Source organism: Anomaloglossus baeobatrachus, chromosome 4 (genome assembly GCF_048569485.1).
Source record: "Anomaloglossus baeobatrachus isolate aAnoBae1 chromosome 4, aAnoBae1.hap1, whole genome shotgun sequence".
In the NCBI taxonomy this organism is placed as follows: Eukaryota; Metazoa; Chordata; class Amphibia; order Anura; family Aromobatidae; genus Anomaloglossus; species Anomaloglossus baeobatrachus.
Window position 1 is genome coordinate 379,274,195 of NC_134356.1, and position 72,089 is coordinate 379,346,283.

A 72,089-nucleotide genomic window follows, 5' to 3' on the forward strand; every position below is an offset into this window, starting at 1 on the left:
GGGGGTTGCAGTGATCAGGCACAGTGCTGATAAGGGTAAGCAAGATATGTTAAGGGTTGCTGCTCCATTGCAGAAGCATGAGACCAAGAGAGTATCCAGGATAGAGTAGATCAGTGATTTCTGCCACAGGGATAAATGGCAGTAGGGTGTAGAAACAAAGGATTGAAATGGTAAAAACAACGCGTTTCAGGCAAAGTCCAACTCCTTTATCAGGTATGGTTAGATAGGAATCTGTTCACCGTTTTAAACTCACATGACAGGTATGTATCCACCTAACTCTTTGCTGATAAAAAACAGACATTATTGTATTTCAAACCAAAATGCACATATTCATATAAATACTACAAATTAATTTAAAAATGTATTACTTAAAAAAATATTTATTATTGCATGAAAGATAAGAAAACTTGACTTCTAGCAACCATAAGGATATTATTGTCACATTTTCTATGCATTCATTCAGACCTTCTAGGGATAATGTGGATAATTTAAAGATCCAAATTGATTCTCTGTTCATTAGTTTTTGAAACCTATTGTCACATTTTTCAAAGATCTGTTCTAAAATAATTAATTGAAATCCCATTTCTTATATTTTATCTATATTTGTTCCTTATAATGTGAACAGGTTGTTTAAGGATACATGCCCATGATCAGTGTTTGCAGCGTTTTGGATACAGCATGTTTTTGCTGTGTCCAAAACGTTGCGTTGTGCAGTGCGAGCACAGTGGATGGGATTACTAGAAATCTCCAGCCCACTGTGCTTCTTTTTCCACAGTGTAATGTGACTTGCGAAGTGGTTTCCCAAGCTGCAGCATGTCAATTTATTTTTGTAGAAATGTGCGTTTTCTTGGACGGAGAATACAGAGAAAATCCACTGAAGCCAGAATCCTGATCATGGGCACTGATGCTAAGTGGTGTTGCAGAAAACACTCATGTCTCCACAAGGGAAAACACGCTAAGTCTAGAACGCAGCTTGTCCGGATTGTGAGCACATAGCCTAATGCATTCAATGTATTGTAATTTGCAGCTACATTGGGCCCGATAAATTACAAATGAACTGCTGCAATTTAAAGGGAACCTGTCACCACTTTTTTGGCGTACAAGCTGCGGCCACCACCACCGGGCTCTTATATACAGCATTCTAACATGCTTTTTTAATATTCCTTATTTACTGGATTGTTTTGAAAGACATCTGCCTATTTAAACCCCCAATTTGAAAAGTCATGATTTCTTCGCCAAGTCACTGTCCTAAGTGACACTTTTGCATATGCACCAATATTGGCCATATGGCTCATGCCATCAGGAGAAATGTGGATACCTATAGCTACTTGGAATTTTCGTTTTTTTCCATATTTTTTAAGTCTTAAAAACATAAAACTAAAGTGATAATATTTATTTGCAAAAAAAGCTAAAAATTAATTAAAAATGTTATTTTAGTTTATTCTATATAGTATTATGAACATATCAAAGTGTATGTTATAATACACAATATATAATACAACAGCTAAGAAGTCATATTTTCAGCAGCACTAAATGAGTTTGCAGATTGTGCTATCTAAAGGCAGTGATCGTGTAGCCATCAGTACAATCTAGCGCTGGTCTGCTGGAGCAGTACATTTATCATTTACTTCATGGCAGGTCAGTTTCAGTAACATAAACATCCACTGGGAAAGAGAGATGTTTACACGGCTTCCCAGGCTGCTCTAAAATGCTCCGACTGCTGTATCGGAGAAGACGTAATTAAAGAAAGAACCTCTTTGCAAATTTCCAATGCTATAAAAATAATGTTCATTATCCTTGTGTGTGGGCCAAATGGGCAGCTCGTTCAACTTCACCGTGACTAATGAGGTCAATCGAGGCCAACTAATAGTCTAAAGGTTTTTAACTTTAGAATACTATTGGGGGCCTTTTATAGACTAATACAGTATGATGTGTATGCAAGTTTTCTTCAAAACACACAAAAATTTAAGTAAATTATATTTTTATTTATCTTTACAGGTAGCACAATGATTAGGCAAGTGTATATTTTGACCATGTCGTCATTTTTATGCAGATTTTCCAACTCTGATTGGATGAAGCGTATCAGGTGATGTGTATTCGTGTAATGAGAAGAATTTGTTGTAAGGATATCTGTACCGCCCTGCTCTCAGCAGCCGAGCTGCTCGGATCCGGACATTCTGTGGGTGGCTCGAGGGTCTCCGGATCCGGGGGTCTCGCGGTCACTTTGATCAAAAAGGGGGTTATAGTGGTGGATGTAGGACGTATATGTACGAGCTGAGCCGTATTAAGTTCGTGACGCCACCCACGGTATGTGGTGTGGTTGGACACCACCGCTGCAGTTACGGGGCACCCGGGGGAAGATGTTATGCAGCAAGTTGTTAACCCCTCCGTGGGCAGGGATGGTGGCCCCGGGACCTGTTGGGGTTTGGTGCAGGGAGATGCGCGACCGCAGGGTGCTGGTGTACTCAAAAAAACACCAAAAAGGAGCCAAGACAAATGATATGTGCACACACAGAATGTGGTGAGCCTTCCTCATAAAGATTTCTGCAGCCAAGGTGCAAGATGCTGATGTCACAGCCACTCAACCTCCACACTAGAGGTGAGGGGCGGCTGCTTAGCATAAGACATGCAAACTAAGAAGGCTTGCACTGGGAGCCCATCATATAATGAGTGAAATGCACAGTGTCTGAACTGTAACCTATAAATGACGCCTGAAACCCAGGTCAGGGGGGTTAAACAGCACTATATAGGTGCATCTCGCACGGATACATGAGACGCACAGTGTCTGAATTAAGGCCTATAAATGATGCACAACACCAGGTCCAGGCGGGTCAGTTAGCACTATATGAGTACATGACACATGACAGGCTCACCATTTAACCACCTGAATTCAAAAGGTCCACACACATCCTGCAAAAATGGATAAAATGTGCCATACCTCAAATAGTGAGATATTAGTTTATATTTTGGCCCAAAATATGTAAGCTCGCAATCCGTTCATCAAGGATTCTCACACTTGCGAGTCCCTACACTGAATTAGTTAGAAAAATCACCGGGCGGGTTATGCACGTGTTCCCCGCCCCCCCGCGCCGCCTTTTCCTCCCTCCTTCCCTCTGGCTGTATGTAAATATCTAATCTTCAGAAACATGGCGCCGGAGTGGGCCTCTGCGCATAGCGCTTATCTCCGGCGCCATGTTTCTGAAGCCCCCGCATTACACAACTTGGTGTCTGAGAGGGCGGCGCATGCGCCCTCCTTTCTTCACAGCCCGTTGTGACCGCGGGAGCGCGCGCGATTAGAACAGGACAGAACAGCTGACCGGAGGACGCGATTACCTGCTGCTCCTGTATCGTGCCGCCCCAGGACACCGGGCCAACACACCAACCGGTGTGACATCGCTGTGGCGCCGCACTCTCAGACACCAAGTTGTGTAATGCGGGGGCTTCAGAAACATGGCGCCGGAGATAAGCGCTATGCGCAGAGGCCCACTCCGGCGCCATGTTTCTGAAGATTAGATACATACATTAGTTACATACAGCGAGAGGGAGGGAGGGAGGAACAGGCGGCGCGGGGGGGTGGGGAACACGTGCATAACCCTCCCGGACATCCGGAGAGCGGGAGGAACAGGCTGGTGGGGGGGCGGGGAACTCCTGCATAACCCGCCCGGACATTATCTGCAGAGGTGCACACGTCAATCAAAAAGTGCACGAAATTTCAAACTTTATAAAATTGTATTTCACTGCCTAAACACCCGAGCTGCCCCCTGATGGTATGTACACACTGTGCATGATAGTGCCAGTACTGCACTGGCTGCAGCTTATACACGAAAATCCTGATGTTTGGTTCCCTTTAATAAGATATTGGGGCGTGATCAGAGAATACCCCATGTTGAAAAAAAGATGCACATTAACTGCCAAAGATTTGAAAAGAGCCAAAAGTACAGCGACCAGGAACCCATTATCCTTCAGGGCTGTCATATTCCAGAGCTGCGACCTCCCTGGAGAACCCAGAAGTACAAAGTGTTCATTATCAGAGACAGGGCTATCTATCTATCTATGTATCTATCTACCTATTATCTATCTATCTACCTATTATCTATCTATCTATCTATCTATCTATCTATCTTTCTGTCTATCTGTCTTGATGATCATGAGTAAGGACGATCGCGTCTGAAACGCATAGATCGGAGGAGTTATGGTTTATTCCTTCTTCCCCCTTTTTTAACCATTATTGGAATAAAATAAAATTTTAGCTTTATTTCAAGTTTCTTTGGACGTTCTTCATGCTGGAGACCCATATTTTTTGATTGACTGCAGCCTTCTTGATCCATAAGCATCGCCCGGATTTTCCGTCCTGGAATGACCACATGGTGGTGAGCTGATTCCTTCTTTCTTATGTCTGTCTGTCTGTCTGCCTATCTGCCTGCCTGTCTGTCTGCCTGCCTATCTGTCTGCCTGTCTGTCTGCCTATCTGTCTGTCTGCCTGTCTGTCTGCCTATCTGTCTGTCTGCCTGTCTGTCTGCCTATCTGTCTGCCTGCCTGTCTGTCTGCCTATCTGTCTGCCTGCCTGCCTGTCTGCCTATCTGTCTGCCTGTCTGTCTGCCTATCTGTCTGTCTGCCTGTCTGTCTGTCTGCCTGTCTGTCTGTCTGTGTGCCTACCTGTCTGTCTCCCTGTCTGTCTGTCTGCCTGTCTGTCTGCCTGTCTGTCTGTCTGCCTGCCTGTCTGCCTATCTGCCTGCCTAGTTGTCGGTCTGTCTGCCTGTCTGTCTATCTAACAAGAGGATTAGAGCAGCATTACTGTGGGTGCCAGGCCTGCCAAGTAACCATTCCATTACCAATATATAAAGAAAAAAAAAGATGAGCGCAGCACTCTATTTTTAGCAAAGTTGGTGTCTTTAATGGCCCTTTAGTGTGACAGCGACATTTCGGTTCACCTGTAATCTTTCTCAAGCAGTGCATTCATTGAAAATAGGAAGTATAAATAGTGTCTCATTTACAAAAACCATTTACATATAATTAGTATTACATAATAACAATATATCCATGACACATACCTATTAGTGTATCACTTATTTTATTGTTACATATTAATATTCCTTCTGTACTACGCTGTCTATACATTATGCTGTGCACAATCATTAAAAGTGCCTAAGTGCTTAATTGGACATAAATTGCACACCTGTGTTATATATAATATATCACATGACTCACCCATCGCAGATTCAAAATAAACCCCTTGTATACGCCAATGTCGGCATCCTATGCGGCCCTACTGCACATTATTCTATACCGGTGCAGAAGAGTACAATCCTATTTGTTCTGCGCCTGCTCAGTACACATCCTAAGGTCCTCTGTGCCATGTTGCAACAGGGAAAGATCGCACTTAGCTCATACATGCTCAATTTTCTGCATAGCGCAATCTATGCCAATTTGTGCACATATTCTCAAAACAGTTGCAATTAAGTGGCATAGTTGCCATTTCGATGCTTATTATATCAGCGTTTTTTTTAACACATTATTAAAAATATAATTGCAGATAGTATCACAGTGGGGTGAATTAACCCACCTATTTAAAAGGTAGCGTTGGTCATCTATGCAATCTATCAAAGGATTGTAAGAAAATAAATAGCCCATTGATGAGATGAGAGAGACTGGAAGCTGGGAGATTTTGAGTCTTCTCTATATACACATGGGATGACTAACGCTGCCCTTTAAATAGGGAGGCTCTTTCTACACTATTTTCGAATACAGTGAAGGGAGCATGGTATCACCGGGTCTTATATACACCTGATGACTCAATGCGGCTGCCAATCACAGTAATACTAAAAGCCAACAGCACTACGACATTACCCTAATTGGCTGGCAATTCTAACATATTTAGTGGCTGAAAAACTGCCTCGACAAATGCGGGGCAGTTCGGGGAATCGAGCATGGCACCAGAGCAGAAAGATACTTCATTAAGTAGCGAGTGTCTTGAGCGCACGGATGCTCGATCGAGTACCAATCAGTGTTGAGCATGCTCGCTCGTCACTACCAACTATGCTTTATTATAGAGATATTGGAACTACATCATGTGCAGAATTACTAGGCAAGTTGTATTTTAGAGGATATTTTTTATTATTGATCAACAACTATGTTCTCAATCAACCCAAAAGACTCATAAACATCAAAGCTTAATATTTTTGGAAGTTGGAGTGGGCTTTTTTTAGATTTGGCTATCTTAGGAGGATATCTGTTTGTGCAGGTAACTATTACTGTGCAGAATTATTAGGCAACTTAATAACAAAATATATTCCATTCTCACTTGTTTATTTGCACCAGGTAAACTTATATAACTGCACAAAATTTAGAAATGCACATTTCTGACATGCAAACCCCCCCCCCCAAAAAAATTAGTGACCCATGTAGCCACCCTTCTTTATGATGACACTCAACAGCCTACCATCCATAGATTCTGTCAGTTGCTTGATCTGTTTACGATCAACATTGCTTGCAGCCGCCACCACAGCCTCCCAGACACTGTTCCGAGAGGTGTACTGTTTTCCCTCTCTGTAGATCTCACATTTTATGAGGGACCACAGGTTCTCTATGGGGTTCAGATCAGGTGAACAAGGGGCCCATGTCATTATTTTTTCATCTGTCAGACCTTTACTGGCCAGCCACACTATGAAGTAGTTGGATGCATGTGATGGAGCATTTTCCTGCATGAAAATCATGTTTTCCTTGAACGATACTGACTTCTTCCTGTACCACTGCTTGAAGAAGTTGTCTTCCATAAACTGTCAGTAGGTCTGGGAGTTGAGCTTCACTCTATCCTCAACCCGAAAAGGTCCCACAAGTTCATATTTGATGATACCAGCCCATACCTGTACCCCACCTCCGCCTTGCTGGCATCTGAGTTGGATTGGATCGCTCTGCCCTTTACTAACCAGCCTCTGGCCCATCCATCTGGCCCATTAAGAGTCACTCTCATTTCATGAGTCCATAAAACCTTTGAAAAAGCAGACTTAAGATATTTCTTGGCCCAGTCTTGACGTTTTATCTTATGTTTCTTGTTCAAAGGTGGTCGTTTTTCAGCCTTCCTTACCTTGGCCCATGTCCCTGAGTATGTCACACCTTGTGCTTTTTGATACTCCAGTTAACGTTGCAGCCTGAAATATGGCCAAACTGGTGGCATATGGCATCTTGGCAGCTTCACGTTTGATTTTCCTCATTTCATGGGCAGTTAATTTGCGCTTTTTTTTGCCCAACACGCTTCTTGCGACCCTGTTGGCTATTTGCCATGACATGCTTGATTACGCTTCAAAGGTTTGGCAATTTCAAGACTGCTGCATCCCTCTGCAAGACATCTCACAATTTTGGACTTTTCAGAGCCTGTCAAATCTCTCTTCTGACCCATTTTACAAAAGGAAAGGAAGTTGCCTAAAAATTAAGCACATCTTATATAGGGTGTTGATGTCATTACATCACACCCCTCCTCATTAGAGATGCACATCACCTGATTTACTTAATTAGTAGTTGGCTCTCAAGCCTATACAGCTTGGAGTAGGACATGTATAAAAAGTATCATGTGATCAAAATACTCATTTGCCTAATAATTCTGCACACAGTGTATTTTTAGACTGGAATCACACATGCAGTTTTTGTGGAAGTTGTTAATGCAGGTTTTGTAGCCAAAGCAAGGAGTGCATCTACAAAGAATAAAGAGTATAAATGAAAAACTGCATATACACATGTACTTTTTTTTATTGTGGGTTTTATCACAATACACAATTAAAAATGTTGTGTCTGATATGATTTTTGCACACTTCATAGGGAGCACAGAAATATAACTCTTTATTGTTTCTTGAGCACAATATGATGTGTGTAATTGAGTATGAGAACATTCCTTATACATGATGGTAGCTGTGTGATGTTATGTGTGGGAAAAGACTTATCTCAATGAAAACACACTGTGTTGTCTATCACCATGTGATCACATCAACAAATCTTTCATTTCTTACTTCTTAAGGGTTCATAGCGAAAAATGCATGTCCTGTCAGCTGTGTTAGTCATAAATAGGGGCATGTCAGACACATGGAGGCAGATAGCACAGGTATATTTAAAACAAATGTCTACATGAAGTACATATGCCTTTACACAATGCCTTTTCCATTAACCATATTATATCAGACTTTGTATATAAGGCTGGAAACACATCTATGCGAGTAAAATCGGTCCGACTGGGCTGAAAAAACTCGGCTGATTTTAGTTCACGTTAGGTCCGAGTCCAACGCAAGTGCGATGCTTTTTCTGAATAAATTAATGATTTTACTAGCGTGTGTAATGCGTGTGTAATGCGTATTTTTTACTATGTCATCTGCCATTCAGCGCTGCTACATGGCCGCTGACAGCAGACACAGACAGCCATGTAGCAGAGCTTAATGGCAGATGACAGCAGACACAGACAGAGCCGAATGATCAGAATGAACTCGGGTGAACTTCACCCGACTTCATTGTCATTCGCGGCTCTGTCTGTGCCGCGTCCTGATTAGCGGTCACCTGTGAAGGACTCACCGGTGACCGCTAATCTCCTGAGTGACTGAAGTTAGCAGCCCTCTCTCATATTCACCGATCCCCGGCGCGGCGCTGCACGGCGTTCACACTGCTGCGGCGGCTTTTACTATTTTGAAAAAGCCGGCCGCTCATTAAACAATCTCGAATTCCCTGCTTTACCCGCCCACAGGCGCCTATGATTGGTTGCAGTGAGACACGCCTCCACGCTGAGTGACAGGTGTCTCACTGCAACCAATCACAGCAGCCGGTGGGCGTGTCTATACTGTGCAGTGAAATAAATAAATAAATAATTTAAAAAAATGGCGTGCGGTCCCCCCCAATTTTAATACCAGCCAGATAAAGCCATACGGCTGAAGGCTGGTATTCTCAGGATGGGGAGCTCCACGTTATGGGGAGCCCCCCAGCCTAACAATATTAGTCAGCAGCCGCCCAGAATTGCCGCATACATTAGATGTGACAGTTCTGGGACTGTACCCGGCTCTTCCCGATTTACCCTGGTGCGTTGGCAAATCGGGGTAATAGGGAGTTAATGGCAGCCCATAACTGCCACTAAATCCTAGATTAATCATGTCAGGCGTCTCCCCGAGATACCTTCCATGATTAATCTGTAAATTACAGTAAATAAACACACACACACACCTGAAAAAATAATTTATTAGAAATAAAAAACACAAACAAATTCCCTCATTACCAATTTAATAAGCCCCAAAAAGCCCTCCATGTCCGGCGTAATCCACGGACCTCCAGCGTCGCTTCCAGATCTGCTGCATGCAGGTGACAGGAGCTGCAGCAGACACCGCCGCTCCTGTCACCTCCACGCAGCAACTGAGGTGAGTAGTGCGATCAACTGAGCTGTCACTGAGGTTAATCGCGGCCACCGCTGGATCCAGGTAACCTCAGTGACAGCTCAGCTGATCGCGCTACTCACCTCAGTTGCTGCGTGGAGGTGACAGGAGCGGCGGTGTCTGCTACAGCTCTTGTCACCTCCATGCAGAAGAGCTGGAAGCGACGCTGGAGGTCCGTGGATTACGCCGGACATGGAGGGCTTTTTGCGGCTTATTAAATTGGTAATGAGGGAATTTGTGTGTGCTATTTCTAATAAATGATTTTTTCACGTGTGTGTGTGTTTATTTACTGTAATTTACAGATTAATCATGGAAGGTATCTCGGGGAGACGCCTGACATGATTAATCTAGGATTTAGTGGCAGCTATGGGCTGCCATTAACTCCTTATTACCCCGATTTGCCAACGCACCAGGGTAAATCGGGAAGAGCCGGGTACAGTCCCAGAACTGTCGCATCTAATGTATGCAGCAATTCTGGGCGGCTGCTGACTGATATTGTTAGGCTGCGGGGCTCCCCATAACGTGGGGCTCCCCATCCTGAGAATACCAGCCTTCAGCCGTATGGCTTTATCTGGCTGGTATTAAAATTGGGGGGGACCGCACGCAATTTTTTTTAATTATTTATTTATTTATTTCACTGCACAGTATAGACACGCCCACCAGCTGCTGTGATTGGTTGCAGTGAGACACCTGTCACTCAGCGTGGAGGCGTGTCTCACTGCAACCAATCATAGGCGCCTGTGGGCGGGTAAAGCAGGGAATACGAGATTGTTTAATGAGCAGCCGGCTTTTTCAAAATAGTAAAAGCCGCCGCAGCAGTGTGAACGCTGTGCAGCGCCGCGCCGGGGATCGGGGATCGGTGAGTATGAGAGAGGGCTGCTAACTTCAGTCACTCAGGAGATTAGCGGTCACCGGTGAGTCCTTCACAGGTGACCGCTAATCAGGACGCGGCACAGACAGAGCCGCGAATGACAATGAAGTCGGGTGAAGTTCACCCGAGTTCATTCTGATCATTCGGCTCTGTCTGTGTCTGCTGTCATCTGCCATTAAGCTCTGCTATATGGCTGTCTGTGTCTACTGTCAGCGGCCATGTAGCAGCACTGAATGGCAGATGACATAGTAAAAAATACGCATTACACACGCATTACACACGCATTACACACGCTAGTAAAATCATTAATTTATTCAGAAAAAGCATCGCACTTGCGTTGCACTCGGACCTAACGTGAACTAAAATCAGCCGAGTTTTTTTCAGCCCAGTCGGACCGATTTTACTCGCATAGATGTGTTTCCACCCTAAGGCTAGCGCCACACATCCGTGCCTCCGGTACGTGTTTGGCATTTTTTACATGTACCGGCGGCACGGAGACATGTTCAGCAATGCTACCCTATGGTAGCAGGCACACACACGTAAAACCACACGGAACGTGTGTCCGTGTGCGTTTGTACGTGTGTGCGATTTTCAAAGCGCTGACATGTCAGTGTTTTCTCCGGCAGCACGGGTGTCACACGGCCCGCACCCGTACCACACGGGTGTAGTGTGGATGCGGTCCCGTGTGACACGCGCTGGAGAAAACACACATGTCAGTGAAAAAAAAACAAAACATTAACTCACCTTCTCCAGCCCTCCTGTCTCTGCCGCTGCTGCCTCTCGCTGCCGACCGCCGCTCATTATTCTCATTGAATATTCACTTCACTGCCTGGCAGCAGCAGCGGGGAGACGGGAGGGCTGGAGACCGAGGATCAGCACCATGGACAGCAGCGCGGACATCAGGAAGGACCAGGTGAGTATAATAATTACCGATTCTACGTGTGCTATCGCGGATAGCACACGTAGAACACACGTGTCACGCACGTACCAGAGACACGTACTTACCTGCACGCAACACGCAGGGAAAATACGTGTCTCTCGGCACGTGCGTGAATTGCACGTGAGTGTGGCAGAAGCCTAAGAGAAAGAAGTAAGCATCATAGCCTCTTCACAAAGCAAGAGAGCAGAGACTCTAGTGCTACTATTGGAAGAAACATTTCTAGAAGTCAATATCAACCCTTTCAGGAGCCTTGCCATATGACTTAAGATATACTCGTACATCCAAACAAGTACCTCTATTTGCACAAACATGTTTTGTTGGGTTTCGCCCTCTCATCATTGCAAGTATGGGAAACTGGTTGGTGTTTCTTCTTATGAATAGCAACAAGTTGGCATAGGGTGACTTCTTGGTTATGTAATGCTTATCTGGGAAATTAAATATATAATGTAGGTAGGAGGACATGGTAGGGAAGTATTGTATATCTTAAGAAAGGGGTGTAAATGCAAATCATTGGACCAGTAGCAGAAGTCTAACTGCCCCCCTTACATCCCCCCTTCTGTCTAGCCACAGACAAAAAAGAGAAATAAATTAATATTTGACAGGGTCATGAAAGAGCCTATCTCACAACTTTGCAGCCCTTACAAAGCAATTTTCCTTCTATTGAAGCCCCTTTGTGTTCCCATGCATTAAGATACCCATTTCATGGCTCACATAAAGTATGATGCCAGCAACAGGGCTCTTCAAACAAAGTATGATACTCACACATTAAGGTCCAACACAGCAAACTACAGACACACAGTTTGATGCCACTAAATTGCCTCTCACCCTGCAAAGTATGATACCTCCACAGTGACCTCAACAGTCTAATGTCCAACATCCATCCCTCCAAATAGTATAATGATACAGTTGAGAGTGTGATATCAGGCAGGTTGTGGGGTCCAACGCCAACACTAGCACCAGGCCCCCCAACTCATGATCCCATTAGCATAGTCTGCTGCTATTAGCGGTATGCCATTGATCCAGTATTGACTTTATATATATACCTGCTGTAGTACCCAGGCAACGCCCAGGATAGTTACTGTCACTGTCTCTCTCCCAGTCTCTGTCTGTGTGTCTCTGTCTGTCTCTTTCCTTGGCTGTCTGTGTCTATGTCTCTGCTGTCTGTCTCTCTCTGTATCAGTTTATCTGTCTCTATCTCTGTGTCTCTGTGTATGTCTGTCTCTCTATCTCTGTGTCTGTGTTTGTCTGTCTGTCTCTCTCTTTCCCCGTCTGTCTCTTGCCCCATCTGTCTCTTTCCAGGTCTGTCTCTTTCTCTATCTGTCTCTATCCCCATCTGTCTCTTTCCCCATCTGTCTCTTTCACCGTCTGTCTCTTTCACCATCTGTCTGTGTCTGTCTGTCTCTTTCCCCGTCTGTCTCTATCTCACTGTTTCTTTCCCCATCTGTCTCTATCTCACTGTTTCTTTCCCCATCTGTCTCTTTCCAGGTCTGTCTCTTTCCATCTCTTTGTCTGTGTCTTTTGCTGTCTGTTTCTTTCCCTGTCGTCCTGTCTCTGTCTGTCCCTTTCTTTGTCTGTCTCTTTCCCCATCTGTCTTTGTCTGTCTCTCTGCCTGTCTCTTTACCTGTCTGCCTTCTCTGTCTGTCTCCTTACCCGTCTGTCTCTTTCCAGGTCAGTCTCTTTTCCCGTCTGTCTCTTTTCCCTTCTGCTTCTTTCCTGGTCTGTCTCTTTCCCTGTCTGTCTCTGTCTGTCTCTCTCCCTCTGTCTGTCTGTATCTCTCTGTCTCTCTATCAGTCTCCCCACCGACATCATATTACCTCACACATAAGCTTCTTATACTGTGACTGTCCTTTATTCCTATAGCAACCAATCACAGCTGCTATTAATAACCAGTAATTCCAGACTCCATTCACTTTAATGTAGGCAAGTTTTTTGGAGAGTAACTGTAAAGTGCGGGGTTAAATTTTCCCATCAAAACATAGTCTACGACATTTCCTTGGTCACATGGAGTGTCTGTGCAAAATTTCGTGATTGCAAATGCGACGGTGCGGATTCCTTTGGCGGACATACACACATACATACACACACTGTGTGCAGAATTATTAGGCAAGTTGTATTTTTGAGGATTTTTTTTATTATTGATCAACAACTATGTTCTCAATCAACCCAAAAGACTCATAAATATAAAAGCTTAATATATTTGGAAGTTGAAGTGGTTTTTTTTTAGATTTGACTATCTTAGGAGGATATCTGTTTTTGCAGGTAACTATTACTGTACAGAATTATTAGGCAACTTAATAAAAACCAAATATATTCCCATCTCACTTGTTTATTTTCACCAGATAAACCAATATAACTGCACAAAATTTAGAAATAAACATTTCTGACATGCAAAAACAAAACAAAAAAAAATGAGTGACCAATATTGCCACCTTTGTTTATGATGACACTCAACAGCCTACCATCCATAGATTCTGTCAGTTGCTTGATCTTTTTACGATCAACATTGCGTGCAGCAGCCAACACAGCCTCCCAGACACTGTTCCGAGAGGTGTACTGTTTTCCCTCCCTGTAAATCTTACATTTTATGAGGGACCACAGGTTCTCTATGGGGTTCAGATCAGGTGAACAAGGGGGCCATGTCATTATTTTTTCATCTTTCAGACCTTTACTGGTAGCCACACTGTGGAGTAGTTGGATGCATGTGATGGAGCATTGTCCTGCATGAAAATCATGTTTTTCTTGAACGATACTGACTTCTTCCTGTACCACTGCTTAAAGAAGTTGTCTTCCAGAAACTGTCAGTAGGTGTGGGAGTTGAGCTTCATTCCATCCTCAATGTGACGCCCTGGCCTATCAGGTCGTCACAGGGTATTGTGCAATCTGCCCTTTAGCACAGTATCTAATCCTCCTTGGTTACGGATCCCTAGCCTGTGGTGTTGCCAAGAACAAGCTAATCGAAATCCTAGAAACACTCTGCACTACACCCACCAGACACACCAGTGGACAGCCTGAAGGGCATAGGGCTAGTCACTTTGGGGGTTGGTAAGGGGAGGTCAGGAGTGTTAGGAGACAGTTGTAGACAGAAGTTGAGTGGTGACTCTCGTGTGGAGAGGTCAGGGAGCTGGGCTCCTCAGTTACTAGGTGGCAGACGTTGGTCTGGGCCTGTTAGGAGCTGGAACCCCGGTCGCAGGGGATTGTGTCAAGGGGCATGGAACTTCAGAGCAGGGCAGCCGGGGACCTTGAGCTTTCTCCGGGCAAGGGCCAGGGCACGACGTGGTATTTGGACCCAAGGCTGGTAGTAGCTTCACACGTCCTGGTAATTTACCTGACAAGGACAAGGCCTTCAAGACTCGCCCTCCACCCACTCCAAAATCTGGGTACTAGCGCAACGAGAGGGATAGGACTTTTCCCACTATACAGTCCAGAAAATCCCAAGTGTGAACCCTGAAAGCAAGCTCACTCCGTTAGCCATACGGGTGAGCGGGACCCATTCAGTTCCAAGCTGAAAGGGACCAACTGTAGAATAAGGTGCCAAGGTCAAGGTCATAAGGCTAACAGGCAACACCATCGGGCACGGGATCCCAGCGTCCTCCCTCCTGGCTACAAAGGTGCTACGAATTCTGATTTACAAGTTATCGGTGTCAGCATTATTGGACTGAGTGAGTATGCAGTGACCCCTTTCCTCCCCAACGGAACTCCCAGCTCACCATCGCCAAGCCCCGGGGCATCATCCCCCTACCCATGGAGGGGTTAAAGATCAAGCTGCCATTCCACCGCCACCGGGCGCCCTTAACAGCAGCGGTGGTATCCCACCTTACAACATACTGTGGGTGGCGTCACGAACTACAATCACAAACTCCCCTGTAAATACCCCTTTTATTTCGGGTGTCCGCGCAACCCCCCTCTCTCGGGTCTGGACCCCTCGAGCAACTGCGGATGCAGATTCGAGCAGCAGCCTGGCTGCTGGCACTGGGGCGGTACACTGAACCCGAAAAGGTCCCACAAGTTCATCTTTGATGATACCAGCCCATAAAACCTTTGAGAAATCAGTCTTAAGATATTTCTGGGCCCAGTCTTGACGTTTTATCTTATGTTTTTTGTTCAAAGATGTTATGCACGCGTCACACGAGACGAGCTATCGCGTGATGCATTGTCGGTGTCACGGTTTTCGTGACGCACATCCAGCATCGCTTGCGATGTCGTTTCGTGTGACACCTCCGAGCGACGCAGAATCGCTCACAAATCGTGAGTCGTGTACTCGTCGCTTATTTTTAAAAAATTGTTTCTTTTTAATGGCGCCAGTTGTTCATCGTACCCGTGGCAGCACACATCGCTCCGTGTGACACCCCGGGAACGATGAACACAGCTTACCTGTGTCCCACGGCTCCCGCCCGCCGGCAATGAGGAAGGAAGAAGGTGGGTGGGATGTTTGCGTCCCGCTCATCTCCGCCCCTCCGCTTCTATTGCCCAGCGGCTGTGTGACATTGCTGTGATGCCGAACGTCCCTCACCCTTCAGGAAGAGGATGTTCGCCGCCCACAGTGAGGTCGCTCAGCAGGTAAGTACGTGTGATGGGGGTTTAACGACTTTGTGCGCCACGGGCAACTAATTGCCCGTGACACACAAACGACGGGGGCGGGTACGATCGCTCGTGCAATCGCACCATAGATCGTACCGTGTGAAGCCCGCATTAGTTTTTCAGACTTCCTTACCTCACCGGCTGCCACAGCCGGTCAATAACGGAGATCATAGTTGCTATAGCAACCCGCCTGTCAGCGTTGACGTCACCGCTACAGCCTGCAGCCTCTGCTCACTAACTGAGTGAATAGACTGCAGTGCACGGGGAGCAGCAGCGTCCTTCCTCCCATGCAGCGCTGTCTGATGTAGCAGAGCTGCATGGGTTGAAGGAGAAAGAAGACAGAAGACAATGGATCATGGAGGGATGAGAGGGATTAATAAACATGGAGGCTCTAATGTGTCTGAGTATTTATTTCTATTAAAGTATTTTTTCTCTGTGTGGTGTCTTTTTTTTTAACCCTTTATTGGAGATTATTAATGGCCGGGTCAAACTTGCCTGACATGAAGAATCTCTGACGTAATACTAGCTAGTAAAAGAAAGCTAGTATTAACTCATTATTACCCAGCAAGCCACCCGTCACCAGGGCAGCTGGAAGAGTTGGATACAGCGCCAGATGATGGCGCTTCTATGAAAGCGCCATTTTCTGGGGCGGCTGCGGACTGCAATTCGCAGCAGAGGGGCCCAGAAAACTCGGGCTAACCTGTGCTGAAAATTCCAATCCCCAGCTGCCTAGTTGTACCTGGCTGGACACATGTGGCGAAGCTCATGTAGATTTTTTTTTTAATTATTTCATGAAATTTATGAAATAATTAAAAAAAGGGCTTCCCTATTTTTTTTGTTCCCAGCCGGGTACAAATAGGAAGCTGGGGGTTGGGGGCAGCCATACCTGCCTGCTGTACCTGGCTAGCATACAAAAATATGGCGAAGCCCACGTCATTTTTTTGGTGGGCAAAAAACTCCTGCATACAGTTCTGCTCTTCAGCATACACTAGTGAATGGAGCATGCTGAGCCTTGTAGGTCTGCAGCTGCTGTCTGCCCTCCTCCATACAGACAGACAGCAGCTGCAGTACTACAAGGCTCAGCATACTCCATCCAGGACTGTATGCAGGATTTTTTGCCCCCCCAAACAATGATGTGGGCTTCACTATGTTTTTGTATGCTAGCCAGGTACAGCAGGCAGCTACGGGCTGCTCCCAACCCCCAGCTGCCTATTTGTACCCGGCTGGGAACCAAAATATGACGTGGGCTTCGCCCAATTTTTGTGTCCAGCCAGGTACAACTAGGCAGCTGGGGATTGGAATCTGCAGCTCAGGGTGCCCGAGCTTTCTGGGCACCCCTGCTGCGAATTGCAGTCTGCAGCCACCCCAGAAAAGGGTGCTTTCATAGAAGCACCATCTTCTGGCGCTGTATCCAACTCTTCCAGCTGCCCTGGTGACAGGTGGCTTGCTGGGTAATAATGAGTTAATACTAGCTTTCTTTTACTAGCTAGTATTACGTCAGAGATTCTTCATGTCAGGCAAGTTTGACCCGGCCGAAATTCATGGTGTCATGCCAATATTAGACATGGCCACCATGAATTTCTAGTACAGATAAAAAAAAACAGCACACAGAAAAATATTTTTATTAGAAATAAAACAAAACACAATTAGTGACTCCATCTTTATTGAAATAATCCCCCCCCTCCGCTGTAATCCTGGGTCAAGGGTCCCGCGCTGTCCAATCCGGATCCAATATCATCTGATCGGTTTACTGGAAGGCAAAGCGATCAGGTGATGTGTCAGGTTCAAGGGCCTGAATCACATGACACAGCAGCTGATTGTATAAACGGCTTTCATACAATCAGATGATGCATCAGTGCAAAAAAAAAAAACTACACATTTCTGTGCAGACTCCTGTCCGACAGCATCAGCTGATAGTTTAGCTGGCCTCACCGCTCGACTGATAGTGCCAGCTGATTCCGTCAGGTGACCGCATTAGCTGATCATCGCCAGGTCTGAGAGAGAGAGAGAAAGAAGAGAGAGAGAAAAGAAAGAGAAAAGAGAGAGAAAAGAGAGAAGAGGAGAGAAGAGAGAGAGGGAGAGAGAGAGAAGAGGAGAGAAGAGAGAGGGGAGAGAGAGAAGAGAGAGAGAAGAGAGAGAAGAGAGAGACGATGAGAGAAGAGAGAAGAGAGAGAGAGAGAGACTGACTGACTGAGACTGACTGACTGACTGAGACTGACTGACTGAGACTGACTGAGACTAACTGACTGACTGAGACTGACTGACTGAGACTGACTGACTGAGACTGACTGACTGAGACTGACTGAGACTGACTGACTGAGACTTACTGACAGAGATTTACTGACTGAGACTGACTGACTGAGACTGACTGACTGAGACTGACTGACTGACTGAGACTTACTGACTGAGACTGACTGACTGACTGAGACTGACTGACTGACTGAGACTGACTGAGAGGTACTTTGCACACTACGACATCGCAGGTGCGATGTCGGTGGGGTCATGTCGAAAGTGACGCACTTCCTGCGTTGCTCTCAACATCGTAGTGTGTAAATCCTAGATGATACGATTAACGAGCGCAAAATCATCGTAATCGTATCATCGGTGTAGCGTCGGCGAATTCCATAATTATGCTGACGCGACCGTCCGATGTTGATCCTCGCTCCTGCGTCAGCACACATCGCTGTGTGTGAAGTCGCAGGAGCGAGGAACATCTCCTACCTGCGTCACCGCGGCTTCCGTCGGCTATGCGGACGGAAGGAGGTAGGCGGGATGTTTACATCTCGCTCATCTCTGCCCCTCCGCTCCTATTGGCTGCCTGCCGTGTGACGTCGCAGTGACGCCGCACGACCTGCCCCCTTAATAAGGAGGCGGTTCGCCGGCCAGAGCGACGTCGCACGACAGGTGAGTGCATGTGAAGCAGTCGTAGCGATAATATTCGCTACGGCAGCTATGACAATGATATTGCAGCTGCGATGGGGGCGGGGACTATCGCGCTCGGCATCGCATCGGCTTGCGATGTCGTAGTGTGCAAAGTACCCCTGAGACTGACTGACTGACTGAGACTGACTGACTGACTGAGACTGACTGACTGAGAGAAAGAGATAGAGCAATGCAGCCTCATTCCGTGAACTGCACCGATTTTAGAGGTGTGGCTCATAGCTGATGTCCGGCTCCTCCCCTCAGTGCTTAATTAAATTAAATTAGAATTATAAATAAATAATTATAATTTTAAATTAAAAATAAATTACGTTCTTTACTAGGATGACTGGGGGGCTAGAACTCGTGAACTAATGCTTCTGAGTCAAGTGCGCTAACCATTGAGCTACTGGCTCTAATGAAAAACATGGGCAGATTTGGTAATCTTGACTCTGCATTGCAGACTGACGTCTCAGATTACAGCGTGATTCTCTTCATGTGCTACGTGGAGAGGACACAGAACGCTCCCTGTCATCTTCATGTAGTAGAGCTAGCAGAGCTGACAGTGTCGTGTGGATTACTTCGGACCTGGAATTTTTTTTGGGGATTAATAAAATGGTGAGAGAGGATGTTTTTTTGTCTTTTATTCCAAATAAAGTATTTTTCGTTGTGTGTGTTTCTTTACTTTTACTTACAGTTTAATCATGGAAGGTATCTCAGGGAGACGCCTGGCATGATTAAACTCATTATTACCCCGATTTCTACCACACCAGGGCAATTCGGGATGAGCTGGGTGGAGTCCCGGAACTGTCGCATCTAATGGATATGGCAATTCCGGGTGGCTGCTGGGTGATATTGTTAGGCTTGTGGGCTCCCCATAATGTGGAGCTCCTCATCCTGACAATACCAGCCTCCAGCCATGTGGCTTTATCCTGGCTGGTATCAAATATCGGGGAACCGCCTTTTTTTTTTTTATTTATTTATTTATTTTACTGCACGATATAGACCCGACCCCCAACGGCTGTGATTGGTTGCAGTGAGACAGCTGTCACTCATCGTGGGGGCATGTCTGACTGCAACCAATCATGGGCGCTGGTGGGCGGGGAAAGAACGGAATACCTGATTGAATAATGAAGCGGCAGCCATTTTCTAAAGAGGAAAAGACGCCACAGATTTCTGACAGCCGTGCAGCGAGGCGCCCGTGATCAGTGAGTAGGAAAGAGAGAGGGATTGTGCTGGGGACGCAGGACGCATGCAGATAGCAACGTGTGCACATAGCCTTACTGTGAAAAACCACGTGTTAGTTGATCAAACCGTTCTCGAACCTAACTCGAACTGTCGAGCTTTTAGCAAAAAGCTCGAGTTCGAGCTCGAACACCCCCCAAAATCACTTGAACATGAAATTGTGTGACCTTTTCAGGATGAGGATGGAGTAAAGCTCAACTCCCACACCTACTGCCAGTTTCTGGAATACAACTTCTTCAAGCAGTGGTACAGGAAGAAGTCAGTATCGTTCAAGAAAAATATTATTTTCATGCAGGACAATGCTCCGTCACATGCATACAACTACTCCACACCGTGGCTGGCCAGTAAAGGTCTAAAAGATGAAAAAAATAGTGACATGGCCCCCTTGTTCACCTGATCTGAACCCCATAGAGAACCTGTAGTCCCTAATAAAATGTGAGATCTACAGGAAGGGAAAACAGTACACCTCTCAGAGCAGTGTATGGGAGGCTGTGCTGGCTTCTGCACGCAATGTTGATCATAAAAAGATCAAGCAACTGACAGAATCTATGGATGGTAGGCTGCTGAGTGTCATCATAAATAAAGGTGCCTATATTGGTCACTAATTTTTTTGGGTATTGTTTTTGCATGTCAGAAATGTTTATTTCTAAATTTTGTGCAGTTATATTATTTTACCTGGTGAAAATAAACAAGTGATATAGGAATATATTTGTTTTTTATTAAGTTGCCTAATAATTCTGCACAGTAATAGTTACCTGCACAAACAGATATCCTCCTAAGATAGCCAAATCTAAAAAAAACCACTCCATCTTCCAAAAATATTAAGCTTTGATATGTATGAGTCTTTTGGGTTGATTGAGAACATAGTTGTTGATCAATAATAAAAAAAATCCTCTAAAATACAACTTGCCTAATAATTCTGCACACCGTGTACATACTCCCTTCTCCTCATGCCCCCACTGCTCTGGTCTCCTCAGTGTGAGTCAACTGTTCTGCAGCTCTGCACATCTCAGCACAGCAGGCACACAGTAGTGCCATTATCACGCTCTGCTGAGCTGTCACAGCGCTGAAGCAGACACAGTTGGAGAAGCGCTCTGCTCACTGTCTCATCACTGCTTTCTGAGATGTCGATAGAATTAAAAGTGCGATCCTCGGTGGGGGGCCAGCACTGACACCGGGCCCCATAGTGATTGTGTGGCCTGCTGCCATTGGCGATGCGCCACTGGCTGAGGTCCTTGGGCCCCCTGAACCCTAGGGCCTGGTTGCGATAGCGACCCCTGTGACTGCGATCATTCCGCCTCTAGCTAGATACATTTAAGTATAATAAGAGAGTAGATGAATGAAAGGTAGCTGCATGCCTGTTAGTCTGGGAGCCCTACTGCTACACGCAACACACAACAAGGAAACCCAATCAGCGTTAGTCTGGAAATCTAACTGCGCTAAAATGAAGGGTACATCAGATGTGAGTGGGCATTACCAAGGTCGTGGTGGAAGAGGGAATAGGCATGTTATTGTTATGTTGTATTGACATTGCAGACATACCTGTGGATTAAACAGATGGCTTGTCAGATCAGGTCTAGTGGTGACATTCAAGGATGGTTATCATGGAATTATGTTTCTGGTATATTTCTGCTGAACACTTAATGAGCCACACTTCTGGAGACAAGCACAAACCAAGGGAAATCAAACATGAGTGGGAAATACCGAGGTCACAGTGGAAGTGCAATAGGTGTGGTGTTCTAAGTGTATGTGGAGTAGGTGCTAATGTAACTGAAAGCTCTACTAAACAACCACCGGCTCATCCTATCGAAAGACAAATGATAACTTCTGTTACTGAAAGGGATACTTGACTCCCTTTCTTTGGCAGCCGCACAGTGGTACGACTTGTAGATGAGAGCCAGAAATAGCATATGTTACAGTGGATGGCAAGCACTGCATGAAGTGGTCTCTCCTCCTCTTTCTCCACCTCAACATCACACACAGTACAGTCCTCAGCGATGGCACCCCAATTACACTTGTTTCTCCCACTTCACAACTTTCCAACTGCCCAACTGACTGTGGGGAACCACAGATGGTTGAGTCTGCAGAGCTTTTCACACATTCTATTCGATAATGGTGCAAACCTGGTTGCGGCCCTACACTGGGGTAACCTCACACACATGCCTTGCATGGCTCACATCTTCAACATTTTTGTACAGCCATTTCTAGAACACTATCCAGACCTGGTTGCGCTGCTGTAGAAGGTACAGTTGCTGTATGCTCAAATCTGCCATTGCTACCTTGCAGCTCATTGATTTGCATCACTATAGAGGTCTTTTGGACTACCGTTTAACTTGTTAATATGCTATGTGCCGACACGGTGGAATTCCACTCTGCACATGGTGCCGCGACTCTGTGAGCAGCAAATAGCCCTGGTGTAGTATATCATGATGCATAGCTTGGGCCAATGCGGTCTGGTTGTGGGGCAAAACATGGTTGCAAAGTGGGAACAGATGAAGGACCTTTGCACCCTTCTGCATAACTTTAAAACAGCTACTAAGATGATAAACGCTGATGATGTCATCTTCAGCATCACTATATCGCTCATCTACATGCTGGAGCACACTTTTAATAGTTTGCGAGAGGAGGTGTTGGTCCCAGAGGAAGAGGAGGAAGAAAAGGAGGATGCCAAAGGTATACCAATATCTCTAAGGTATAGACTGTCATCACACAGGTGGGGGGCTTGGGAGGGTGGAGTACAGCGATCAAGGGGGGCTCATGGTACCAGACAAACTGTTATTGAAGGTGCTGGAGCCGAGGAACAAATGGAGGAGGACGCGGAGGAAGAGGTGATGGACAGGAGATCAAGAAGATATTGATCCCCTTTCTGTTGTCCATGGTTGGTGGGAGGGGATGGAGGAAGCAAGCTTGAGTGTTACACTGCCACCAACACATCATGGACTTGGACCTCACGAAAGCGCCCGACACATGAGCGCCTTCTTGCTGCACTATCTGCCACATGATGCTTGTATTAATATGATTAGAAATAGTGCACTGCTTACTACTGGGTTGCCACTCTGTTACTCCATGGTACAAGAGTAAATTTTGCCAGATGCCTTCCCCCTGTAAAGGGGCGCGTGTATGCTAGAGTATCGAAACAAGCTTGTACACAGTCTTAAAATGGGGTTTTCTCTAAGGCAGCATTGAGACACACAGTGTGCATCGCAGTTCTAGACTTCTAACCCTGTAAACGTCGAGACATCATCGCAAAAACATGAGTAGCAGCAGCAGTTAAAGTGGCAGAAGTAATTTCTGTGAGCTGTGGCACACATTTTTTAGACTATCCAGTGCACCAGCAGAGCAGAGTACAAGTTTGACGCATAGTGAACAACTGGAGAGGATGGTGCCTATGTAGGGGAGTGCAGCCCATACTAAGGATGTTGCTTCACTGTACTTTCTGTGTTGTATTGTGCTGTGACTTTAAGAGATTGGCTCATAAGCAGAACTTAATGGTATGGCCTAGATCTCCCCCTACTGCTGGGAGCTGATTTGGTCTGTTCAGAGAGAAAGAGAGAGAAAAAAGCAGGAAGTGAGGAACAGAGTTCCAGGACGAGAAGAGGGACGCACACAGGAAGGAGTCTGTGAAGTGGCTGTGCCATGACTTTGAGTAGCTCCTTTGTCTGTGTGAGAAGGAGATGAGAGCGTTCCTGGTGGCCTGGAGGAATGCTCGCCAGAGAGAGATGGTATTCAGGCTTGTTAGCAGACGCTGCCTGGATGAGCCCAGCTGTCTGGGGAATCAAGTGAAGAAAAAACTTTCATCGTCCTCAAGCTCCAGAGCGGACCAGTCCTGCAACAGTACTATGAGTGGATGCCCAGGTGCTGCGGTTAGGGAACCATATTAGACCTCCGTAGTTAGAGTGCGGCAGGCGCATGGACTTTTTAGAGGAGACCAGCTAGGATAGAGGACAGAGTAGGATTGTTGTATGTTATAGATACAGTATGTAGCACCCCTGACTATATCAGGGTGCTAAAGGGAACTGCATCCTGTCCTCCAGGGTGCAGGACCCAACCCCCATGGTTCCAGGTTCCCAATAACCGGTGTCACACCATCAGCACTACAAATCCGAACCACACCTCACATTAAATCTGTCAGACACACCAGTGGGATGGTCAAGCTGGAGTAGGGCCACCCACCTAGGGGCCAGGCAGACTGGTCGGAGGGAGGAAGTCAGTTTAGAGTAGCCCTCAAAGAGTGAGGAGCTGGGAGTAGTAGCTACCAGGGAGCGAGACCAAGGTTGGGTCGCAGACATTGGAAAGGGTGCGATGGACATAGTCTAGGAGGATTATCGGCATCAGAACCCCAAAATAAGTGACCGGTACCGAGTACGACGGGGTACAGGACCCTAGGTCAGGAGCAGGTTCATCCATCCTGATAATTAACCTGGGAGGGAGAGTATTTTCATGAACTTCCCTAACAGCTCAGAGATTGAAGGCATTAGCACAACGCGGTGGATAGGGTTCTCCATATAAAGCAACCCAACTGAAAGCCCAAGTGCCAGCCATCAAGAGCACAGCTGCCATACACACAGGTAACGAGGCCCCAACAGCTTCATGCCAAGGGGCCACAAAAGACATCTAAAATTGTGCACGGAGGCAGAGTCCGAACTATCAAGTGACACCGGTGGGAGCGGACACTTGGACGGGCTCCCCTGTAGTGACTGTGACTGTGATGTGACTGTGACTGTGATGCACAGAGACTTTGGTTTATCTTCAGTGTGAGTGTCTGCTTTATAATCCTCATCCTGCACCATGACTATCCACAGTGAGTACTCTGTTCCCCTGCACCCTGCGCTCCCAAATATCCCACACCAATACATCAGAGTCTGGGGCCTTCCCTACCTGCGGTGGGACCGACACCTTGCTGCCCCCAAACCATCTGCCCCGGTACTCCTTCCAGCAGTGGCGGTACTCCTATTACCGCAACCCACAGGTGGCGTCACTAACTTCTCCCCTGTAAATATCCCCTTTCAAGGATTGGAGTGTTAGCCGAGCCCGGTTCCGGACCCCTCAAGCCACAACCACCCAGGATCCGAGCACCCTGGTCTGCGCCGGGGCGGCACAGATACATGTCACTATACTGCTGGTGAATATATTGTTGTTGGTTGTTATATTTGTGGTGACCTGGGTAGTCACCTCAGCTAAAGAGTATAATCTTGTATTGTGGGCTGTATTCTGGCCTATATTCCATTCCGTCAGCTGCCCAGCAGCTCATGTTTGTAATCCCCTATAAATAAACACTCACCCTGGTATATCCATCAATTCGTCTGATTCCGTGACTTGCTCTGCATTGCGGTGGGCCCTCAGTGCATCGCTTCTGTGCCGCCCCCGAGCCAGCAGCCGGCGCTGCTCGGATCCGGGCCTTCAGGGGTGGTGGCTCAAGGGTCTCCGGACCCAGGGGTCTCACGGACACGCCAAATAAAGGGGGGGACATAGATGTATGGGCTAAGCCGTAGTAAGTTCGTGACGCCACCCACGGTGTGTGGTGAGGTGGGACACCACCGCTGCTGTTATGGGGCACCCGAGGGAGATGTTGTGCAGCAAGTTCTTAACCCCTCCGTGGGCAGGGATGGTGGCCCCAGGAGCCAGTGGATCAGTGCAGGGGAGGGCGACCGCAGGGGGTGCCGGTGTACTCACTGTTAGTAAAACACACAAGTTGATGGTAAACCAAGGTGATGGTGGCCGGTGCTGCGATCGGGTCCCCCCACTCGGCTGGTGGTCTCTATCCTTTTCCTGCACTGCTTTGTGTAAGGTGGACTTTCCTAGTGTGAAACTCAGGAGTCAATTCCCGGCTGGATGTTACCTAAGGAGCCGTGCCTGCAGACGCTGGCCCGTGGGATCTATGGGCCCTGGCGGTGACCTCTTATCCCTAATCGGTGGGCTGTTGCCTTCTATGAGAGACTTTGGGTGGGACAGGACCTCTAGTCCTGGCCTCAATCGGTTCATTAACCAGTCCGCTTGGTTCCGGTTTCAGGGTCCGAGTAGCCCCCTTTGTGCTACGGTTTCTGGGTCGGTTTCCCGTGTCAGTAACAGCGGGCTACAACCCTTTCCCGGTCCACCTCGGTTCTGCTGAGCCGTCTTCCCATCTCCTGCTGATGGAGACCACCGTCTGCCTCCTAGCCACTGGCACCAGGGCTCCTACCCTGGTACCGTTCAACTTGGACTTTCCTGCTGGAGCTACACTTAGCTTCAGCCCACACTCCTCTCCAAACTGAACTTAAGACTAATCTGGACTAGACTCATCTTCTTGTTTTCCCGCCCCGGGCTGTCTAGACCCCTGGGTGGGTGTGTCCCAACCACCTGGTCATGCCCACTGGTGTGTCTATCTTTCTCTAAGGGGGGGTGACTAAGGTATCTGGTTGGCTGTGTGTTTCCTAGTGAGCGAACGGTGTAATGCGGGGGCCTAACTGTGACTATCTGGTTTTGCCAGGGCATCACACTTCACCTAAGTATCTAGAGCTCAATATCAATGCCATTAGGGGGGGGGGGTTAGACCCTTTAGCATTTTGATGGAGAGATTCATCTCTCCCTATCCTCCGCAGCTATGATCTGATTGCAAGACCTGATTACAGTTGCATGACACTCAGCTGACGCTTGCAGCAGAGTCTGAGCCAAGGGTTATTAGCTCTCGCGTTGGATACCATACGCTAGTGTGACTCCAGCCTAAGAATCATTTTTGTTAAGAGTTTAACAAATATTTTACAGTTTGTTTTGTACAGTATTTTTGTTTATAGCTGCAGAAGAAGTTATCTGAAAATCTTTCAGTGAGCTTGATCTGACAGACTCCTGAGAATTGAGAAGGTATTTTTCTGAGCTCCTCTCTCAAAGCTAGATTGAAGATGTAGGGAAAACAAAGTGAATGTGAAAGCTAAACTGCAAAATATTTAATGAAAATCAGTTTCAAGAATTTTTAGCCCCAAAAGAAAAAAAAAATAATAGTTTAGCACCATTTAGTTTCTGATCAGACCAGTATGAAAAAATGGTCACGCAGGTGACAATGTATCTGCCAGGTACGATTAGCAGGTAGAATTGGTATCTCCTGTCAGTCGTCCAATCCAATAGGATTTTGCATGGTCAATACTTCTGAAAACTCATTTAAAAGGGGAGGGGCCTGAAAAAAAAACAAAAAAAACCTTAAAAATTGCAAAGATGTTCTAATTTAAAAATAAATGTAACTTTTTAATGGTATATAATGTATAAGGTTGAAATTTGCTATGAAACCATAGTGTAGTGATAGGTCACATTATACCTGCAGTAAATGTTTGTAGGAACTGCTTTTGTGTTTGAAGGATCTGCTTTCGTGTCTGATGTCTCCTCCATTCTGAGTTTTTAATCCTAAACTTAACCATCTCTTATCCTTTTGCACAGTTGCGGAGCCATTGCTGGTGACTGCAAAGTGAGATTGACATGTGGATAGCAACACGAAAGATGGCTGGCAGCGCAGGATATTAGTTGGTGCTCCTCCGTGTGTCACATGTTGCGATTAGACATGCATACTATCACACGCTAGCGTTAGATACATGGATCAGTGTAGCGTATCATATAAGATGGGATTAGATTTGTGGCCCTGCTCCATGCACTTCAATTGGAGTAGTGGTGTAATGTGTGACTCTGCACCATTTATTTCTATGGTAGCAGTGGTGTAATATGACCCCTATGCAAGCAGTGGTGCATTGTGTGAGAATTGTATCACAGATGATGGATTACATACATGGCTGAGTGAGTGACCTGGACAGCTGGGCATGTGCAGGTCACAGCTGGGTTTCCTTTTGGAAGGGGTCTCAGAGCACCAGGCCTAAACTCTCTAACTGATTCAATTCTTACTGAACAATGTTTAAGTTAGATATGCTGGGCCACACCCTGTCCCATGCATCCATGGTGTGCCATTATACTTTTGTACCTTGGGATAATTAATGCTAATTTAGTGGTGTAATATTTTGAAATGTGGAGACTCAAAGTTGAGTCTCCATGTTGTGTGTTGCCTGTAGTGGCAGGGGTCTCAGAGCACCAGGCCTACACCTGTGACTCATCTACCTCTTCATTTTAAATTAATTTGAAATCTATAAATGCTGGGCCACACCCTGTCTCCATGGCTCATGCCTGACTGCTGCATCAAGACACTATAGGTACTCTAAGGCAATTGATGCCACTTTACTAGTGTCTACCCCTAATTTTGGAAATGTGCAGTTATCAATCAGTATTTATCTCCAGTGACAAATATGTGTTGGGGGCCCACACAAGGATTCAAATCTTTGTATCTCTGTTGAGATACTGTGGCAGGTGCAGAGAAATATCACTCAGTATTTATATTCTGAAATGTTTATTTGTGGCATGAACCAAGACCACAAATTTAAGTATAAGAATTTAGATGCTGAAATTTTAATTGCTGACAGGACCCCAGAAGTAGCAATCTCTCTTTAGATGATGAAATAGCATTTTTTGCCTGAACCACAAATTTTGCAATCTTTATTTAAGGCCCATTTACACACAATGATATCGCTAACGATAGGTCGTCGGGATCACGGAATTCGTGACACACATCCGGTGTCGTTAGCAATGTCGTTGCGTGCAACAGCTCTGAGCGAGTGTTAAGGGTGCTTTACACGCTGCAACATCACTAATGGTATATCGTCGGGGTCACGTCATTAGTGACGCTCATCCAGCGTCGTTAGCGGCATCGCAGCATGTGACACCTAGTAGCGACGATCATCGATTGCAAAAACGTCAACAATCGTTGATCGTTGACACGTCGCTCCTTTCATAATATCGTTGGTGGTGCATGCTGCTGGTTGTTCGTCGTTCCTGCGGCATCACACATCGCTATATGTGGCACCGCAGGAACGACGAACATCTCCTTACTTGCGTCCACCGGCAATGCGGAAGGAAGGAGGTGAGCGGGATGTTTGGCCCACTCATCTCCGCCCCTCCGCTTCTATTGGACGGCTGCCGTGTGACGTCGCTGTGACGCCGCACGAACCGCCCCCTTAGAAAGGAGGCGATTCGCCGGCCACAGCGACGACACAGGGAAGGTAAGTCTATGTGATGGGTGTAAGCGATGTTGTGCGCCACGGTCAGCGATTTGCCCGTGACCTACAACCGACAGGGGCGCGAACGCTCGCTAAAGATATTGATATCGCAGCGTGTAAAGTGCACTTTAACGATCAAAAATACTCACCTAATCGTTGATCGTTGACACGTCATTCATTTTCAAAATCTCGTTGGTCGTTGTAGACGTAGGTTGTTAGTTGTTCCTGAGGCAGCACGCATCGCTACGTGTGACACCCCGGGAACGACGAACACAAGCTTACCTGCATCCTCCGGCAACGAGGTGGGCGTGTCGATAATGCAGCTGGTCTCTGCCCCTCCGCTTCTATTGGTCAGCCGCTGTGTGACGTCGCTGTGATGGCACACGAACCTCCCCCTTAACAAAGAGGTTGTTTGCCGCCCACAGCAACATCGTTAGGAAAGGTAAGTATGTGTGCCTCTGATTGAAATCAATCATAGGCGCTGTCACATTGGTTGGTGGGGCATCTAACTGCAACCAATCAGAGATGCCAAGGCTGCCGGTGGGTGGGGGAAGCAGTGAATATGTAATAAGGATAATGAGCGGAAGTAGCGTTACATCAGCTTGGGAGACACTAATTATAGCGCTCCTGCTTTCCCCTTTTTTCTTTTTTTGCATTTATTTTGTTTTTCATTACCCAAGTTGACATATCGTTACCAAGAGTTCCCTGAGAATTTTGGGCATGGGGTCAGTGCTCGGGTTCTTTTGAAATCGGGTCGATCTGGACTTTTACAGTCTTGGTTCGCCCATCACTTGTTCTAACATATGATTAAAAGACAGCCTTACATTATTTAACAAATAAATAACACCATTAATGTTAGGCCTTATTTACATTTAGCATATTTGGTCAGTGTTTCTTAAATATTTAAAATCCAAATCTAGGTTTTGCTCCAAAACACAGAATAGGTGTAAATCTTTCAATTATATTTTTTGTCTCTATTTGCTCAACTAATAATTATTGCTTTCAAATACTGGTGCAAAATATTGACCACAGATTCACGTAGCAGAAGTTACAATTGAATTCCTAAGAAAAAGCTGAACTTTTCTTTTCGACACTACATGATCACTCAATGTGAGGCTTGAAACACACATGTATTGTTTGATGCAGTTTTATACGCCAAACATAAGTGGATGCAAAATAAAACTCGGTGTTTCCATTATTCTGGGGCTATGTTAATTTCGGCTGCATACAGATCTCACAGCCCAAAATTTCTCTATGTAGCTGCTTCATTAGATTGTAATGAAGGTGAATGGCATCATATGGCGGCCATTAGTATTCTGCAACTGTGGCAAGCAATGTGGCCAAAATCATGGTGAAAAGTGCTATGTAAACACAAACTTATGGTTTTACTTCTTTTTGTATCAACTCCGAGAAAGGGCACTTTATTCATAAGATTTACTAAGGTAAAGTTGAAGGGCCACGTAGAAACTAGGGGTCTGTCAATGTGTTGGGGTTTTTTTGCTGCTATTTTTTATTTCTTTTACAGAGGAAATATTGCTTGAGCAGTAGGGTTCCAGTGGTTAAACGCTCTGTGCACTACAGCAATATATATACATACATTATATATATATATATATATATATATATATATATACAGTATAATTATCACAGCTGACCAATACTACACCAGTGTCAGGGTTGTGACACTGTCCTTACTCCTCCTTAATTAAACCTTCATGACAGTTAGACTGTCAGCAATCTTCACATAAAAGATTAATGTCCTGGAGTGAGTCTAAAATATCTGAAAGCCTAAGGGCACAGTCATGGCCTAATACACCACTGCTTCTGGTAGGAGTGGCAGGAGTCGACAAAGTGCAGTCAAGCCCAGGGCAGTTAAGATTAGATGCCCCCCCACCACATATGCAAATGTTTTACCCCTGTACGACAGCCACAGTACATGTACACTGCATGGAGGTGTGTAAACGGTGCCAGGAATGCAATGACCAAGAAAGGCAACTCAATGATGACTCACAACAATTATTTATTTTACAACATAAAGAGTTAGCGAACAGGCAATGAATAAGTAATACAGACATTCAAGACAAAATTAATCAATTCACAGTTGACAATATGCAGTTTTGATTTTGTGTTGTTATGGATTACGTTGGACATTTTTTTAAATAAAGTCTGATAAATTGGTGACTTGGTGAACAAGGGCTGTAGTCAGGGGTGCTTGTCCAATAAAATATATTTTTCTTTTTTCAACTACTGGATTAGTAATGGGGGTGTCTGATTGATGCCCACCCATTACTAATACCAGGGCTTAATGCCAGCTGGCAATTCACAGCTGACATCAATCCCATATATTACCTGTTTGCCACTGTACTAGGGCAACAGGAAGAGCTGAGGCTAAGCACCAGGATTGTTGCATCTAATGGATGCGCCACTTATGGGGTGGCCTGCTATTTTTAGGCTGAGGAGGGTTCAATAACTATGGGTCTCCCCAGCCTGAAAACACAGCCATCTGCTTTACCTTGGCTGGAGATCCAATTTAGGCGGGACCCCATGTTTTTTGTTTTAAATTATGTATTTTAAATAAATAATTAAAAAAACGCTATCTCCTTTGAAGCCCAGTCACAGATAGGGTTTCAAAGGAGCGCTGCTATGACAAGCATGGAGGTCTTCAACAGACCTGTGCTGTCATAAGCAACCCACCAACAACCCACAATCATGTCAAAAGTGCACCCATGGGCTCTTAAAATGGCACACCCCTATGGCTATGCACACCTTTAGGTTCCCAGGAGCTAGGTGTTGATGCACAGTGCCAGAGGGTTGTCCCCTCGCCCTCCCCAACTGGGGGCTGGTTTCTGAGAATTTTGAGGTAGGGATGGCGCAGCAGAGAATAATTCAGCCAGAGACACGACAGGGAGTTTTTACCTTTTTACTGGAGCTCTGCAGAACATTTCAGAACATTTCTCACAGCATTCACAATGATGGCGGTTCTTACTGCCCTAATGAGAGTTTGGCTTTTCTGCTGTGTGGTGGTAGTGTATTCTTCTTGCTACTACTTCCCTACCAGGGAATAGGTGTCTTGAAATCCTGGGTTTTTAGGACAAGAGAACTCTGGATCTTTAATCCCTTCCAGCGAGCAGGCAACTGAAATCCTGAAGGAAAATTCACTATTTCTTCTAGAAGTTTTCAGACTCAAACATGTTACTGTGCTCCAAGGCAATTTACTGCTCCTTATAAATAGGCTAATAGCAGTCTCTCGGTTTGCCATTGACCTTGGAAGTCCTTGTAGCCTAGAGACTGGTACCCTGCCAATTTGTAGCTGGCCCCTCCAGAGGTTTTAACAGATACCTCAGGACAGGATGTCTCCATATTACACTCCTCACTTCACCTCACATCGACTTCATCTCCTACTGTCTCTGAATTTACCTCACACCTAAGCTCCTCCCCATCTCCTTTTAGGACACACACTCAAGCTATGTTATTTTCTCAAGTGAACAGTCCCAGCAAGGGAGTGTGGGCAAATGTTTGTTTGTAGTGAACAGCAGAGAAAACAAAATCTCATTAAAGCTGGCAATACATGTTATACATATTGAAATACATATGCAGCCATTATTTGTGGTGACCCAGGGATAGGGTACCACATGGGCAAAAAACTAAAAAAGTTATTGGTCTAGAAAGAAGGGGAGGAAAAAATGAAAATACAAAAATGAATAGTGGCTCTGTGGCAAAGGGGATAAGTCCTTACTAATGGGGCATTGCTCACAAGGTAATTATGCAGAGAAATCTAAAAACATGTCCATAGTTTTGCTCTTACTGCAGAGCCGTTTGTGATTACGAGACCAAAGTGTCAGTTCTTTCATATCTCACATAGGTTAGGTAGAACCCCCATATCATTTGAAATAAGCTCAGGAGTAGAGTTGAGCGCGGTTCGTGGTTCGAGGTTCTCCAGTTCGAGGCTCGAGTGATTTTGGGGCCTGTTCTAGATCGAACTAGAACTCGAGCTTTTTGCAAAAGCTCGATAGTTCTAGAAACGTTCGATAATGGTTCTAGCAGCAAAAAAACAGCTAATTCCTAGCTGGCTTTCCGTTGTAATAGTGTAAGTCACTCTGTGACTCACACTATTATGAAATTTCAGTGTATAGTGTGCGTGAACAGCGCCTTCAGATCACTGCTGTTTGTATAATTTTTTTTTTTTCCTTGAATTCCTTCCCTAAGCGCGCGCGTCTTGTGGAGCGGGCCAGCATGTCAGCCAATCCCAGACACACACACAGCTAAGTGGACTTTTAGCCAGAGAAGCAACGGCATGTGTGATAGGATGTCCATGTCACATGTCCCTGCATTATAAAACCGGACATTTTCCTCCATCACGCCATTATCTCCCTTCTGCGTCCTTGGTGTCAGACATCACTGGCGCAGCTCCGTCCTGAGTCCTATTGCCGATACTGCTGTATACGCTCCATACACAGCGCTAGACAGCTTAGGGAGAGCACTTTCTATCAGTCCTTTTAAGGGCTCATACCGGCAGGGTCAGAGCCATAGGTGACAGGTCCTGAAAACAGAGACAGCGTCTGTGTAGCTAAGGTCAGGGATTTCGTCGCTGCATTTACCCATTAGGAGGGAATAGAAAGGCAGGCTTCCATTCCTCTACCCAGAGCCCCACAATCCTGGCACTGTACCCTCCTGTCCTCTGCACACTCTAACTTATTATAACTAAGCCATTATACTAGCAAACACTGAGTGTACCTAGTGGCATCCTAAACGTGGTTATTGGACTTCTGTATAGTCCCAGTAGTGCACAGATATTTGCAGCACGTCTGCCAGCATTGCACACTCAAACTCATTGTTACTAAGCCATTATACTAGCAAACACTGAGTGAACCTAGTGGCATCCTAAACGTGGCTATTGGACTTCTGTATAGTCCCAGTAGTGCAAAGATATTTGCAGCACGTCTGCCTGCATTGCACACTCAAACTCATTATAACTAAGCCATTATACTAGAAAACACTGAGTGTACCTAGTGGCATCCTAAACGTGGCTATTGGACTTTTGTCTAGTCCCACTAGTGCAAAGATATTTGCAGCACTTCTGCCTGCATTGCACAGTCAAACTCATTATAACTAAGCCATTATACTAGAAAACACTGAGTGTACCTAGTGTCATCCTAAACGTGGCTGTTGGACTTCTGTATAGTCCCACTAGTGCAAAGATATTTGCAGCACGTCTGCCTCCATTGCACACTCAAACTCATTATAACTAAGCCATTATACTAGCAAACACTAAGTGTACCTAGTGGCATCCTAAACGTGGCTATTGGACTTTTGTCTAGTCCCACTAGAGCAAAGATATTTGCAGCACGTCTGCCTGCATTGCACACTCAAACTCATTGTTACTAAGCCATTATACTAGCAAACACTGAGGAAACTTAGTGGCATCCTAAACGTGGCTATTGGACTTTTGTATAGTCCCACTAGTGCAAAGATATTTGCAGCACGTCTGCCTGCATTGCACACTCAAACTCATTATAACTAAGCCATTATACTAGCAAACACTCAGTGTACCTAGTGGCATCCTAAACGTGGCTATTGGACTTTTGTATAGTCCCACTAGTGCAAAGATATTTGCAGCACGTCTGCCTGCATTGCACACTCAAACTCATTATAACTAAGCCATTATACTAGCAAACACTCAGTGTACCTAGTGGCATCCTAAACATGGCTATTGGACTTCTGTATAGTCCCAGTAGTGCACAGATATTTGCAGCACGTCTGCCTGCATTGCACACTCCAACTCATTGTTACTAAGCCATTATACTAGCAAACACTAAGTGTACCTAGTGGCATCCTAAACGTGGCTATTGGACTTTTGTCTAGTCCCACTAGTGCAAAGATATTTGCAGCACGTCTGCCAGCATTGCACACTCAAACTCATTGTTACTAAGCCATTATACTAGCAAACACTGAGTGAACCTAGTGGCATCCTAAACGTGGCTATTGGACTTCTGTATAGTCCCAGTAGTGCAAAGATATTTGCAGCACGTCTGCCTGCATTGCACACTCAAACTCATTATAACTAAGCCATTATACTAGAAAACACTGAGTGTACCTAGTGGCATCCTAAACGTGGCTATTGGACTTTTGTCTAGTCCCACTAGTGCAAAGATATTTGCAGCACGTCTGCCTGCATTGCACACTCAAACTCATTATAACTAAGCCATTATACTAGCAAACACTAAGTGTACCTAGTGGCATCCTAAACGTGGCTATTGGACTTTTGTCTAGTCCCACTAGTGCAAAGATATTTGCAGCACGTCTGCCTGCATTGCACACTCAAACTCATTATAACTAAGCCATTATACTAGCAAATGTGTCGCCCTGGGCAAGCCAGGGGACACAGATAACAACACACACGCACCCCACATTCCCTGCAGATACACCAGCTAACCCACAAATCCTTGTTGCCTTCCTCCAGAGGCTGATGATTCACACCAGGGGGTGGAGCCAGGCGGTTGGTGTCCGCCCACCAAGGAGATCACAGCTCTGGAGGCAGGAAGTTCCAGGTTGTTGAGTCTAGGAGGAGGAAGGAGAAGGAGGTGAACAGAGTGTAGCTCAGGAGGGAGCTAGAGCAAAGTGAAACAGCAGTGAAAGTGACAGAAAGCCTGAAGTTAGTCTGTGGCTCTGTGCCCAGACGGAGTCAGCAAGGTCAGCAGACGGTGGTGAAGGTCTGCAGTGGGACTGTCTGGAGGTTGCTGGAAGGGCCACGGAGGCTGTGTGTATCCGGGGGTCTGGAGCAGTATACAAAGGGCAGTCAGCACCAGAGCAGGGGCTTTTCGGATCCCAGCAAGGCTTGGAGTCGCTGTAAATTGCTAAATCCGTTAGTGAAGGGGACGTAGATCCCCCAACAAGCAAGTCCTGATTGACGGCAAAGGTCCAACCACAACGGGGAAACACCGCCACCGCCAAGGCACCAGTTTCCCAGGGCCAGCACCTGCGGGCAAAGTGTGGAGCTCCTCCGGCACAGATTGCAGTCGGGGAGCGGGTAACCGGTGGGAATCCACCGCTACCAAACAGACATTTCAAAGGTGCAGGGAAGAGACCGTCACCGCTAACTGCAGGGAACCGCAGCACCGTGAACCGTCCGAGGGACCCGTCCAACCAGCCGTTTGTTTACCGAGAACTGTGTCGTGTTTACTGGCTGAGTGAGTACCTCAGTGCCGCAAGGCACAGCGCTGCCCCTGCGCCCCTGCACCCCACAGGGCCCCGGGATCACCAACCCCTACCCACGGAGGGGCAACACAACAACTGGCTGCTCCGCATCACCATCCCCGGGACCCCCATATTGAGCAGCGGTGGTGAAATCACCACAACCGTGGGTGGCGTCACGAACTATAACAATCCCTACACCCAACCACAAAACCCCCTTTCATTCACGGGCGAGGAGTGTCGCTCGAGAAACCCCGGGATCCGGCCCACAGCTCGAGCCACCACTGAGCAGCTGCCGGACCCAAGCAGAAGGGGTGAGCGCGGTGTGCTGACACCCTCCTCCCCGCCCGCGACAACTTGGCGTGACGAACAGGATCTTACCGCTCTGCCGTCTGGTAGAGGTGCGCCTTGTTACCGCCGGAGGTATCCGGCAGAAAAATTTCAGAAGCCGCTATCTTTGGCGCGGAAAGTTCCCGCTCGAGCGTCCTCTCGAGCAGTAGAGTCGCGAAGGCCAAAACCCCGCCCCGAGAGAGGAGGGGCCGGAAAGAGCTAAGGGGGACGCGATGGCGGCTGGACGCATGTAGCTGCAGCTATAAAAGCAGAGACGCCAGGACTCTGCAGCAATACTGGGTTCCTGGAAGGCACGATTGCCAAGATGTACAACCCAACTCCCAACGAGGAAGCCCCCGCGCCCGGCACGGCGACGTGGCTGAGGGACCGGACTGTCCCGCTGAGTAATCGTCTGCAGGCCCATATGCAACTCCTCCTGGAGGAGTGGGAGACCGACATGGTGGATGTGGTGGCTGCTATGTGGAGACGCGAGGCAGAAGAGGATTTGGAGGAGCGGGTAAGCGACCCACGCCCCTGTATTCCGGAGGGATCGGCCGTTGGAGCTGAGGGGCTCGGCCGGCTTCCGCTCACCCTGCCTCTCTCCCTGCTACCCGTAGTAGCTGCTGCCGCCCCGCCATTAGGCCCGCTACCTGCCCAACCGGTAGCGATACCCTGCCCAGCCGCTCCAGCGGATCCGCCGGCTGCAGACGTCCGGGACATCCCTGAAGTATGCCAGGGGGAACCGCTGGAACCGCGACCCCTTAACAGCATGGTGCCAGAAGTCCCAGTAGAGACTGTGCCAGACCCTGAGCCCGAGGCCGTGGCTTGGATGAAGGCCCGGGTGATGCAATTCCACCAGCGTCAGCAGGATCAGATCTTCCGGATGATGGAGCAGTGGACCAACGAGATGGAGGAGCTGCTTACGACTGCCCCGAGGTACGGAGGGGGAATGGATGTAGCAGAACCAACTGGTGACCCACGTCCCTATGTCCTACCAGGACTGGCCGCTGCGGCTGAGGGGCCCGGCCTAGTCACGGCCTGTGCATCGCCCTTGCCGTTACTTATGAGGCGCCTTAATTTCAGCTCGCCAAATCTGCTGCTCCGTGCCACCGCAGAAGGGGCTGAAGTGCTGGAAGTTGGAGGCCAGGAGGCTGCGACAGCTGGCGGCAACCCGCCTGACGCAGGAACACGGGATGACGACTCCGGCCCTAGTCCCGGGTCTGCTGCTGAGTTTGAAGAGGCAAGTGAGCGTTCCCGCTATGTGTGGGACCCCGCGGTTGTCCATACCCCGTGTGCCGGTGGAAATGGGTACCGGGTGCCCCTGTCACCGCAGGCATGTCAGTGCATGTTTGATGTGCCAGTGGCAGAGGATGGGTCCGCCTCAGCAGAAAAGTACGAGTAGGGCAGCGGGTGCCCGCAGCAGCAGTCCCCGTTGGGACCACCACTGAGTTTTGTCTGTTGAAAAGTTGAAAGTTCTGCAAATGATGAAAATGAAAATTACCGAACAGTAACCTGATTTGCTTTTGTGATTGCAACCGGCAGGAGCCGGCACCGTTGTCCCCGTGGGGACCGTTTAAGTTTTGCATGGGAACTATCCATGGACAAGCCCGTGAACTTGCAGGGCACCACAAACGTTAAGTGTCTTGTAAATATGTTGGTTACCGTTACCGTTTCCGCAATGCCGCCTCCGGAGAGGCAGGTTGGAGGGAGGGCCCTCAGCAGAGCAGGCTAGGGCCCAGCCACCAAAGGAACCGGTGGCTACCCTCTGGAGGGCAAGGACAGATCCCGCTCGGGTGACTTGTGCTGGACTGTGGGTCAAGGGGTGCTGCCTGGGTTTTAGGGGCAGCATCAGGGCCAGGTTGCTTGGGTGGGAGAGAGTGGAAACCGTGACCGTACACCGTTGTAACGTTAAAAGTAAATGTGCCTCCCGTCTTGGGAAGAGTTGTGATTAAAAATGTACATAATTTACCGTTTATGATGTTATACCGTTTTACCTTTACAGAAAACAAAAAGGAAAATAAAACCGGTGTTGGACGGGCAGCCCGAGGACGGTCTGCGTTTTTCTAAGGGGCAATGTGTCGCCCTGGGCAAGCCAGGGGACACAGATAACAACACACACGCACCCCACATTCCCTGCAGATACACCAGCTAACCCACAAATACTTGTTGCCTTCCTCCAGAGGCTGATGATTCACACCAGGGGGTGGAGCCAGGCGGTTGGTGTCCGCCCACCAAGGAGATCACAGCTCTGGAGGCAGGAAGTTCCAGGTTGTTGAGTCTAGGAGGAGGAAGGAGAAGGAGGTGAACAGAGTGTAGCTCAGGAGGGAGCTAGAGCAAAGTGAAACAGCAGTGAAAGTGACAGAAAGCCTGAAGTTAGTCTGTGGCTGTGTGCCCAGACGGAGTCAGCAAGGTCAGCAGACGGTGGTGAAGGTCTGCAGTGGGACTGTCTGGAGGTTGCTGGAAGGGCCACGGAGGCTGTGTGTATCCGGGGGTCTGGAGCAGTATACAAAGGGCAGTCAGCACCAGAGCAGGGGCTTTTCGGATCCCAGCAAGGCTTGGAGTCGCTGTAAATTGCTAAATCCGTTAGAGAAGGGGACGTAGATCCCCCAACAAGCAAGTCCTGATTGACGGCAAAGGTCCAACCACAACGGGGAAACACCGCCACCGCCAAGGCACCAGTTTCCCAGGGCCGGCGCCTGCGGGCAAAGTGTGGAGCTCCTCCGGCACAGATTGCAGTCGGGGAGCGGGTAACCGGTGGGAATCCACCGCTACCAAACAGACATTTCAAAGGTGCAGGGAAGAGACCGTCACCGCTAACTGCAGGGAACCGCAGCACCGTGAACCGTCCGAGGGACCCGTCCAACCAGCCGTTTGTTTACCGAGAACTGTGTCGTGTTTACTGGCTGAGTGAGTACCTCAGTGCCGCAAGGCACAGCGCTGCCCCTGCGCCCCTGCACCCCACAGGGCCCCGGGATCACCAACCCCTACCCACGGAGGGGCAACACAACAACTGGCTGCTCCGCATCACCATCCCCGGGACCCCCATATTGAGCATCGTTGGTGAAATCACCACAACCGTGGGTGGCGTCACGAACTATAACAATCCCTACACCCAACCACAAAACCCCCTTTCACTCACGGGCGAGGAGTGTCGCTCGAGAAACCCCGGGATCCGGCCCACAGCTCGAGCCACCACTGAGCAGCTGCCGGACCCGAGCAGAAGGGGTGAGCGCGGTGTGCTGACACCCTCCTCCCCGCCCGCGACACAAACACTAAGTGTACCTAGTGGCATCCTAAACGTGGCTATTGGACTTTTGTCTAGTCCCACCAGTGCAAAGATATTTGCAGCACGTCTGCCTGCATTGCACACTCAAACTCTTTTTAACTAAGCCATTATACTGACAAACACTCAGTGTACCTAGTGGCATCCTAAACGTGGCTATTGGACTTTTGTGTAGTCACACTAGTGCAAAGATATTTGCAGCACGTCTGCCTGCATTGCACACTCAAACTCATTATAACTAAGCCATTATACTAGCAAACACTCAGTGTACCTAGTGGCATCCTAAACGTGGCTATTGGACTTTTGTATAGTCCCACTAGTGCAAAGATATTTGCAGCACGTCTGCCTGCATTGCACACTCAAACTCATTGTTTCTAAGCCATTATACTAGCAAACACTGAGGAAACTTAGTGGCATCCTAAAAGTGGCTGTTGGACTTCATTATTGTCCCACTAGTGCAAAGATATTTGCAGCACGTCTGCCTGCATTGCACACTCAAACTCATTATAACTAAGCCATTATACTAGCAAACACTCAGTGTACCTAGTGGCATCCTAAACGTGGCTATTGGACTTTTGTATAGTCCCACTAGTGCAAAGATATTTGCAGCACGTCTGCCTGCATTGCACACTCAAACTCATTGTTACTAAGCCATTATACTAGCAAACACTGAGGAAACTTAAGCGGGCTTTACACGCTACGACATCGCTAATGCGGAGTCGTTGGGGTTACGGAATTCGTGACGCACATCCGGCCGCATTAGCGATGCCGTTGCGTGTGACATCGATAAGCAATTTTGCATCGTTGCAAAAACGTGCAAAATCGCTAATCGGCGACACGGGGGTCCATTCTCAAATCTCGTTACTACAGCAGTAACAAGGTTGTTCCTCGTTCCTGCGGCAGCACACATCGCTGCGTGTGACGCCGCTGGAACGAGGAAGCTCCCCTTAACTGCCTCCCGGCCGCTATGCGGAAGGAAGGAGGTGGGCGGGATGCTACGTCCTGCTCATCTCCGCCCCTCCGCTGCTATTGGGCGGCGGTTCAGTGACGTTTCAGTGACTTCGCTGTGACGCCGCACGGACCGCCCCCTTAGAAAGGAGGCGATTCGCCGGTCACAGCGACGTCGCCGGACAGGTAAGTATGTGTGACGGCTGTGGGCGATGTTGTGCGGCACGGGCAGCGATATGCCCGTGTCGCGCAACAGATGGGGGCGGGTACCCACACTAGCGATATCGGGACCGATATCGCAGTGTGTAAAGTAGCCTTTAGTGTCATCCTAAAAGTGGCTATTGGACTTCTGTATAGTCCCAGTAGTGCACAGATATTTGCAGCACGTCTGGCTGCATTGCACACTCAAACTCATTATAACTAAGCCATTATACTAGCAAACACTAAAGGCTGCTTTACACCAGGCAATCTATCGTGCGATAGATCGTCGGGGTCACGGTTTTTGTGACGCACATCCGGCATCGCTGGCGATGCCGGCCTGTGTGACACCTCCTAGCGACGCAGTATCGCTCACAAATCGTGAGTCGGGTACTGCTCGTTAGGTTCCATAATATCGTTTACTTTAGTTGACCATCGTTTCCGTGGTAGCACACGTCGCTCCGTGTGACACCACGGGAACGATGAGCAGCTCACCTGCCTCCCGCGGCCGCCGCCGTCTCTATGTGGAAGGAAGGAGGTGGGCTGGATGTTTACGTCCCGCTCATCTCCGCCCCTCCGCTTCTATTGGCCGGCGGCCGTGTGACGTCGCTGTGACGCCGAACGTCCCTCCCACTCCAGGAAGTGGACGTTCGCCGCCCACAGCGAGGTCGCACGAGAGGTAAGTATGTGTGACGGGGGTTACTAACTTTGTGCGACACGGGCAGCGATTTGCCCGTGACGCAAAAAGGACGGGGGCGGGTACGATCGATTGTGAAATCTCACAATCGGTCGTACCGTGTAAAGCAGGCTTAAGTGTACCTAGTGGCATCCTAAACGTGGCTTTTGGACTTTTGTCTAGTCCCACTAGTGCAAAGATATTTGCAGCACGTCTGCCTGCATTGCACACTCAAACTCATTATAACTAAGCCATTATACTAGCAAACACTCAGTGTACCTAGTGGCATCCTAAACGTGGCTATTGGACTTTTGTATAGTCCCACTAGTGCAAAGATATTTGCAGCACGTCTGCCTGCATTGCACACTCAAACTCATTGTTACTAAGCCATTATACTAGCAAACACTGAGGAAACTTAAGCGGGCTTTACACGCTACGACATCGCTAATGCGGAGTCGTTTGTGTTACGGAATTCGTGACGCACATCCGGCCGCATTAGCGATGCCGTTGCGTGTGACATCGATAAGCAATTTTGCATCGTTGCAAAAACGTGCAAAATCGCTAATCGGCGACACGGGGGTCCATTCTCAAATCTCGTTACTACAGCAGTAACAAGGTTGTTCCTCGTTCCTGCGGCAGCACACATTGCTGCGTGTGACGCCGCAGGAACGAGGAAGCTCCCCTTAACTGCCTCCCGGCCGCTATGCGGAAGGAAGGAGGTGGGCGGGATGTTACGTCCCGCTCATCTCCGCCCCTCCGCTGCTATTGGGCGGCGGTTCAGTGACGTTTCAGTGACTTCGCTGTGACGCCGCACGGACCGCCCCCTTAGAAAGGAGGCGATTCGCCGGTCACAGCGACGTCGCCGGACAGGTAAGTATGTGTGACGGCTGTGCGCGATGTTGTGCGGCACGGGCAGCGATATGCCCGTGTCGCGCAACAGATGGGGGCGGGTACCCACACTAGCGATATCGGGACCGATATCGCAGTGTGTAAAGTAGCCTTTAGTGTCATCCTAAAAGTGGCTATTGGACTTCTGTATAGTCCCAGTAGTGCACAGATATTTGCAGCACGTCTGGCTGCATTGCACACTCAAACTCATTATAACTAAGCCATTATACTAGCAAACACTAAAGGCTGCTTTACACCAGGCAATCTATCGTGCGATAGATCGTCGGGGTCACGGTTTTTGTGACGCACATCCGGCATCGCTGGCGATGCCGGCCTGTGTGACACCTCCTAGCGACGCAGTATCGCTCACAAATCGTGAGTCGGGTACTGCTCGTTAGGTTCCATAATATCGTTTACTTTAGTTGACCATCGTTTCCGTGGTAGCACACGTCGCTCCGTGTGACACCACGGGAACGATGAGCAGCTCACCTGCCTCCCGCGGCCGCCGCCGTCTCTATGTGGAAGGAAGGAGGTGGGCTGGATGTTTACGTCCCGCTCATCTCCGCCCCTCCGCTTCTATTGGCCGGCGGCCGTGTGACGTCGCTGTGACGCCGAACGTCCCTCCCACTCCAGGAAGTGGACGTTCGCCACCCACAGCGAGGTCGCACGAGAGGTAAGTATGTGTGACGGGGGTTACTAACTTTGTGCGACACGGGCAGCGATTTGCCCGTGACGCAAAAAGGACGGGGGCGGGTACGATCGATTGTGAAATCTCACAATCGGTCGTACCGTGTAAAGCAGGCTTAAGTGTACCTAGTGGCATCCTAAACGTGGCTTTTGGACTTTTGTCTAGTCCCACTAGTGCAAAGATATTTGCAGCACGTCTGCCTGCATTGCACCTTCAAACTCATTATAACTAAGCCATTATACTAGCAAACACTCAGTGTACCTAGTGGCATCCTAAACGTGGCTATTGGACTTTTGTATAGTCCCACTAGTGCAAAGATATTTGCAGCACGTCTGCCTGCATTGCACACTCAAACTCATTGTTACTAAGCCATTATACTAGCAAACACTGAGGAAACTTAAGCGGGCTTTACACGCTACGACATCGCTAATGCGGAGTCGTTTGTGTTACGGAATTCGTGACGCACATCCGGCCGCATTAGCGATGCCGTTGCGTGTGACATCGATAAGCAATTTTGCATCGTTGCAAAAACGTGCAAAATCGCTAATCGGCGACACGGGGGTCCATTCTCAAATCTCGTTACTACAGCAGTAACAAGGTTGTTCCTCGTTCCTGCGGCAGCACACATCGCTGCGTGTGACGCCGCAGGAACGAGGAAGCTCCCCTTAACTGCCTCCCGGCCGCTATGCGGAAGGAAGGAGGTGGGCGGGATGTTACGTCCCGCTCATCTCCGCCCCTCCGCTGCTATTGGGCGGCGGTTCAGTGACGTTTCAGTGACTTCGCTGTGACGCCGCACGGACCGCCCCCTTAGAAAGGAGGCGAATCGCCGGTCACAGCGACGTCGCCGGACAGGTAAGTATGTGTGACGGCTGTGGGCGATGTTGTGCGGCACGGGCAGCGATATGCCCGTGTCGCGCAACAGATGGGGGCGGGTACCCACACTAGCGATATCGGGACCGATATCGCAGTGTGTAAAGTAGCCTTTAGTGTCATCCTAAAAGTGGCTATTGGACTTCTGTATAGTCCCAGTAGTGCACAGATATTTGCAGCACGTCTGGCTGCATTGCACACTCAAACTCATTATAACTAAGCCATTATACTAGCAAACACTAAAGGCTGCTTTACACCAGGCAATCTATCGTGCGATAGATCGTCGGGGTCACGGTTTCTGTGACGCACATCCGGCATCGCTGGCGATGCCGGCCTGTGTGACACCTCCTAGCGACGCAGTATCGCTCACAAATCGTGAGTCGGGTACTGCTCGTTAGGTTCCATAATATCGTTTACTTTAGTTGACCATCGTTTCCGTGGTAGCACACGTCGCTCCTTGTGACACCACGGGAACGATGAGCAGCTCACCTGCCTCCCGCGGCTGCCGCCGTCTCTATGTGGAAGGAAGGAGGTGGGCTGGATGTTTACGTCCCGCTCATCTCCGCCCCTCCGCTTCTATTGGCCGGCGGCCGTGTGACGTCGCTGTGACGCCGAACGTCCCTCCCACTCCAGGAAGTGGACATTCGCCGCCCACAGCGAGGTCGCACGAGAGGTAAGTATGTGTGACGGGGGTTACTAACTTTGTGCGACACGGGCAGCGATTTGCCCGTGACGCAAAAAGGACGGGGGCGGGTACGATCGATTGTGAAATCGCACAATCGGTCGTACCGTGTAAAGCAGGCTTAAGTGTACCTAGTGGGATCCTAAACGTGGCTATTGGACTTTTGTCTAGTCCCACTAGTGCAAAGATATTTGCAGCACGTCTGCCTGCATTGCACACTCCAACTCATTATAACTAAGCCATTATACTAGCAAACACTAAGTGTACCTAGTGGCATCCTAAACGTGGCTATTGGACTTTTGTATAGTCCCACTAGTGCAAAGATATTTGCAGCATGTCTGCCTGCATTGCACACTCCAACTCATTGTTACTTACTAAGACATTATAATACCAAAAATTGAGTAAACTTAGTGGCATACAAGAAGTGGCTGTTGTACTCCATTAGTGCCCCACTGGTGGAAATCTATGTGCAGCACCTGTGCAGGACACCATCCTGCTCTGTTTTTAATAAGCTATAATGATAGCAAGAAATACTGCCATTTAGTGGCATCATAGAACTGTTTGTTGCATTCCATTAGTGCCCCACTGGTGCCAAGCTATGTGCAGCACCTCTGCATGACACCCTCCTGCTCTGTTTTTAATAAGCTATAATGATAGCAAAAAATACTGCCATTTAGTAGCATCATAGAACTGTTTGTTGCATTCCATTAGTGCCCCACTGGTGCCAAGCTATGTGCAGCACCTCTGCATGACACCCTCCTGCTCTGTTTTTAATAAGCTATAATGATATCAAAAAATACTGCCATTTAGTGGCATCATAGAACTGGCTGTTGTATTCCATTAGTGCCCCACTGGTGCCAAGCTATTTCTAGCACCTGTGCAGGACACCCTCCTGCTCTGTTTTTAATAAGCTATAATGATAGCAAAAAATATGCCATTTAGTGGCATACAAAAAGTGGCTGTTGGACTCCTTTATTGTGCCACTTGTGCCAAGCAATCTCAAGCACCTCTGCATTCTACCCTCATGCACATTTAGCTATGCTAATTTTATAGCAAACTCAGGGAATTCCTTGCTGTATTTGATCATTAGGAGGGATAGAATGTGAGGCTTCTTTTTCTGTCCTGGTACCCACAGAACACAGCCACTGTACCCATCTGTCCACTTTTGCCACGCTATTTAATTTGCCCAAAGAGCTGACTCTTTTTCTGCCATCCTAAAATTGTCTGGAATACTAAATTAGTGTTCCTTTGCTGCCAAGCAAGGTACAACACATGTGCATTCTACACTCCTTTTCATTTCTGGAATGCAATTATTAACTGCAGGTAGTCCAGCCAATCTGTGACGAAGGTGCAGGCGTGGATATAATGTAGCCTGCATCCAATGATGGTTCTCTCGATGTCTGACAGCTCAACAATACCTTCTGTTTCCACTTCCAAAACAAGTGATGACCTGCCAATCACACTCCCTGTTGCAGGTAAAGGAGTGGAAGTTCAGTGTGAAAAACCATGTGTGACTGCTGTCCCCACAGTCACAGATGATGAAGAGCACGCAGATGCACTTGATGGGGCAGGCGGTGGTTGCACAGGCACGCTAGGCCGCATTGTAGCACACTGAAAATCACATTGCGACTTATGCTTCATTTTAAGTCGTCTACAGGGTGGGCTCCCCAGTATGCAGCAAAACCAGGCAACAGGAAAAGGACTCTAGGCAGTTGGGTTGATAAATGATTGTTTAACTTTACCAAAACAAACAATAAGAACCATGCATACAATTTAAATAATTGAACAATCTATTCTGTTGCCTACTACCTGCTAATCCCTCTGTGTAGCAGTAATTGTGTGTTTGTGCGTGTGTGTGTGTGTGTGTGTGTGTGCGAACACGACTTACCAGTGGCACATCACAAGAGCTTCCAAGTTACCTACCTAAACATAGACAAAACACATTACCCCCCCTGAATACCCTTGTTAGCTGAAGCCTCACAGATAATGCAGATGATAACAGTGTGAATGCAAACCACACAGCTCTGCAACACAGTCATGGAAATCTTGAAAAGCAACAGTCAATGCAAACATGTGTTGCTGTCCCTCTATGATTTAAACTGTATGTGACAATTTGACAGTGCAGAGGCAGCAAGTCTTATTGTCTATAAATAGTCGGCCTACCCAGAACAGATATGTGTTTTGCTAATAAAACAAAGTGTTGCGTGCCCACATTATTGTCTGGGCACAGCCTACCGTACCCGGGTACTCTGATGTCCAGTTGCCAGAAATACAGACTTTACGCTCCTCTCACGGTAAACAGTATAGACAGCACTGTAAGAATGTTGGTCTGTGGCACAGGATGCTGCTCACTGGCATTACGGGGCTCATCATCAAAGTACAACATGACTCCCCTCACAATTGAACGAAGTGTTTCCGCGGTGGCTCCTTGCTGTAACACACACCTTTAGCTTTTCCTTCTGTTCATAGACAGCATCTCCAAGTCCACACCCGAAGAGCAATTTGATAATTTGATATTGCTATAGTGACCAAACAAAGGCAGATCCAAAATAACAGCAGCCCCTTGTGTGTAGTCTGCAACAATGCATGCAATGGCAAATTAGCATGTTGCATTGACAGTGGCTAAAGCTGAGCAATACACCTTCACACTATCAATTCATATCCATGTGACACTTCATGGAGGAACTACTCAAAGGTGTGAGTTTTTGCCTTCTACTTACAGATTGTTGACAAATCTTACAGATTCCATGACTTGGGTGATCCTTTGCGATGTCCAAAAATTAACAGGCTAGGCAAGGCTTACAGCCCATGCGACCTGCATAGCCAACACGACTTCTGCTCAGAGTCAAAGTTGTGGTCCAGGATTCAGTTGTTGACGTGCTTCCAGTACTTTGTCTCTGGCCAGGAAGACGCAACGTAACCTCGTCGTCAGTAGCATCCTCCTCCACCTCCTCTGCTGACCTCATCGACTGGCTGACTTTGGTTTGACAGTAAGTGTGGTCTCCAACCTCATCAATAACACTGTGTGTTTTCATTCCCCGCGTCCTGAGTCCTCCGAGACAACCTCTTCCTGCCCTGACCGAATAGTAAAGTTGTCATTCCAATCAGGTATCTGTGCTCCTCATCATGTTCCCCATTGTCTCCACCAGGAGGATTTACTTTTTGGAAATGAGGGTGTAGATTAGGCTCAGCACCTTCTTCATCGGGGCCTGGATCCCACTCACAAAGCTTCTGGCCATCTGCGCAGATCATTTCCCCTGTCTCATGGAACTCGCTACCTCAACACGTCAGATTATCTGCTACACTCGCAAGCTTCAAACTGAATCTGAAAACTCATCTGTTCAGAAATGACTATAACCTTCAATGACACCACCACCATACGTACTTGACGCTCAACCTAAACCACTCCTACTGTCTCCTCCCAAAAATCCTTTAGAATGTAATCCTGCAAGGGCAGGGCCCTCTTCCCTCTGTAACAGTCTGTCTATAGTTATTTGTATATGTATTCTGTATGTAACCCCCTTCTCATGTACAGCACCATGGAATCAATGGTGCTCTATAAATCAATAATAATAAAAATAATAATAACTTCCTTGTCTGTACTCATTGCAGCTTTGGAGCAGACCTCTGATTCCCAGGCTATAGTGCGACTGAACAGCTATGCAAACTCAACCATCTCTGTTACCCCATACTCAGCAGGGCTGGTGGAAACTTGAGAGCTGTTAGGAAGCAAGTGCAATTGGATTGACACCACAGAGGAATGGAGTATTTGGGATCTTGAAATTGGGGTGGAGGAGAGGCCACTTTATGGAGCACTTGAGATCCATTGAAGCAGCTGCTGTTTTGGCCTCATCTACATTTGTTAGCGATGGTTGTGTCTGAAAAAAAGGATCATATCAGATTATCCATGGGAAGAAGTACACCTGTTCTTTTGGATGGTATTTGTTGTTACAAATTCTGTAACCTGAAGCCTGCTGCGGTTTCCTTTGCGCCCAGGTGTCAGCTGCCATTTAGGGCTGTGCCTTGGGTTGTCCAGCTGGCTACTTTCTCCTCCATGTCTAAGTGTGGAGAGGCAGCTAGTGCGCATGTGTGTGCCGATTTACCCCAGCCGCAGCCTAACTACAGTGTTTCGCCTAGTGAGTATGCTCTGCCTGACTGTGCCATTGCTAAGGCTAAGTCTTCATTTCGGGATACAGCGCATGCTCCCACACTTAGTGCGAAAAGCCTCTTTGCACAGGTACTTGCATTCCGTGCCGGGTCTAAGTCCTGTTTTGTGCCTAGACACCATGCTAAAGCTGATAGTCTTTTTTCAGAGACTGTATTTCATGCTACTGAGCATGCTCAGGCACTTACTGCATCAGAGACTAGGTCCGGTAATGAACTCTTTGGCCCTGCCCCTGATGTGGGGGGCCCATATAGACCACAGGGCATCAGGTGTCCTGACGATGTGGCCAGGCCACTCCCAAATGGCTTGCAGAGGCCCACCCCTATGACTTGTCACCGCATTATTGATGGTCAGACGATGACTGGTGAGGTGTTTGGGTCATGGCAGCCATGAGGTCATCATTGAAGTTGCGGTTCCAAATAGGACGCTAGTTATGCCACTCATGACGTGTCACTCTGCTTTTGTCTCCAGGAGGTGCATTGTGGTTCACCCTGGTTTGGGGCGGACCCAAGTTATAAAAGGGGCTGGAGCCAACAAGGAGGTGCGCAGTCTTCTATTATGCTCCGAAAGAGCACACCTCCATGTGTTGAACCCATTGCGGCTTTAGGCCAGAGGTAGGCAGGGATAGGGTGTCGATGCAGGCCACCACCACAGTTGGTAACGCAGAACGGTTAAGACCAGCTCCTGTCCTACCAGTCCTGCTTGTGCAGCCCAGTGGCATTAACAGGCCTGCTGCTGCTGATGCGCCTGCTGAACACAGGTGTTGCCCCTACGCACACGGTCAGCGTACTCAATGTCCCCTGTGTTGTTAACAGGGAGTTCCTGGGCTGGGTGGGCATGTGGACCCTGTGACGCTAACAGGGCTCCCAGTCTCCAGATCCGAATGGCGTCTAACTCGGTTCAGGCTACTATTAGTTTCATAGCCACACAGCTCTGTACCCTCCACCAAACCTTCCAGTTGCCAACCTCTCCTTTTCCATCTGGGAGCACGGTGGACACTGACTGCTGATGGGGATATATACCTTTCTCTTTCTTTTCTTATTAATTTTCGTTATATAGCGGTAACAAGTATATACCACCTTATCAAAATCTGCCCGTCCCACTGTAACAGATGGTGTTTTTTCAGCAAATGTTACTGTTGCTTAACCACCAAATCCACGGACCAAAACTTTTTTCCCCTTTGCAAAAAAACCTGTTCCCCTTTCCACCAGCATCTGTCCTTTTTCAACTCATTTTGGTATATGACCAAAAGTGCAACTCTGCAGGGACACCGTACTCAACGCCATCTCAGCACAGCAGCCAGCCCTCGGTCCCTCAGATGTGGACAAGTAAAAGACCATTTCCTCCTATCCATGACAAAGCGTTGAGATTCACTCTGTGCAGCACTGGTGTTTAGTGGAAAAGCAGATCTAAGATTGCGTACCACATTCTGCAGATACTCCTGTATACGTGCGTCCATTTCTATGGCAGGAATTATTTCGCCAAATTTTGTCTTGTACCGGGGATCTAACAGTGTGGCAACCCAGTAGTCAGGATTACTTTGAATTCGTACAATCCGAGGGTCATGTTGTAGGTAGTGCAGCAAGAAGGCGCTCATGTGTCTTGTGCATCCAGGAGGACCAAGTCCTTGGTGTGTTGGTGGCAGAGAGGTGAGAATCGTGCCTCCTTCCTCTGCCCTCTCCCCACAACCTCGCACAACCGAAATGTGAGCAAGCTCTCACTCATCTGCTGAGTCTTCCATGCCCATCGCCAGTTCGTCCTCCATTTCTTCATGGGCTCCTGCACCTTCCTCAACACTTTTTGCTGATACTATGCGCCCTTGTTAATCCCTCTCCCTCACCATGACTGCCGCCTAGGTGCCGCTGACCATCTGGACCTCGTAGATCTTGTTATCCCTTCCGCATATGACTCCTCCTGTACTTCCTCCCCTTCCTCTTGTCCCAACACCTGACTCCGAATAATAATTACAGTGTGCTCCATCATGTAGATGACCAGAATTGTCACGCTGAGAATGACATTGCCAGTGCTAAACATCTTCGTCGACATTTGTAAACTGTGTAGCAGCGTGCATAGGTCCTTGATCTGACACCACTCCAGCAGCGTGATCTGCACCACCTCTGGATCAAGTTATCCCAGGCTATATGTCATAACGTATTGCAGCAGGGTTCGGCGGTGCTGCCACAAACGCTGCAACATGTGCAGATTCAAATTCCTGCGTGTCGGCACATCGCATTTCAGGCGTTTAACCACCAGACCTAAAGACTTCTGTAGCGACGAAAGTTGTTGAGCTGCTGTGTGCGCACGATGGAAGTGAGCACATAGCGAGCGTGCCCGCGGCACAAGGCCATGTAGGCCGGGATGGTGTTTTAAAAATTGCTGGAGAATTAGGTTCAACACGTGAGCCATACAAGGCACGTGTGTCACATTGCCCTGACGATGGCCCGCAGCCAGGTTTGCATCATTGCCGCACACGGCTGTTAAGTCACCAACGGAGTCCGCTCCGTCAATTTGTACTCCGGTCGCCAGGTGACAACGTGTTCCTTTCATGCATAGTGCTGATGATGGGAGAGGAGTCGATGCCAGCGGCGCAGGTGGACGCAGGTTATGCTCACCCACTGGGCTGCATTACCTTGACAGATGCAGAATCTCTGGCTGAATGTAGCTGGTGGGTATCTCACAGATGAAATACCATCATTCAGCTACAACCAATGGGAAGACACCACACCCTTTTTTATGCCCATCTTGTCTGCAGACCACTGCCAGACATAGCTATGAACCTCTGGTTAATTTTACCCCCAGTTCAGTTTTATGATTTTGTGTGCTTGTTACCTGACTACTTTTCCTGCTTGCTGTTTATGTACCTTGTTGGCCGATCCGCATTTCACCTCTGCTTGTTTTCTGATTAAGTCCTGGCCGTCCCATTCTGTTCCTGTTCCTCAATTAATGTTTTGACCCTGCCTGACTACTATTCTCTGGAACTGCAGCCTTCCACAGGTATTGATCACCTTGGGCCCTGTGTAATTCCTAATCCCTGTATAGGGGTTAAAGGGTTTCAGGGTTCTGGGTGTCCTGCTTGGTGAGTGGCTTCCCTCTAGCCTATCATTTACAGCCCATCTGAGTGTGTGGATCAAGGAAGGCGTTACACCGTGCTCTCTGCAGAAGGCCATGTGGGCCAGGATAGTGCTTTAAAAATTGCTGGACAACCAGGTTCAACACGTGAACCATACAAGGCACGTGTGTCACATTGTCACAGCGAAGGGCCGCACCCATGTTTGCATCATTGTCGCACCCGGCCTTCCCTGGCTACTGGTTGAGTGGAGACAACCATTGATGAAACTCGGTCTCCAGAGCTAACCGTCCACAACTTCTCAGCGGTGTGACTCACATTTCCCATACATTTCAAAGTAAACCTTTGACCACCTGATGGCATTGAGCTCTGCTGCCAGCATAGTAAGGAGGTGTGTGGTATTCCTTGTGCGCAGTTACAAGGAAGGGTGGCCTGACCACACAGGGTTTGCGCCAAGGTGGAGGACCCACACGAGGTTGAAGAGGCAGAAGCAGTGTATTAACTTCTACATACAGAAGAAGGATTGACACAACTCGTGGGGACGGCAAGACTTGTACAGCAGACCCTTCTCCATCTCTCCCCACAGTAACCCATTGCCCAGTCAGCGACATGTAACGCCCCTGTCCATGCTTACTGGGCCAATTATCTGTGGTGAAATGCACCCTGTCACACAGAGTTTCTCAAGGAATCAGTGATGTTTAGTGCGACATGCTGGTGTAGCGCGTGCATGCCTTTGTTGGAGAAGGAGTGGCGCCTGGGCATCGGCTCTTGGGGCACTGCGATGGGCATAAGGTCTCGAAGATCCTCGGTTAAAAAGGTTGGAAAGGCAGCATTTTGGTAGCCAACAGTTTCCAGATGCTGAAAGTCAACCTCTAAGCCATGTCATGCCCTTCTAAAAGCATGTAAAACACAGTAAGGGGACTCCAACCACAGTCTCCCTTGTTTCCAAAAATTGGGCCACACACACCCCACTTGACTGGCATCAGTTGACCCCCATTTTCAAGCTTACAAAGATGCTTTGCATGAAGCACTATCAAAAATACGCGTGCCTTTCGGCTCCCCTGGCTGAGCCAGGGGAAGAAAAGTCCTCTGAGAGCCATGACTTGTTCATCTTGGTTCTTTTAGAAACACAGCGAGGGGACTCCAACTACAGTCTCCCTCGTTTCCACTAACTGGGCCACACACACCCCACTTGACTGGCATCAGTTGACCCAATTTTCAAGATGAAAAAGATGCTTTGCATGAAGCACTCTCAAAAATACGCGTGCCTTTCCCGTCCCCTGGCTGACCCAGGGGAAGAAAAGTCCTCTGAGAGCCATGACTTGTTCATCTTGGTTCTTTTAGAAACACAGCGAGGGGACTCCAACCACAGTCTCCCTCGTTTCCACTAACTGGGCCACACACACCCCACTTGACTGGCATCAGTTGACCCAATTTTCAAGATGAAAAAGATGCTTTGCATGAAGCACTCTCAAAAATACGCGTGCCTTTCCCGTCCCCTGGCTGACCCAGGGGAAGAAACGTCCTCTGAGAGCCATGACTTGTTCATCTTTTTTGTCTTTTAGAAACACAGCGAGGGGACTCCAACCACAGTCTCCCTCGTTGCCACTAATTGGGCCACATACACCCCACTTGACTGGCATCGGTTGACCCCCCTTTTGAAAGAGAAAAAGATGCTTTGCATGAAGCACTCTCAAGAATACGTGTGCCTTTCCCGTCCCCTGGCTGATCCAGGGGAAGAAAAGTCCTCTGAGAGCCATGTCCACATTGTCAGTGGACAGACACGTGTGCTTATCTGCCAGCAGACCCCCAGCAGCACTGAAGACAGGTTCCGAGATAACGCTGGCTGCAGGACACGACAAGATCCCCAAGGCGTACGTGTCGAGCTCAGGCAATTTATCCAGATTGGAAGCCTAAAATGAGCAGATACCAGCAGTATAGAAACAGGTGATGAGAAGCCGTTCCCAAATTACCTCTCAAAATTAAGATAAGTATCAGCAGTGAGAAAGGGAATAATACATAACTTTTATTAGAATTATTAGAAAAATTGCGTAGTGCTGCAATTTATAAATTAATTTTTTGTGCAAAAAAATGAAACAATACTCATGTCCAAGAGGACCAACAAAGATAGCGTTGGAGCCCCCCCGGTGGTGTCCGTCAATGATAGACCATAATCACCAGATGGACATTGAGGGGCTTCGACGCCAAATCAGTGTCCAAGATTCATAGACACTGTGAATTGATGACTACTATGAGCCGGATAAATGGGGCAACAACCTATAATCCTATTAGTCAGGTTAGGGTCATGGGAGGATATATTCCAGTGGGAACCAAGCCCCCCAATAGGACTCACCAATGTAATATACAGTATGGGGTTACTAAATCCCCCAAAAAACAAGCTTTTCATACATGTAAACACCAATTACCAACCATAACCTAACAGAAATCTAACAAAAATCCATCCAAGATCACAGTGGTGTTTCTTGGATTTAATTCAGAGTATAATCACGGCAGTAAACATATAGGTATAATTATTGCCTCTTGCTTATAATGACCGGCTCATTTATACATCATGCAATTATAAATAGAGAAATGGAATGGTCTCACCCACCCACCCTAGAGTCTGACCACTTGTATGTTGGGGTCGCTATACCTGCATCTTGAGCCCTTCACCTACAGTATCTCCCCTGATGAATCCTGGCGGAGGAAACGCGTCGGGAGGTTCCATGGTGATGAATCTTTAGGGCTAATTTAATCAGGGTCAGTTTGGGACGGTCCTTGTAAGGGCTGGAGCTAATGGGGCTTGAGGGTTCAGCTAGTTCCTGCCAGGGAGAGAGCTCCTGCCCGGCCATGGACAGCCACCCGATTCATCTATCCTGATGACCCCCTTCTAACTACTGACCTGCACCTACAACTGGGTGAGACCATTCCATTTCTCTATTTATAATTGCATGATGTATAAATGAGCCGGTCATTATAAGCAAGAGGCAATAATTATACCTATATGTTTACTGCCGTGATTATACTCTGAATTAAATCCAAGAAACACCACTGTGATCTTGGATGGATTTTTGTTAGATTTCTGTTAGGTTATGGTTGGTAATTGGTGTTTACATGTATGAAAAGCTTGTTTTTTGGGGGATTTAGTAACCCCATACTGTATATTACATTGGTGAGTCCTATTGGGGGGCTTGGTTCCCACTGGAATATATCCTCCCATGACCCTAACCTGACTAATAGGATTATAGGTTGTTGCCCCATTTATCCGGCTCATAGTAGTCATCAATTCACAGTGTCTATGAATCTTGGACACTGATTTGGCGTCGAAGCCCCTCAATGTCCATCTGGTGATTATGGTCTATCATTGACGGACACCACCGGGGGGGCTCCAACGCTATCTTTGTTGGTCCTCTTGGACATGAGTATTGTTTCATTTTTTTGCACAAAAAATTAATTTATAAATTGCAGCACTACGCAATTTTTCTAATAATTCTAATAAAAGTTATGTATTATTCCCTTTCTCACTGCTGATACCTAAAATGAGCAGGGCTCAAGTTGCACAGTAATGGCATCGATGTTTCCTTGCATATGCTCATATATGTGTCTCCTCCTCTTTTTCCTTGTCCAGCTCTTTTGTTTTCGCATGCGTATATGTCCTTGTCACTTTCCCATGTGTTTGTGTTGTGTTGTGAGTTGTTAATCACCTTTTAGACACCTTTGAGGGTGTTTTCTAGGTGTTTTTCTGTGTTTGTGATTGCCTGCTATTGTTTCCTATGCAGTTCGAGTTCGGTTCGTCGAACGTTCGACGAACCGAACTCGAACGGGAGCTCCGTTCGGCGAACCGACCTCGAGCCGAACCGGGACCGGTTCGCTCATCTCTACTCAGGAGGCAAAATCATGCAGGACTGTGTCCGGCCCATAGACATTAGAAAGAACTCATAAAGGTAAAATTTTGTTCAAGTTTTTAAAACCAGCATTCCCCAGTAGACAGCTTAAGGTGAGGGGTGGGGGCATTTGGCTTACAGGTATCCTTTAAGTAAGTTCACCCATACCATGCGAAAATCTACAAAATTCAGGGCAAAAACGAACAGACATCAGAATTGCAGATCTGCAGAATTTGCTGATTTCCATCAGGTGTTTTCTCATCTATGTATAAATGAAAATTTAAAAACATGTTTTGTTTTGTTAACTGAATCCGCGTGGAAAAGCTACAACAAATTTGTCATGGCTGAAAATCGCCTTAGGCAGCATTGATTGGAAATTTCATGAACATATTGAAATGAACCTTTATATGAAACAAAGATGGTTTATGTAACCTGTTAAATCCTGCATTCTGGATAATAAGACTTCTGCCAGAACTTTAACAATTGTCTTGTGTTTGCAACTTTAGATCAGTGCCAAGTTTAATTCCCTTTGATAAAAGCATATCCATAAAAGGTTTGGTGAGTAATAGCTTTGACAAACCATTTCTATAAACAGTGATCTGATTCTATTTTTATTAAGAAAAATCAGCTAAAGTTTACTGATAGCAAATATCATTTTCTTACATAATATAAAGTTGTGGTGAATAATGCTCAGGAGTTTGCTGCCCACATTTTGCTTGAAGAAAAACTATTGTCCTGCACATGGCTTGTAAGGAGATGCATATACTGCCTACATTCGCCCTTGAAGACATGAGTACTGTTATGATGTGTAATGTGTTTTGTGATATGTGTTATTAGTGATAGATTGTATTTTGCTCAACAGTAAGGAAAGTTAGGATTAATGTTTAGGACTAGCCCAAAGTGGGAGGGGCTAAAGTGACGGGACAAAGACAGTTTCCTGCCAGGAGGCTAGATAGAGCCCAGCATGCAGTATAAGCAGACCTAAGGTATGAATGGTAAGCAGAGATGCATGTCATGGGTATCCCTTAGATGAGTGGAAACTAAGACACTGGATATGGTTCTGAGTGAAGACAAAGGCAAATGGATTAAATCACAGAGTGGCCAACCAGAGACGGGTTCTGAGACAGGTCGCCAAGAAGTATGGATCTGAGTTTATAACTCAGAGAGGTGAAGTCCCAGGACAGAACAGAGAACGTGAGACCAAAAGAGTGCCCCTGGTGAAGGTTCCAAGGCATCATAAGTATAGAACTAAGTACCAGCCATATTAGCAAATTTTTTAAGAAAGAAGAAGATATGAAACTGAGGGTTGAGAATAGGACTCTCGCTAAGTGGACTCTAGTACTGAGCTGGGTTATGGTGAAGGCAGGTGAACCAGTGAAAATGTGGCGCCCTGGACAAGCCAGGGGCCACAGAGAACAACACCTACACACCCCACACTCCCGGTCAGGCACACCTAAGTCAGACACAAACCCTTGTTGCCTTCCTCCAGGGGCTGATGTTCACACCAGGGGGTGGGCCAAGCGGTTGGCCCCACCCACCAAGGAGTTCACAGTTCTGGAGGCGGGAAAAGCAGACAGTTCAGTGAGGGAAGTGAAAGTGAGAGGAAGGAAAGTGGCAGTTGAGCAGACTGAAGTTGGTCCGGGTGTGTGGCCCGGACGGATCAGCAAGGTTGGCAGATGGTGGTGACCGTCTGCAGGAGTGGCCTATCGGAGTTTACCGTAAGGACCGTGGACGGGCGGTGGCCCGGTGGTACCGGACCGGTACACAAAGAGAAGTCAGCACCATCTGGCAGGGGCTTACGGACCCCAGCAAGGCTAGGAGTCGCCGTGAATTTGCCAAATTTGTTAGCGAAGGGAACCTCTTGGGTTTCCCAGCAGGCAAGTCCCGACAGAAGGCAACAGTCCAACTGAGAGAGGGAAACACAGTCACCGCCAAGGCTAAAGTTCCCAGGGCCAGAGCCTGCGGGCAAAAGGGGCTCCTCCAGCCCATATCCAAGCTGGGGAGCGGGTTACCGGTGGGAACCCATTGGAACCGTTTACAGTACACAGGTGCAGGGAAAGGCAGTCACCATCCACCTGCCGGGAGAAACAACACCGCAGCCGTCTGTGGGACCCGTCCATCCAGCCGTGTGTTTTACCGAGAAGTGTGTCCTCATCATTGGCTGAGTGAGTACCACCATGCCGTGCGGCACAGCGCTGACCCTGCGACCCTGCACCTCACCAGGCCCTGTAACCCGCCTGTCATCCATCCCTATCCCATCACCGGGCCCCGGGACAACCAACCCCCTAACCACGGAGGGGAGAACTAACAACAAAGCTGCTCCTTGTCACCGCTCCCGGGATCCCCGTCTAGAGCAGCGGTGGTGTCACCAATATCACCACAACCGTGGGTGGCGTCACGGACAATAACCAAATCCCCACAATCAAATCCCCCTTTTCACTCACGGGCAAGGGACCCCGCTTGAGTCCCCGGGATCCGGCACACTGCTTGAGCCACCACCGAGCAGCAGCGGCAGCAGCAGCCGGACCCAAGCAGTGGGAGAGTGCAGCGTCCCCTCCTCCGCCCGCGACAAAAACAGAATTCAAGCAAGATAAGAGAAAGGAATTGAGTCTGTGTGTAGAAATACTTTATATTGTGAAGGAAACATTCTTTAAGCTGTGTACCTCCTATCTACTGTACATAATCCTCATCAAATTATACTTTAGTAAGAAGATTATTTTTGAATGGTGGTCTCTCTCATTGAACTGCTCAACATCTGGTCCTGGCCAGTTCACACACAAAGACCTGGCCAGCCAAAGTTAACAGCATCATGCGGCCTGCAAGGGTGTGGCACCCCCTTTATTGAAAATCCACACACCGGACAGGACCCCACCTTCATGTAGTGCGCTGGGATTTCAGATACAAGTATCTTTCCTATGGCTACCGCCCTGCAGCACGTTACACTTGGCATAATCGGCAAGATCAAGTCTCATAACAGGGAGAGCGACGGAAAGTGAGGAAGATTCTAGCTGCGTGCAGTCTAAGAAGGCGCAGAATAAGAAATACAAAATGGTGGTTAGTGGTGCAGCGGTACAAGAAGGTCTTGCTCTTCTTGGTCATAGAAGGTTCAAAAGTTATCAAAGAGCCATCCAGCCCTCCAGTGGTTACCTCTACCAAAGGAAATATTGTGTCTAAAAGTGCCAACACATAGTATGAGAAATTTGCCACAGTATTGCAAATTATAAGAAAACGCCCTGCCCAGTGCAGTGTGATATAGGAAAGTAGGTGGAGGGGTTAACAAAATAGGATGGTGGGCGAGCCACGCTGTGACGTATAATGCAGAGGAGAGACAGAGATGATGCTATTTGTCTGTTGGAGGTCTGAGAAGATGCTGTTCCTCACGGCCAACAGCCGAGAGATGCCAAGCAGCAATACTGAGCCAGAATAGTCAATGCAAAGAGAAGAGGGGTTGCATAAGAAGAACAGTGAACACAAAAGGGAAACAGAGTCAGAAGCTGGACAGGCCATGTTGTGTTCACCACACACAATCATTGGGACTGTTCCACATTCCTGAAGGCCATGGGTCTAGTTCCCATATGTATCTGGGACTCCCTGCAGTAGTATCCACAGATAGCTAAAGTTGTTTATGCCCCACAGTTTTGTTGTACTCATTGCACATTCCCCTGCAGAATTGATAGATGTTGAGGCTGGAAGAGGGTTGTACTTCCTTCACTAAGGACTGTGCCCAATCCAGGATAGATGTTGCTACTAAGGGACTGTGTGCCTATCTAATGAACAGGATTCAGGTAAAAGGACTGAGTCACCTTCCTGAGGACTGATGGGGGGAAACTAGACTGTGCCCTTGATGTAAAAGGCTACCCTTAAAGGGATGGACTGTGTCGTTGATGTAAAGGGCTACCCTTAATGGGATGAATTGTGTGAATTATGCCGTGTTATGTTGGCCTGAGGGCCCTTGCTAAAAAAGGCCAAATCAACTTGAAGAACTGGTGCAGGGTTCCAAAAAAGGATTCCGATGGCTGTGGTTCCAGGGTTTTAACCAAGTAGGATCGGGTTGCTCTTATAAAAGAAAAGGAACTCCATATTGATTAACTTTATGTGTGTGTAAAACGGTTTTTGTCTTTCAGGTTCTGGATGGTCAAGGACGGACAACATTAAAGAAGGGCAAAATGTAATGAGATGGACATACTTCCCACGTTGCCCCTTGAAGATATTAGTACTATTATGATGTGTAATATGTATTAGGTCATGCATTATTAGTGATAGATTGTATTTTACCTGACAGTAGGGAGAGTTATGGTTAATGTTTGGGACTAGCCCAGAGTTGGAGAGGCAAAAGTGAAGGGGCAAAGACAGTATCCTGCCAGGAGGATAGATAGATAGATCCCAGCATGCAGTAGAAACGGACCTGACTACTGAGCAGAGTCGCATGACGAGCGTGTCCCTTTACTTGAGTGGAGACTTAGAAAGTGGCTGGTGTGATCCTAAGTAAAGAGAAAGGAAAACGGATGGAAGGACAGAGTGGTCATTTGGAGATGGGCTCCAGGACAGGATATCTAGCAGTACAATAATGAGTTTATAACTTAGAGAAGTAAACAAACAGTAACAAAGAGAGTGCGCCACATGAGAGTTCCAAGACGTCAGTAGTAAAGAATTTAAGTACCAGCTATATTGGAAAACTAGTTCCTGTAAGAGAGAAGAAGACATGGAACCCTGGATTGAGTATAAGATTCTCACTAATTGAACTATGGACCTGAGCTGGGCTATGGTGAAGGCAGGCGAACCAATGGAAACAGAATTCAAGCGAATTAATAGAAAGGAATTGAGAACGTGTGTAGAAATGCTTCATATTTTGAAGCAACATTGATCTGTCAAAAATCTGGTCCAGGACAGCCAAAGACAGCAGCATCATGCAGCCTGCTAGGGCATGGTGATCCTTCATATGAAGTTCACACACGCAGCCAGGACTCTGCACTTGATGTAATATGTTGGGGCATAAGAGACGAGTACCTCACCCACAGCCAATGTCATGCACCATGTTACAGCTTTATAAACATAGAACCTGAAAAAAGCACATACAAATGCAACCCTTTACATATAAACAAAATAGAAGATCAAACAAGGTCAGGGAATTGGGAAGCATACTGTACTGGCACTGTAATGATTTTAACAAACAGGCATACATGACCTCTTAGATTTTCAATTGTAAATGTACCCATTGGGATAGTCAAGTATGTGACCCCACTGTGGCCTCCATCTTCCCTAAGAAAATGCTTGTTTAAGCCAAGTTAAAAGAATAAATTATATATCCCTCAGATAGATCTAGATATATAGTATATATATATATATATATATATATATGTATATATATATATATATATATATATATATATATATATATATATATATATATATATATATATATACACATATATATATATATATATACACATATATATTCTATATTTATATATTTATATATATTAGGCTTTTCTTAGATTTGGCTATCTTAGGAGGATATCTGTTTTTGCAGGTAACTATTACTGTGCAGACTTATTAGACAACTTAATAAAAAACAAATATATTCCCATCTCACTTGTTTATTTTCACCAGGTAAACCAATATAACTGCACAAAATTTAAAAATAAACATTTCTGACATGCAAAAGCAAAACCCCAAAAAATTAGTGACCAATATAGCCACCTTTCTATATGATGACACTCAACAGCCTATCATCCAAAGATTCTGTCAGTTGCTTGATCTGTTTACGATCAACATTGCATGCAGCAGCCACCACAGCCTCCCAGACACTGTTCCGAGAGGTGTGCTGTTTTCCCTGACTGTAGATCTCACATTTTATGAGGGACCACAGGTTCTCTATGGGGTTCAGATCAGGTGAACAAGGGGGCCTTTACTGGCCAGCCTCGCTGTGGAGTAGTTGGATGCTTATGATAAAGCATTGTCCTGCATGAAAATCATGTTTTTCTTGAACGATACTGACTTCTTCCTGAAGAAGTTGTCTTCCAAAAACTGGCAGTAGGTCTGGGAGTTGAGCTTCATTCCATCCTCAACCCAAAAAGGTCCCACAAGTTGATCTTTGATGATACCACTCCATACCAGTACCCCACCTCCGCCTTGCTGGCGTCTGAGTCAGAGTGGAGCTCTCTGCCCTTTACTGATCCAGCCTCTGGCCCATCCATCTGGCCCATCAAGAGTCACTCTCATTTCATCAGTCCATAAAACCTTTGGAAATCATTCTTAAGATATTTCTTGGCCCAGTCTTGACATTTTATCTTATGTTTCTTGTTCAAAGGTGGTCGTTTTCAGCCTTCCTTACCTTGGCCTTGTCCCTGAGTATGGCACACCTTGTGCGTTTTGATACTCCAGTAACGTTGCAGCTCTGAAATATGGCCAAACTAGTGGCAAATGGCATCTTGGCAGCTTCACGCTTGATTTTCCTCAATTCATGGACAGTTATTTTGCGCCTTTTTTGCCCAACACACTTCTTGCGACCCTGTTGGCTATTTGCCATGAAACGCTTGATTGTTCGGTAATCACACTTCAAAATTTTAGCAATTTCAAGACTACTGCATCCTTCTGCAAGACAACTCACAATTTTGGACTTTTCAGAGCCCGTCAAATCTCTCTTCTGACCCAGTTTGCCAAAGGAAAGGAATTTGCCTAATAATTAAGCACACCTTATATAGGATGTTGATGTCAATACACCACACCCCTCCTCGTTACAGAGATGCACATCACCTGATTTACTTAATTGGTAGGTATCTCTCAACCCTATACAACTTGGAGTAGGACACCATATGTAAAAATTATTATATGATCAAAATACTCATTTGCCTAATAATTCTACACAGTGTAGTTTAAGAGCAAAGACTATTGAAATGTGGAGTAATGCTGCATTTCAAAGGGTCTGTTAATCACTTCAACACCTTCCCGACCAGGCCAATTTTTTCAAACCTGACCATTGTCATTTTATGAGGTAATAAATTTGCAATTCTTCAACGGATTTCAAGGATACTGAGAATGTTTCTTTCCATGAGATTTTGTAATTAAGTTTAGTGGTAAGTTTAGGATGAAACCTTTTAAGTTTATTTGTGAAAAAAAAACCAGTAATTTTGAGAAGAACTTAGAAAATTTTCAATTTTTATACCCTTAAACCAGACTGTTGTTTTAGATTAAATACTTACTGAATAACATTTCCCACAAGTCTACTTTACTGTATATTGGCCCCATTTTTGAATGATAATTTTCTTTGCTAGGAAAGGGTTAAAAGTTTATCAGCAATTTCCCATTTTTCAAACAAAATTTACCAAACCATTGTTTTTAAGGACCACATCACATTTGAAGTTACTTTGAGGAACCTATATCTCAGAAAATACCACAAATGAAGAACATTCTAAAACCTGTATCCCTGAAACTACTCAAACCCACATCCAAGATGTTTATAAACCCTTCAGGTGGTTCACAGGAACTAAATAAATGTGGAAAAAAACGTAAATTTTAGTTTTTACGACAAAAAAATTCTTTCCTAGTTCTGCTTGTTGGGTGAACTGACATTAGAATTTATTCTAATACCGTTCAGGTGCTATAACATTTTTAAAATATGCTTCGGTCCTAGAGGACCTGCTACTGATTACTTACCAAAGTGTAAAAATTGGTCTGAAAAAAACCCATTCTGATAACAAGAAACGTATCTAAAGTGTGATGAATGATAAATGTAGCACCTTCTTGATGCGAATAATGTGCACACAAACTACAACAACACATTTTTGTTTGTTGTGCATTAAAAGTCTGTGTATCGTATGCTTGTTTAACCTAAGGGGCACTTTGGACGCTGCGACATCGCAGGCCAATGCTGCGATGCCGAGCGCGATAGTCCCCGCCCCCGTCGCAGCTGCGATATCCTTGTGATAGCTGCCGTAGTGAACATTATCGCTACGGCAGCTTCACATGGACTCACCTGTCCTGCGACTGTCGCTCTGGCCGGCGACCCGCCTCCTTATTAAGGGGGCGGGTCGTATGGCGTCACTGCGACATCACATGACAGGCGGCCAATAGGAGCGGAGGGGCGGAGATGAGCGGGATGTAAACATCCCGCCCACCTCCTTCCTTCCGCATATCCTACGGAAGCCGCAGTGATGCCGGTAGGAGATGTTCCTCGCTCCTGCGGTTTCACACACAGCGATGTGTGCTGCCGCAGGAACGAGGAACAACATCGGACCGTCGCATCAGCGTAATCATGGATTACGCCGATGCTGCACCGATGATACGATTACGACGCTTTTGCGCTCGTTAATCGTATCATCGAGCCTTTACACACTACGATGTCGCATGCGATGCCGGAAGTGCGTCATTTTCAATTTGACCCCACCGACATCGCACCTGCGATGTCGTAGTGTGCAAAGTACCCCTAAGGATCTCATATCATCTAATATAAGAGCATTCATAATATTCCTGATGACCCTCCTAAACGAGGAGAAATGCGTTGTTTTTTTTTTGCTTAATTTATTGGATCCACCCACCATGGAAGCAAACCAGGCGGCTGAATGCTGTGTGTACTAAATAACCTTCACACATAGGACCCATCCACCAGTATCTACACTTGGTGACCAATATCCCTGGTATCTTTAATTATATATATATATATATATATATATATATAATATATATATATATCCTAGTTGTAGTACACAGGGGATCCTCGCTGACATATGCGAGTATCCCCCCAGCTGCCCGCGGCAGCCGGGTGGGATTAACACTATGACTGCTGCAACGTAATTATACTGCTCACAGTCGTTAAAGGGAGATTATATATACAGTTAGGTCCAGAAATATTTGGACAGTGACACAAGTTTTGTTATTTTAGCTGTTTACAAAAACATGTTCAGAAATACAATTATATATATAATATGGGCTGAAAGTGCACACTCCCAGCTGCAATATGAGAGTTTTCACATCCAAATCGGAGAAAGGGTTTAGGAATCATAGCTCTGTAATGCATAGCCTCCTCTTTTTCAAGGGACCAAAAGTAATTGGACAAGGGACTCTAAGGGCTGCAATTAACTCTGAAGGCGTCTCCCTCGTTAACCTGTAATCAATGAAGTAGTTAAAAGGTCTGGGGTTGATTACAGGTGTGTGGTTTTGCATTTGGAAGCGGTTGCTGTGACCAGACAACATGCGGTCTAAGGAACTCTCAATTGAGGTGAAGCAGAACATCCTGAGGCTGAAAAAAAAGAAAAAATCCATCAGAGAGATAGCAGACATGCTTGGAGTAGCAAAATCAACAGTCGGGTACATTCTAAGGAAAAAGGAATTGACTCGTGAGCTTGGGAACTCAAAAAGGCCTGGGCGTCCATGGATGACAACAGTGGTGGATGATCGCCGCATACTTTCTTTGGTGAAGAAGAACCCGTTCACAACATCAACTGAAGTCCAGAACACTCTCAGTGAAGTAGGTGTATCTGTCTCTAAGTCAACAGTAAAGAGAAGACTCCATGAAAGTAAATACAAAGGGTTCACATCTAGATGCAAACCATTCATCAATTCCAAAAATAGACAGGCCAGAGTTAAATTTGCTGAAAAGCACCTCATGAAGCCAGCTCAGTTCTGGAAAAGTATTCTATGGACAGATGAGACCAAGATCAACCTGTACCAGAAAGATGGGAAGAAAAAAGTTTGAAGAAGAAAGGGAACGGCACATGATCCAAGGCACACCACATCCTCTGTAAAACATGGTGGAGGCAACGTGATGGTATGGGCATGCATGGCTTTCAATGGCACTGGGTCACTTGTGTTTATTGATGACATAACAGCAGACAAGAGTAGCCGGATGAATTCTGAAGTGTACCGGGATATACTTTCAGCCCAGATTCAGCCAAATGCCGCAAAGTTGATCGGACGGCGCTTCATAGTACAGATGGACAATGACCACAAGCATACAGCCAAAGCTACCCAGGAGTTCATGAGTGCAAAAAAGTGGAACATTCTGAAATGGCCAAGTCAATCACCAGATCTTAACCCAATTGAGCATGCATTTCACTTGCTCAAATCCAGACTTAAGACGGAAAGACCCACAAACAAGCAAGACCTGAAGGCTGCGGCTGTAAAGGCCTGGCAAAGCATTAAGAAGGAGGAAACCCAGCGTTTGGTGATGTCCATGGGTTCCAGACTTAAGGCAGTGATTGCCTCCAAAGGATTCGCAACAAAATATTGAGACTAAAAATTTTTTTTGGGTTTGGTTTATTTGTCCAATTACTTTTGACCTCCTAAAATGTGGAGTGTTTGTAAAGAAATGTGTACAATTCCTACAATTTCTATCAGATATTTATGTTCAAACCTTCAAATTAAACGTTACAATCTGCACTTTAATTCTGTTGTAGAGGTTTCATTTCAAATCCAATGTGGTGGCATGCAGAGCCCAACTCGCGAAAATTGTGTCACTGTCCAAATATTTCTGGACCTAACTGTATATATATATATATATATATATATATATATACACACACAGTACAGACCAAGAGTTTGGACACACCTTCTCATCTCTAGAACAACTGTTAAGAGGAGACTTTGTGCAGCAGGCCTTAATGGTAAAATAGCTGCTAGGAAACCACTGCTAAGGACAGGCAGCAGAAGAGATTATTTTGGGCTAAAGAACACAAGGAATGGACATTAGTATCATAGTATCATAGTATCATAGTTTTTAAGGTTGAAGGGAGACTCTAAGTCCATCTAGTTCAACCCGTAGCCTAACATGTTGATCCAGAGGAAGGCAAAAAAAACCCCCAATGTGGCAAACAAGTTCCAATGGGGAAAAAATTTCCTTCCTGACTCCACATCCGGCAATCAGACTAGTTCCCTGGATCAATACCCTGTCATAAAATCTAATATACATAACTTGTAATATTAAATTTTTCAAGAAAGGCATCCAGGTTCTGCTTAAATGTTAGTAGTGAATCACTCATTACAACATCATGCGGCAGAGAGTTCCATAGTCTCACTGCTCGTACAGTAAAGAATCCTCGTCTGTGATTATGATTAAACCTTCTTTCCTCAAGACGTAGCGGATGCCCCCGTGTTCCAGTCGCAGGCCTAGGTGTAAAAAGATCTTTGGAAAGGTCTCTGTACTGTCCCCTCATATATTTATACATTGTGATTAGATCCCCCCTAAGCCTTCGTTTTTCCAAACTAAATAACCCCAAGTTTAATAACCTGTCTTCGTATTGCAGCCCACCCATTCCTCTAATAATCTTGGTCGCTCTTCTCTGCACACTCTCCAGTTCAGCTATGTCCTTCTTATATATCGGTGACCAGAATTGTACACAGTATTCTAAGTGCGGTCGCACTAGTGACTTGTACAGAGGTAGAACTATATTTTTTTCATGAACACTTATACCTCTTTTAATACATCCCATTATTTTATTAGCCCTGGCAGCAGCTGCCTGACACTGTCCACTAAAGTGAAGTTTACCATCCACCCATACACCCAAGTCTTTTTCTGTGTCTGTTTTACCCAGTGTTCTACAATTAAGTACATAATCATAAATGTTATTTCCTCTACCCAAGTGCATGACTTTACATTTATCTACATTCAACTTCAATTGCCACTTCTCAGCCCAATCCTCCAATTTACATAAATCTCCCTGTAATATAAAATTATCCTCCTCTGTATTGATTACCCTGCAGAGTTTAGTATCATCTGCAAATATTGAAATTCTACTCCGCATGCCCCCAACAAGGTCATTTATAAATATGTTGAAAAGAAGCGGGCCCAATACTGACCCCTGTGGTACCCCACTATGAACTGAGACCCAGTCCGAGTACGTACCATTAATAACCACCCTTTGATTCCTATCACTGAGCCAGTTTTTAACCCAGTTACACATATTTTCCCCTATCCCCATTATTCTCATTTTATGTACCAACCTTTTGTGTGGCACCGTATCAAAAGCTTTTGAAAAGTCCATATACACAACATCCACTGCATTTCCCTGGTCCAGACTTAAACTTACCTCTTCATAGAAGCTGATCAAATTAGTTTGACAGGATCGATCCCTCATAAACCCATGTTGATACTCTGTCATAAGGTTATTTTTCTTGAGATACTCCAGTATAGCATCTCTCAAGAAACCCTCAAGGATTTTACCAACCGTAAAGGTTAAACTTACCGGCCTATAATTTCCCGGCTCAGTTTTTGTCCCCTTTTTGAATATTGGCACCACATTTGCTATGCGCCAGTCCTGCGGTACCGACCCTGTTATTAAGGAATCTGAGAAGATTAAAAATAATGGTCTATCTATCACAGAACTCAATTCCTGTAGTACTCTGGGGTGTATGCCATCCGGGCCCGGAGATTTGTCAACCTTAGTGATTTCGAGGCGGCGGCGTACTTTCTGCTGGGTTAAGCAGGTAATATTCAAGGGTGAATTTATGGTATCACTGGTCATGTCATCTGCCATGGCATTTTCTTGTATAAAAACCGTAGAAAAAAAGTCATTCAGCAGGTTGGCTTTACCCTCATCCACTTCCACCATTTCACCAAGACTATTTTTAAGGGGGCCAACACTATCGCTTTTCAGTTTTTTACTGTTTATGTAGTTAAAGAATATTTTAGGATTATTTTTACTTTCTCTCGCAATGAGTCTCTCTGTCTCAAACTTAGCTAACTTAATTTGCTTTTTACATATTTTATTTAATTTTCTATAATTATATAATGCCTCATCACTACCTACCCTCTTTAATTCTTTTAAGGCTTTCTGTTTTTCTTTTATTGCTTCCCTTACAGCTCTATTTAGCCATAGGGGTTTCCTCCTATTTCTAGCATGTTTGTTCCCATAGGGTATATTTTCTGCACAAGCCCTATTCAGGATGCTCATAAAAGTCTCCCATTTGCTTTGTGTACTTTTATTACTTAGTACATCATCCCAGTTTGTTGCACTAAGATCATCTCTCAACCGTTTAAAATTTGCTTTCCTGAAGGTTAGTGTCCTTGTAGCCCCTCTACTAGACATCTTACTAAAGAATACATGAAAACTTATTATTTTGTGATCACTATTCCCCAAGTAACCCCCAACTTGTATATTTGATATGCGGTCTGGCCTATTGGTTAGTACAAGGTCTAGTAGTGCTCCCCCTCTTTTGGGGTCCTGTACCATTTGTGAAAGGTAATTATCTTTCATTGTTATCAAAAATCTATTTCCTTTGCTGGAACTGCAAGTTTCTGTTCCCCAATTTATATCAGGATAGTTAAAGTCCCCCATAATAATTACCTCTCCGAGACTCGCTGCTTTATCAATTTGCTTTATGAGGAGATTCTCTACCTCTTCCATAATATTCGGCGTCTTATAACACACCCCTATCAGTATTTTATTATTAATTCTCCCCCCCCTTATCTCCACCCATAGGGACTCTACATTCTCAGTACCCTCACATATGTTGTCACGCAGGATGGGTTTTAAGGATGATTTTACATATAGACACACACCTCCCCCTCGCTTATTTGTACGGTCATTCCTGAATAGGCTGTAACCCTGTAAATTAACAGCCCAGTCATAGCTCTCATCCAGCCATGTCTCTGATATCCCCACTATATCATAATTTTCTTCCAACAATATTAATTCTAATTCCTCCACCTTATTTGTGAGGCTTCGGGCATTAGTGTACATGCACGTTACATATGACTCTGTACCCGTATTCCTGCTTACTGTATTAACTGTCCTAACCCTTCCCCCCGTACCACCCCCAATTTCATTACTTGTGCCCTGGTCACTATCTGCACTACATTCCCCTTCTATAAAGTGAATACCCTCGCCCCCCATTCCTAGTTTAAACACTCCTCCAACCTTCTAGCCATTTTCTGCCCCAGCAGAGCTGCACCTTCCCCATTAAGATGCAGCCCATCCCTAGCATAGAATCTGTAGCCAACTGAAAAGTCTGCCCAATTCTCCAGGAACCCAAAACCCTCTTTCCTACACCAATTCCTGAGCCACCTGTTAACCTCCCTGATCTCTCTTTGCTTCTCTGGTGTGGCTCGTGGCACAGGTAGTATTTCCGAAAATACCACCTTTGAGGTCCATGCTTTAAGCTTACAACCTAATTCCCTGAAATCATCTTTAAGGACCTTCCACCTACCTCTAACTTTGTCATTTGTGCCAATGTGTACAATGACCGCTGGGTCCTCCCCAGCCCCTCCCAGTAATCTGTCAACCCGATCAGCGATGTGCCGAACTCGAGCGCCAGGAAGACAACACACTGTTTGGCGATCCCTGTCTTTGTGACAGATTGCCCTATCTGTCCCCCTAATAATTGAGTCCCCCACTACCAGTACCTGTCTTGCCTGCCCTGCACTCCTATTCCCCCCCTTACTGGAGCAGACACTCCTCTGGCGTTCAGAGGTCATGCCTTGCTGCAGCAATGCTACCCCTGTAATGACATCCCCCTCATCTGCCAAGTTTGCAAACCTATTGGGGTGTGTCAGTTCAGGACTAGCCTTCCTAGCACTTTTCCCTTTACCTCCCTTTCTAACTGTCACCCAGCTACCTACCTCACCGTCCTGCCGCTCCCTACTACGATCCTCCCCCACATCTGACCCAGCAAGCTGCTGCTCAGTGAGCAGCACACTCCTTTCCATATTGCTAATGCATCTCAGAGTTGCCAGCTGCTCATTTAGATCCAGTATCTGGGCTTCCAAATGTGCAACTTGCTCACATCTCGAACAACAGTATGCACCCTCGAACGGCTTTTCAAGGACTGCATACATGAGACAAGATGTACACTGGATCGCATTAGCAATAGTGGAGCACATTTTCTAATGGGGATAGCACTAAACAAATGTTAAGTAATTAAACAACTAAATACAAACAATTCTACTCACACTTACTTTTGCTCACACTTTGCTCACAATGAAGAAGACAGGCTAAAATTCAGAAGTCTTCCTTCCGGCTGTAACGGCCAAAACCCGGTTCTCCTTGAGCTTGCGGTGACTCTTCACTTATCCCAGAAGGCACTGGGAATATGCAAATTATCCTCGCAAGACTCCTTCCCTCATTAGACCAGTGGAAATCTGTGCTTTGGTCTGATGAGTCCAAATTTGAGATCTTTGGATCCAACCACCGTGTATTTGTAGAAAAGGTGAACGGATGGACTCTACATGCCTGGTTCCCACCAAGAAGCATGGAGGAGGAGGTGTGATGGTGTGGAGGTGCTTTGCTGGTGACACTGTTGGGGAATTATTCAAAATTTAAGACATGCAGAAACAGCATGGCTACCACAGCATCTCGCAGCGGCATGCTATTCCATCCGGTTTGCGTTTAGTTGGACCATCATTATTTTTCAACAGGACAATGACCCCAAACACGCCTTCAGGCTGTGAAGGGCTATTTGACTAAGAAGGAGAGTGATGGGGTGCTACGCCAGATGACCTGGCCTCCAGTCACCAGACCTGAACCCAATTGAGATGGTTTGGGGTGAGCTGGACCGCAGAGTGAAGGCAAAAGGGCCAACAAGTGCTAAGCATATCTGGGAACTCCTTCAAGACTGTTGGAAGACCATTTCCGGTGACTACCTCTTGAAACTCATCAAGAGAATGCCAAGAGTGTGCAAAGCAGTAATCAAAGCAAAAGGTGGCTACTTTGAAGAATCTAGAATATAAGACATGTTTTCAGTTGTTTCACACTTTTTTAAGTATTTCATTCCACATGTTTTAATTCATAGTTTTGATGTCTTCAATGTGAATCTAAAATTTTCAGAGTCCTGAAAGTAAAGAAAACTCTTTGAATGAGAATGTGTGTTCAAACTTTTAGTCTGTACTAGAGATGAGCGAACCGGTCCCGGTTCGGCTCGAGGTCGGTTCGCCGAACGGAGGTCCCGTTCGAGTTCGGCTCGTCGAACGTTCGACGAACCGAACTCGAACTGCATAGGAAACAATGGCAGGCAATCACAAACACATAAAAACACCTAGAAAACACCCTCAAAGGTGTCCAAAAGGTGACAAACAACTCACAACACAACACAAACACATGGGAAAGTGACAAGGACATATACTCATGCGAAAACAAAAGAGCAGGACAAGGAAAAAGAGGAGGAGACACAGATATAGGCATGGCACGCCCTTCTAAAATCATGTAAAACACCGCAAGATGACTCCAAGCGGAGTTCTCCCTTTTTTCCAAAAATTGGGCCACACACACACCCACC